Source organism: Sorghum bicolor, chromosome 3 (genome assembly GCF_000003195.3).
Source record: "Sorghum bicolor cultivar BTx623 chromosome 3, Sorghum_bicolor_NCBIv3, whole genome shotgun sequence".
Classification (NCBI taxonomy): domain Eukaryota; kingdom Viridiplantae; phylum Streptophyta; class Magnoliopsida; order Poales; family Poaceae; genus Sorghum; species Sorghum bicolor.
Window position 1 is genome coordinate 23,909,503 of NC_012872.2, and position 72,089 is coordinate 23,981,591.

At 45.0% G+C, this 72,089-nt stretch overlaps 1 protein-coding gene and 1 long non-coding RNA gene across 3 annotated transcripts; both read right to left on the bottom strand.

Annotated features, from left to right (window-relative positions):
- Positions 29,021-31,651, bottom strand: LOC110434049. Of its 2 annotated transcripts, none has more exons than XM_021457691.1 (6): positions 31,328-31,651; positions 30,977-31,233; positions 30,829-30,874; positions 30,449-30,516; positions 29,677-29,721; positions 29,021-29,578 (listed from the first exon to the last, which is right to left on the bottom strand). In XM_021457691.1, exons 1-6 carry the CDS (start codon positions 31,356-31,358, stop codon positions 29,495-29,497), a joined length of 531 nt encoding a protein of 176 aa, XP_021313366.1. In that variant the 5' UTR covers positions 31,359-31,651; the 3' UTR covers positions 29,021-29,494. The 2 variants fall into 2 exon arrangements, with proteins under 2 accessions (XP_021313366.1, XP_021313365.1); XM_021457690.1 differs by having other exon boundaries at positions 29,677-29,724.
- LOC110433281 lies at positions 35,000-37,539 on the bottom strand. The gene is made up of 3 exons (XR_002450658.1): positions 37,354-37,539; positions 36,610-36,678; positions 35,000-35,229 (listed from the first exon to the last, which is right to left on the bottom strand). It is a non-coding gene; the product is annotated as an uncharacterized LOC110433281 (long non-coding RNA).

The following is a 72,089-nucleotide window of genomic DNA, read 5'->3' on the forward strand; positions in this document are numbered from 1 at the left end:
ACCAACTAAAAAGCCCACCTGCAGTTAAACAGTGTCAGCTTTTCCTTTGATTAAGCCTTGCATGTCATTATACTTTTCGTCTGTACTCGCTGAGTTCGACATGAACTCACCCTTGGTATTTCCCCCACACCCCCAGTGTGTAGTAAAGTGCTGCTCAGAAGAAGGATAAAGATGTCATGGAGTTTTCTAGAAGCTTATGAGAAGTGCTTGGCGTATGGAGCCCCCAGTCAACCGTCCCTGAGAAGAATGGAGCCTGAGAAGTTTTAGCTACTGTTTCCGCGTACTCTGAAGTTTGTAAGTGTTAATATAAATATGTTTTCCGCTATATATAACATTGTTTTTGATATTTCTATTCTTTGTTGTATGTGTGGACTTCCTGGGCACACATATGACGACTCTGGTCTTATTTTAAAAGTCAGGGTGTGACAATATTCGAGAAGCGTCAGATGTAATCGCGCAGGGGCTCGTTCTTCCGGTCTCTTATCCTCTCAAGGTCGTATTTGTTTCTAGGCTGCTCACAAGTAGCAATGTAGTTATCAATGAAAGCCTATCACAATTCCTCCCACGAATCAAAAGAGTCTTGTGGGAGGCCGAGGAGCCATTGATGGCTAGCTTGGTCAAGGACGACAAGAAAATAATTTGCCAAGACGTGCTCGTCCCCTGCTACTAATAGGACTGCGATCTCGTAAAGGGTGATCCAGTTCTCAGGATTTTCCTTGCCGTCGTACTTTTTAAGCTTCTCAAGTTTAAAGTTACGGGGCCATACGACTTGCCAAAAGTGTGAAGAGAACTGTTTTAGGCCATGGGGGCATGAGCTGCATCGTACTCAATGCGTCGCACGTTTTCGTGTACCGCTCTGTCGGTAATGCGCCTGTTGATACGCAAATGAGCATCCTTATGAGAGAGGTTCTGCTGTAGGTCTCTGTCTTCGTCCATCTCCTGATCACGTCCCGACCATGGTTGTCGCGATGGGTGTCCTTCCTGCGGTCGTTGATGGGCGAACGGCTATGACGACGCTTGCCCGGTCGAGGTGAGGCCCGGCTGCGATGTGTCTAGTCGGAGATGGCCTCCGTGTAGGAGATGGCTTGGACCCTTTTTAGTAGAGTAGCGGTTTGTCCCATCGCAGTGATCAGATGTGCCCATATGTTGGACCGAACACCCTAATATTATGGAGTATCTGGGAGTCGATCAAGGTTTGCCATGGTGACGGCTACATTGGCGCTTGGTGTCTTGAATACTTGCTGGTTTCCGACCATGACGAAAGCATCATCAAGGTTGTTCAGGATTAGTTGCCGCTGCTCCTCATCTACTTATTGCTGAGCGCGATCAGCGTTGCGCTGTTCGCGTTACTGTCTTTGTTCGTTGGTTTCGCCGTCAACGACTGGTTCGTCATTGCTGACGTTGAAAACCAAGTCTCCTCGTCGAGGTGGAAAGACTGGAAAGCGGGAAAAACCCGGGGGTTATGGCGGGAGATCCAAGTCATAGTCTTCATCCTCGGGGTGTAAAACCTCGGTAGGAACAGAGCCTGTGCTTGAATTTGTACTGTTGGTCATGTCTTCTGGCAGGGGACGGATGGTGACCATATTGACGAAGTGACGGGCTGTTCGCCTGGTTTGCGGCGGTGACAAGCTCATCTTCCTGAATAGGGATCGAGTATGTCATGAAACCTGGTCAGCCGCGTTACTCAGACCATGAGGAAAATTCTCGTTTGGCGAGGCTGTCTTGAGCTTGACAGTTCGTCCCATGGAGGTCGCTGTTACCGTCAAGAACGTCCCTAGTCGTTCATGCGTGGTGACACGAGTTGGTTGATGGGAGTCAAAAGTATTCGATACCGTGCTCGATCAGGCTAGCATGAGATCAAATCCACCAGGTTGGAGGCTACGAGAAACTTGTGGTCGACATGATCGATGGCTTCAAGAAGATCCGAATTGTCGACTCGTTTCCCCTTGTTTCGAGGAAGTGGAAGTCGAACCCTCGGAGTCATAGTGGTCGTCGTCGGTGTGATAGGGACCATCTTTTTCGTCTAGGAAGCTGTACGCACACTCCCTACCTGGCACATCACTATCGACAAAAGCTAGTCGGCAGTCTCCCTTGGGGTATACCCATGGTAGTAGTTTATCAGCACACAGGTGCGCAAGCTACAAACTTGATGGTGATGCAAGATACAGACAAGGTTTTTATCCAGGTTCGGCCACCGTGTGGGTGTAATACCTACGTCGTGCGTCTGATTGTATTGCTGTGGATTGAATTGGGATGAGTTGAGTTGTCTATGGGGGGTCCATTGCTTCTCTCTATATAGTCCAGAGGGCAGGGTTACAAATCTGGAAACTAATCCTAGTTGGTTACAATTGCCATAGATAACACGATATCAATTCCTATTCTAACCGACTAGAATCTTGCTTGATCTCCACGTCTTGTTTCCTTGCGCAAAACTCTGAACAGTTGGATCAAGCTTTGATTTGTCTCGTGATGGGTCAAGTCTCCTGGCCCAAGTCTACCGTAAGGGTATAGAGGTTTATACCCCCACAAACTCTAACCCTAAGGTTTGCGCATCCCTATACACAATTTTACTCCTTACATCACCATCATGACATCTCTCCATTTTCCTCTTTGAGATCCCTTTGAAACATGTGGGCATCAGTTATCCATGAAAAAAATGAAGGAAAAGCCAAAGGGCATGGACGGGAAAATCAAAATCCCCGCCAGAAATATATATATATATATATACATATATGATCCATATTTTTAGGGCCCATATGTTTACATTCTCTCATTCTCATCCTCAAATAAAGGGAGTCATGATACAAGGAGTAACCAAAAATATTTAGATAGGACTACCACCAAAAATTCCACACACTTGCACATCTCAATCAAGGTGTATGACTTGTATCTCCTCATGGTCCGGGCTTTGACTTGGCAACACAAGTGTCGTATGTACGCCCACCTTTATACATTCCCAAAGCTCCATTCTCAGCCTTAATGGTAGGTCTTGAAGGCAAACACAAATGCCTTTGGTGAGGATTTCATACACATTGAGCGATCGATAGAATCATTAGAGGAACTTATTTATTTTGAAAAAAATTATAAAACCTCCGGATTGATTGTCTATCAAGGGATGAATGAATGGTGAGTCTGTTACAACCATTCAATCTTGCAACCACCCAATAACTTGGAAAAGCTATAAGCCCCATGAGAAGTCAAGGTAAAGAGTGGATAGCATGCCAACTTATTTAAATTGCAAATGAATGCTTTGTTATAGGTATGGTACTCTTGAATTATATCGGCATAGTAGCAACTCCTAATCAACAACCATACTTAATTATTTGCTCGAGACGAGCAAAGGTTAAGCTTGGGGGACTTGTTGGCAGTCATTATAGACCAATCATAAACTGCCAACTTGATCCAAAAGGAGAAGAAGCAATCATATTATATACACACATGCATTTTATTACTAACAAGTTCCAGTTGTACCATAGTGATTATATTTTGCAGGAATTATAGTGCAACAAGTGGAAATGTGCTATACCACGAAGAAAGCGCAAAGTACCAAAAGACATATTAGAAAATGCACAATCTAAGAAAATAGACAAAGGCTCGAACAACGCATAACTAGGCCTGATCGTAACCATGGGAGAGATCCAGGCCTAGAGCCAAACCGACCACGCGAAGGCAGTGGCCAAGGGGTGGGGCCCGTGGGGGTTAGGAGTTGTTTGCAATTATGTGAACATGGTGTTTAGGTATGTGGAAATGAGTGGATGTGCGGATATCATTCGGGTAGAGGGGTAGGTGACAGCATAGTGACAGCTCTATCATCCTTTGCATTCCCCCATGATCAGGTATTCCGATAGGAGTTATGTAAAGTCTTTATCGGCTGGGTATCCAGCTGCGGGGATCTCCCCTCATCTCAGGCTTAGTTCTAACTCTATTTTTTGCTAGTTAGATGATCCGCTAACAGATCTATGCATAGTTATATGTGACCCATGCCTGCTCAAGTAGATTTTTTTCTTTATTCTTTATTTATTATTTTTCTTCTATTTTATCCTTGAGGTTGATCCAATGTGTTTATTTCTCTTCAATATGTAATCAAGTTTACACCATGTTTGATCCCTTTGCCTTCCTATGGGAATTATAAATTCGACATCCTTGAATACTGACGGGTTGAAATGCTACAGTGATAGTTTTGTCCGCTTGCAGTTATATTACTTCTTCATTCATGAACTATCGATTGACGTACCTAAGTACCATTACTTAAGATTGTAATCCTTGTGCACTTTCAAGCGTAGTGCCACAACTTTGCATATCGCAAGTAAGGATGGTTAGGAAGGCCAATCCAGCATTCCTAATTATTGTTACTAGACTGCACTGCTAAGGCCGGCGCCCTCGAGTTGCAATGGGTTATCTCTCTGATGTAGCGATAGTTACGGTATGCCAACACACGACATTTCTAGTGCCATTGCTAAGGATGGATCTATGGTCTATTTTTAGTAGTGACGCTAAGAAATGCCAACATACCTATGCAACCTTGTTCAATTTTATTAGAATGTCCATGGGAATTTTATAATGATGCTTTACACCATGGTAGACCTAATACATACACTCTCATGCATAAGGATAAGAACATTACTTGGCTGTCTTTGTCACCTATGGATATTGTTAAACATGCTAAAGAGATTAACAATAAACCCCCAATAGACATTGATAAAAATAATGGGATTAAGTTACAAGGAGGTGTTTTACTTTCTACAACTTCTGCTACTGCTGAGTTATGTGATAATCTAGATGCACTATGTTATACTATATTTTATCAACCTATTATGTCTTGTGCATTGCCTGTTGTCACTAACCTTTCGTTGGAGTTCGTTGATAGGGAGGAGTCGAGGGCGACTCTGATTCTAGGAGGAGGGGTTGATGAGGACATCGCCAAGATGGAGTCGAGGACGACTCCAATTCAAGAAGGGGAGGATGATGAGGACATCACCACGCTGGACACGTTGACACCATCGTCTTTCCCAAGTTGCAATTCATCTCCAACTCGGCTCCCACGTCACTCTCAGATTCAGTAGACATGTCGTCAGTGCTTCGATCATAACTTCTTTATACGACATCAAAACAGGGTGATCTTGAACTCATTAGAAAGGGGATAATGACGCCATCATTTTGGATCTGGTCCCAGCTGCGTGGATTAATCTATGTGACCACGAAAAGGAGATGTGTCACCTATTTTGGGCCAACTTGGCCATGTATCGAGTTCAGGTCATAAGCCCAAGTTGTGGGTGTCTCCCTCTAATCGCCTCCAACCCTAGGACACCTCTCTTTTATATTTGATGCAGCCGCCGCTGTTAGACTTGGGTTTTGATTAGAGTTTAGTTTTCCATCGAGAAACTGAATCATTCATTGTAACTGTGGTGACAAATCATTTTACAATGATCTAGGGCCCTTGTTCTTGATCTCTTCCACTGTGTCTATTAGACCTTTGGAACCAAGTTCATGAACCCACTTTTGATATTCGCGTCATTCATATTTGCAATTTCAGATTGCGTGTTCATACCTTCTTGCTTGTGTTCTTCGATTCGCTTGTAGGAATAGCCTTCTTGGCGAGGTCAGTCAAGTTGTGCTTGGTTCATAACCAATGGAGTAGTGGTGTAACAGTTGCATGATTCAAATCATGTCTGATTTGAAGCCGGATCGCCAACGTCGAGACCTCCACAAATCGAACTTACCGGTTACCTCTTGGAAGATCGGGCCTAAACCTCATCAGTATATGTGACACTTGTTTCCAAGCAAGTAGTGCCTCTAGATCTTTAGAGCATGGGCAATGGCAGCAAGCTCGAGTTTGTGCATAGGGTAATTAACTTCATGTTTCCTCAATTGATGTGAAGCATAAGCAATAACCCTTCCTTCTTGCATAAGCACACATCCCAAACCACTCTTTGACATGTCGCAAAACATATCAAAAGGTTTCTCGATATGTGGTTGTGCCAGAACAAGGGCAGTGGTCAGTAATTTTAGCAAGGTACAGAAAGCTACTTTGCACTCCTTAGTCTAGGTGGACTTCTTGTCTTTTTGTAACAAACTAGTCATGGATTTGACTATCTTGGAGAAGTCAGGAATGAAACGCCGATAGTACCCGGCCAATCCAAGAAAACTCCAAACTTCTGTGACAAAAGTTGGGCCCTTCCAATGCACGACTTCTTGCACCTGATCAAAACTCACACTTTTCTCACTACAAGGTTTCCCCCGTGATGCAATGACCTAAAAGTGTTGCAATAGGCCAAAAAGTGTTGCAATAGACAAAATTGCAACACAAAAAAATGGTTGGGAGGTGTTGCCACTGTTACGGCAGCAATAGGATTGTGCAACACATTATTTTGGTGTTACCATAGACTTTTCTCTATTGCAACACAAGAGAGTGTTCTTGCAACACCATGAAGTGTTGTGAGCCATAGTACAAACAACCACCATGGGTGTTGCAATAGTAGGTGTTGCCAAATATATTTGTTGCCACATATGGAAAGAGTAGCAATCAGTACACAAGCAACGACGATGAGTGTTGCCATAGACCCTATTGCTACACATCAATAGCATTGCGATAGATGGACCTCCTATTGCTTCACTATCTCTGTGGTTGCTATAGGTAGACTCTCTATTGCTACAATAGATATTTGGTTGCTACATGTTGTCTCCCTATTGCAACACTTATATATGTGGTTGCTATAGGAAGAACCCTCTATTGCCACGAGAAATGTTTTGGTTGCTAAAGGTGGCTTCTCTATTGCCACACTTGTCTATGTGGTTGCTATAGTTGAAACCCTCTATTGCCACGGTAAATGTTTTGGTTATTACTAGAGGTGGTCTCTATATTGCCACAAAAGTATTCTGGTTGCTATAGGTAGAACCATCTATTGCGACAAATGTTTTGGTTGCAATAGGTGTAACTCTATTACCACACCCACCATTTTATTGGTATGAGGTTTTTGCCACACCATTTGTTTGTTGCTATAGCATATATTGCAACATCAAATGATTATGCCAATAGCCCATATTGTAACGCTTTGTTTAGGAGCTATAAACAGTAATTGCACGCCGAACAATATAAGATGTATGAAATATTTAGACATCCATTAAACCTGGTCTATTCATACAAATAATTAATGAAACCAAAACCATCCAATGTCAAACTTAGTAGATAACACATGCACAAATGAAACACATAAGGTATCCAACACAAATCACTATCTAGTTTGATCACATCAAAATGTAATGAGCTATGGAGCATTGCAGCAATGGTATGGTTGCCTTGATGTTGATCATCCCATCAATCGTGCGCTCCATTCAAACTCCATCTTGCACCTAAAATGAATCATTAACAATTAGTATATTTATCAGGTAAACTAAAATTGTATTATTTTGGCAACAACAGTTTGGAGTTGACAAAGCAAGCAATTCATAATCTTAAACTAAAGACTAGCAGGTTTGAAGGATTATTCAAAAGTAAAATGTCCCCTGTAAAGGCTATATGTCAAACCTACAAGTCAATTAGGTATATACAAAAAAATACTCAGTGACACAAATCTGATCCAAGAATATTCATAGGCAGTGGAGTGACAAAAAAATTACCTGCACATTGCCTGCTTGTTCTTTCCTTTTGCCAAATTCTCGTTTCTTAGTCGCATCATCCTTCAAGGCTTTTGTAGTAGTATAAGAAACTGCTAGATTCCCTCCTTTGTTTTGGGCTGTTTTGTCGTATTCACAGCACTCCTAGTTGTGCGAGTATTAGCAGTAGTTGTAGGTGTTATAGATGCAAGTTGTGTTTCCAGCGTGCTGCTAGTACGACCAGTAGATATCCCTGTAGCACCTGCGAGTTGTGTTTGCAGCAGGCTGCTATATGGGTTATCCAGTGAATCCATAGATGGAGAGAAAATTAGGCCCATACTATGGACTATAACATACAACATTAAACTCTGATCAATCCTTGAACTACCTGTTGATGTGATATTTCTTCATTTTCTCTTGTTACATTTCCTTCAAACATGTTTGTTTCTGCACCAACCTCGGCAATTTCTCCCTCTTTGTCACCCTACATTTAAAGTTTGATCAGAAAAATCATGTTTGAGTTTGGAAGAACAAAAATGATGTTTACACGTTTAAATTTCAGATATGCATAATGTCTACACTAAAACAACACCTTTAGTAAGAACTTAACTACTATAAGCAAGGTTTGTAGCCAGCTATCTTAGAAAGATTTTTAAGTTAGCTACAACTTTTTCATTATCATCTAAATAGGATTCCATAGCTAAAGGGATTAAACAACACAAACAAGGCATCCCTGTCCAGATTTGGAGAGAATCTGCCACCCAAATTTGAACAGCTATAACTATAGTTCTAGACCACCAAAAGTAGTGATCCAAAACAATTTAGAAAACTTATGAAAAACCTTATAATTATTATACTATCATTGAAGCATGATGACATGTTTAAATAAGGCAAACAAGATAATTATTCAGGTCTGTCCAGAGGGCATGCAAATCCTGATAGCAAATTTGTAAAATCTGCAACTCATAAACCATCAGTCCTGTGGTCATGAAATTTTAGCACAATCAAGATAATGAAGTTGTCTACAAGTTTTGTATTTACCACGATCACTGAAAACATCATTTACAGCACAAAATAATTGCATAACAAAAACTGTAGATGCAGCCATTTCAGCATAAACATCTAGAGTTCTTCACTAATTTAGTTAACCGGAAGCACACACATAGGCTATATTCAAAGATTAACCACTCATATCATAGGTCAGCAATATATTCAAGTTAAAGTAAGCAAGGAGCATCACATGACTTGGTATGGCACGTTAAGGTTTTACACTAATATTACCTGTGGTAATGATGTTTGTCCTTGTATTGCTTGCATCATCGACATAAACTCTTGCTTAAGTGCTTCTCTATCAGCCTCCCTTGCCTTCTCCATTTCTTCCATCTGATGCCTATATTCTTCCCTTTCGGCTTCCCTTTCAGCCTCTTGAGTTTCAATTCGTTCTTGTAGCTTTGCAAACGCCTCCATCAGTGTCGCATCTTGACGGACACAGAACTGGTATTCCTCAAACAGTAGCTGCCTTCTAGTTGGGTACTTTGCCATGTATCCATTAGCATGGATCTTAGTTGATTTGCAGTTTGTTGTTTCCTTGTAGGCTACCTGGAACATATGGTTTTGCACCATGTCTGAGATGATGTTTATATCTCCATTTGTTTTCCTCTATGTAAGTTTGTTGCTTGCATTATCCTAACAAAGAGATGATAATAAAAGTAGTTAATTGAAAAAGAAATTGTAGGAATTCACTTTGTATCACTTAATAAGGATTGTACAAACTTCTATATACTCACATAGACATCCTTATCTAAAAAGTACAAGGCTGGTGGCAAAGTATAACTATCATTGTCAAACACAGGGTGTTGATCTTGCCTTATCCCTAGTTGTTCCATGTCAAGCCAAGCATTCTCGCTGTCCTTATATTTACCTTCAATTTCAAGCAAAGTACCCAATATGCTCTCGCAAATATTTTTCTCAATGTGCATCACGTCCAAATTATGCCTTATGAGCAAAGAAGACTAGTAAGGGAGCTCAAAAAAAATACTCTTCTTCCTCCAATTGTGCCATCTTTTATCTTCATCACGCTTCCTCTTTTTTGACATTGTCTTTCCAAAACTCACCTAATCAAAAGTTTCATACTGCTCCAATACCTGTAAACCAGACAGTGGGACTGGAGCCTCCCTAGTTTCCACCTCATTGTTGAAGCTGATCTTATTCATGCGCCATGGATGGCCCAAGGGCAAAAAACGACGATGTCCCATGTAGCAGTGCTTGTTCCCAAATTTCAACCACAAATAGTCTATATCCTTGTGGCAGTGTGGACATGCAAATTTGCCTTTTGTGCTATAGCCAGAAAGCATCACATATGTAGGGAAGTAATTAATTGTCCAAAGCAGAATAGCATGTAGTTTAAAATTCTTCTTTACCTTATCATCCCATGTATCAATACCCTTTTCCCAAAGCTCCTTGAGCTCATCAATGAGGGGCCACAAATATACATCAATGTTCATTCCAGGAGATTTTTTACCAGGTATCAACATCGACATCATCCAATAAGGTTGTTTCTCAAACAACCAAGGAGGCAATTTGTAAGGGATTAAGATAACAGGCCATGTGGTATATGTAACATTTTGCATGCCAAAGTGGTTGAAGCCATCAGAAGCAAGACCCAGCCTAATATTACGAGCATGCTTTGCAAACCAATCATACTTTGCATCCATGTGCTTCCATGCCTTCGAGTCAGCAGGGTGACACATTTTTCCATCATTGACTAACTCTTCCTTATGCCATCACATTTGTGATGATGTGCTCTCTGTCATATATAATCTTTGTAGTCGAGGAGTAAGAGGAAAGTATCGTAGGATTTTACATGGGACACGCTACTTGTTTTTTCTATCAGCACCACCATCTGCATCGCCCCTCTGATCATCAGCACTGTCGTCGGGCATTTTCCACCTAGACTCACCACATTTGGGACATATATCCAGATTTGCATTTTCCTTCCAAAATAACACACATTCCTTGTCACAAGCGTCTATCTTTATATAGTCCAAGCCTAGATCTCAAACCACCCTTTGCACTTTCTCCATTGTGTCTGGGATACAATTGCTTTTCTACCTCCTGTATTAATTTCAAGAAGGTATTGGCATGTTCATTCGACTGTTCATTGTTATCAGTATCTATGATCTCTCCATGTATAGCGCCTTTTATTAGGGATCTAACCAAATGAGTGGCACCATGGTCCTCACTTTGTGCGCTTTCTATATTATTGTCTTCTCTAGCTTCTTCAGTTGCCGCTTCGTTGTCTGATTCTACATTAGCTGGTGGTGGTGCGTTATTGTGTACTTCTACACCAGCTGGATAGATGTACATCTTGGTTGTATAATCCCACATCTGAGCCTCCCCCCTCCCTAATAAAGCCTTCTGCAAACCCTCTAGCAAGCACATGGAGCTCAACCTTAGACTGTGGTCTATACGACATGCATACACATCTAGGACATGGACACGGAGCAGTTCCACCTCTCAATGTGCCACCAAATGTGATGTCCTAAAATTGTCAGAGTTTCTGTTGCCAGTCAGTTGAAGAACGAGGCAAACGCATCCAACTCCTATCTTCATGTGACATTATAAATTCTACATGACAATGACTGTAACACTCCTAGTGTTAGCTTGCATGTGAACCATGAGCATTGCATCAACATAAGCATCATCATGATCACTCACGAGCATATGATCACATGTCATTGGGTGTATACACTATGTGATTGAATTACTTATATGGCTTGTTCTATGAGTACCTCATGCGTGACAAATGCATATAATTGCACATTGTCTTCCAAAATACTTTAATCATGTTTAGAACATAATTTTGAACAAAGTTTGTGTTGGAGGTTTCACCCAAAAATGCCCCTAAGTCATGGTTAGCCCTAGGTTGACCTAGTTGACGCCCTAAACCTCTTTTTAAAGATCTTTTATGAAACCAGTTCTAGAAACCTTGCATGTAAATCACATCTAAATCAAAGTTGTAGTAAATTTTATAACCTACAAAAGTTGTTTTGGTGTATTTTCATTAAAATGCTTGGAACCTGACCAAAAGTGGCCAACAAGCCAGAAACCTGTGCTGTTTCCAACACTTAGTCGAATTTGGCTAAGTTTGGATTCTGCAGTTTCGGGGTTGGGTACTTGGGAACGTTGTAGTTTGAAATCTAGGCCGAACCAGACTTTGATCCTTTAAGCAATCTTGTAGAACTCGTGTATCTCTATCCAATGGAACAAATCCGAGCCAAAACCACTGAGTGAATCTCGAGTAAAACGTCGACGAAGTTTCAGTTTCAGTCACTGCAATCGGAAGATTCAAACGCCGATTCAGTTGGACAGAACATCACCCGCCGCCGCGTGTCCGGCCACCTGTCGGCCGTACGCCGTTGACGACCCCGCCTGTCAGCTTGGACGTCGTCCACAAGTCACCACACACCGCCTAGACGCCTCAGACGCGTCGTCCAATCGCCCAGATCGCAACATTTCCCTCTGCCATCGCCTCGGTGAGCTACACTGCACTTCGGTGAGCTCTCCCGGCCGCATTACCGCGTCTCGAGCCGAGCTGCTTCGCCCAAAGCTCCACTGCGACGTCATCTACCACGACGTCCATCTCTTTTCCCTAGCCGAGCACCGGTGAGGTCGCATTGCCAACTCCGTCGCGAGCTCCACCTCGCCAGAGTTCACAGCGATCACCGGCAACGTGGCCAGACCTCTCTTGTTCACCTCTAGCCGTGACTCTTCTTCCTACAGCTTCGCCTTGCTTTCCTCTTGCTCGTCCGCAACCTCTACTGGGTTGCCATGGCCTCAGTTCACCGGCGTAACACCGCGCAGCACCGGCGCTCTGCCATTCTTGACGCTGAGCACCCTAGAGTCCAGTAGAGCGTGAGCGAAGTAGGTCAACAGGTTCGCCTCGATGTGAGGAACACGTAGATGCCCTCGGTTTCTCCGGATACCTCGCTGTCGATGAGATCTCCGGCAGCCGAGCTCGCCTCTGCTCTGTGTGTCGCTGACGAGTGGGACCCCGCTGTCGGGCTCTGTCTCTCTCTCCCCATATTTCTGTTTTTTGCAGATTCAATGCTGATTTGAAAAATTCATAACTTGAGTTAGACAGATCCAATTGGAGTGATTCCAATTTTGTTATGTTCTTGAGTTAATCTAGTTTTTATTAAAAATATGAAACATGCCATGTTCTGACAAGAATAAATAGTTATGATTTAATCTTTGGTAAATAGAAGGTAATTATATCTTGAGATCTATAAGTCTTATGGCCATGCAAATTTAGGAGATTGTTCTTTATGCTATACATAGGCTCTGATAAATTTATCATGATTTTTGGATGGCGGTTTCTGAAGTTATAAATAATTCCTGTTTAAATAGGAGTTTCTTGTGGTATTTTTAATAAATATAGTATGACTCCTCTTATGATGAAATTTGCTGAGTTATGTAATCATGTGTAAAAAGAGCTATGAAAAATCTGAAATCTGTTGTTTGACACTTTTTTGATAGGGTTTCACATTTATGCCTTTAATGCCATTGTTAGCTTATCATTTTTGTATCTCACAATCTGCATGTGCAAGAGCCAGGAAACTTTTACAGTAACCTTGTGGTAGCCTAGATAGCTTGCTGTAATTTTATTAGAATTTTTAGAGTAATTGTACAACATGCTCATTAATTCACCTTAATAATTAAATAAATAAAAAAGGGGACAATAAAAATGAGTTTAAACCTCGCCATGATGTTTTATGGTGTTTTTTAGACACATTCTAGCTACTGGTATTTTTGGTTTGAACCAATGTTGCATTCTTAATTTGTGCTAAAATATTATTTTGCTAATTATGCCTTGTCTAGAGCATATTCTGTGTAGCTGAAAGAACTTACTTAAGAACTGCTTAACGATGTTATATGCTGGAAAACTTGTCTATAACAAACTTGTAGCCAGCTTACTTATCTACCTTGTGTTCAAATTCATACCATTTGGCTGAGTAGTTCAAAAGTTGTGGCTGTTACAAGTAGCTGGTGTGAAGTGCTTGCTCTCTGGATTTTCCGGAATAGCCAGAAGGCTTTGTCTGTTTTAGTCTATTTTGGTTGGGAACATCTCTGCGATGTCTGACAGTGAATTGTAGACAATTTGTTAAGCTTTCCAGAAAGTGCTTACTTGCTTAGTTTGGCCAAAGGATGACTATGTTATAGCTAAAACTTGTGACTACCCAATCTGCCCATGACATCAGTTGTTGTCTATGATTAGCTAAGGCTGATAAGCTTATCTAGTTAGCCTCTCTACCAGAGAAGAAGTATGCACTTACTTGTTATTTCATGATCCTCTTAATCTTAGAAGCTTGTGCTCATGTTTGCACCTTGTGTTATGTTCTTCTTGGCTCCTCATCATGACATTATGCATCATATGTGCATTCCCTTTATTTGTCGCCTTGTCATGCATACATAGGTGTACCCAAATGCGTGACGGTCCTGGAATTCGCACCACTAGAGCCGGAGGAACAGCAGAGGGAGCCACCTCAAGGAGAAGGAGCTGAGGAGGAGGATCTACCGGAGTGCCCCGACCACCGTCCTTCCACCTACGTCGAAGGCAAGCACCGGAGCATTATAAGACTTCTACTATTTTGGTTATCATGTCTAGCTGTCAATTTACTATGGTTATATATTGTTGCATTAAGTGTTAGACATTGATATGACAACCTTGCTGCATAAAGACTAAATTGTCCACCTTATAACATACCTAAGTAGGTCCAGGATCGAGTTGATGCTTAGCCATGCTTAGCTCGGTAGAAGCCGGGTGATTTCCTGTCACCTGCGACAGATAGGTGGATACTTGATCACTATTGGCTATATTTGCTATCGTGGAAATAACCGTGTGCTAATAATGAATGGAGACCGGGCGGGATGACGATAGTGAAGCAACTAGGCATGGAGGTCTACGGTGTGGATCTATCCCCGTCTGTGTCGTTTAAGGACCGATACGCTGTACGTCCTCTCGTCATGTTGAACGCATGCCTAACACTTAGTTGGCCGGATAAGTCGTTCCGACCGCGAAGCCTACGAGTGCAACTCAGGCCGGATACCCCGTTTTGTATGAGTGCACACCCCGGTTGGTAGCAAGGATGTGCGGGGAGTCAATGACGTAAGACCAAGGTGTCAGGTTAGAGTCCTGACCCTAGCAGATTGCGGTCCATAGGGGTGCGGCGCTGGACAGACCCATGAATTGGTCCGGAGTTGTGCTAAAGGTCATCCAATCTGCCCTCGCGAGGTATGCTTGGGTGAGTGCTAGGAATACCCCTCCAGCTGGATAGGAATCGATTCGAATCGCCGTCTCTTCCGGATAGTGAGAACTTGACTCGAGCAGCGGCAACGTAGAATTCACTAAGTAAACTTAATGGTTATGATGAGAATGATGATGGCTATGTGATAATCCGGATATGGTTATTATTGTGATGCTTAATACTCAAGTGTATGCTTAGAACAGGTGCTAACCTAGTGGATAGCTGTTTAAGTAATGAACTTGCTGCTGAAAATGTTATAAATGTGTTACTCAAAACTAAAGCTTTTTATGCAAAATGTGAGTCAAACCAGACCACAAATGTTAGCCTTGCATACTCCTTGGTGTCACTTTACTTCTGGTTTATGACGGGTAAGTCTAGCTGAGTACATTCTCGTACTCAGGGTTTTATTTACCCTTGTTGCAGTTGATGTTGTGTATCACGGCTACTGTGCTAACTGTCACCATCTGGCTGCGGTTGATGAGTAGATCTCGGGCAAGATCACCTCTCGTACCTTTGGTCGTGCTTTTGTTGGGATGATCATGGCATGTAATTAAACTGAGCGTGTGTTGTTTCAAAAACTACTTTGCTTCCGCTACTTAACTATGTTGTAATAATTCTATATAAACTCCGATTTGTTGTAAAACTATGTTCTGTGATGAATGTTGTAATCTGTGATGGAGATGTTTGATCATGTACGGTCTTGGTTGTATGTTGGTTGAATCGAGATCTTTTGAGGTTTCGTCGGACTACCGGGTTTATATGGGTTCAAGTCCATTGGCTTGACTACTCTTGTGGTCGCTAATTCACTTGAATTCTTATAAATTTGACGGTTTTGTTACAGCGACCACATCAAACAAAAACAAATTATAATTCTATCTAATATGTTAAAAAATAAAAGTACATATAAACAGAGGCATCAGCTAGCGGGCCCACTATATAGATACAAAGGTATAAAAACTTAGTAAATTACCTTGTTGACAGCTTGAGATATGAAATAGTGTCAACCTTAGACAAAAATGCCCTAACTGCACAGATGCACTTTGAACGTGGGATTGCTAAATCCTCTACCGAATAAAATTAGAGGTGAATTAAACGTTGCTTACTTTTTTGTAGATCAACAAGTGGAATTAGGAGCAATTGGACAAACAAATTTTACCTGTTGTCGCTTGCAGTATACTGTCGGAGTCACGTATGTGCCTACGTGAGTATGGCCTGACGGCGACCACGCAGTGGAGCAACAACTGGATCACGGCAATGGGGCAACTCCGTGTGAAACAATGGAACACCAAAAATCAGCGAACGTCTGATGGAGAGCAGAGAGCTGGGGCGGCTGAAGCTGAGAAGGCAAAAACCTATTGTATGTTTCACCTGTTCCGATTCCTTAGGCCTTTTCTCTATTTTTAGTTGAGGTATGATACGGTGCTTGGGAGGAACCACCGGTTCCTAAGTTGATTCTAAAACAAAGCAGTTAATTATAATTAAGGGTAGTCTAGTAAATCACCATAATCACTTTGTTAGCCGAAAATAGGCAATGAACACGTCGGAGCACCCGTCCGCTGCCTACCGTACCATCATTGGCAGCCACCCGGTGCTCAAGCCCCAGGGCGTCGGAGACAGAGGGAGTGCGGGAGGGATTAGAGGCGGCTGTGGATCAACGACGGGGAGGTCCACAGATGAAGCAACATCCCCCTGTAGCACCATACACGCCAATGATCATCACCTCCGATTCGCTGCTTCGATCCTTGCATTCCGCCCCGATCTGCTTGGGTTCTTGCTTCTTTCCAGCTTTTTGGATCCAAGAAACGTCGTTGGTGCTAAGTGATTCATATATCTGAGATTGGAAGATCAACATTTAAATGCATACACTACTTGATACTTTACAAAGTGTACAAATTGGCTTCAGCCTGGTTGGTTTATTCGGCTCTTTTACAAACGATACACAAATAAAGCTTCGCATTTCAGGGATCAAATTTTCAACAAGGATTAACGCTTGGACTGATGAACTTGCTTACTATGCCCGCCATAGCGTCTCCAGCCAGTGTCGTGTTCAGGAACTTGATGTTTCTCTGCGGCATCCGTTCGCTCTGTAGTGTAGAACAGTCTACCTTCGTGCATCTGTATATGTAGCTCCGCCTCCTCGGCCAGATAGTGGTCATGGCGACCTGACGGCAAGGTAAAGACATATGGATGCGATTTATAGGATATGGACGCGAGAGTACCGTTTTACCCTTCACGATTTAATAGTAACATGATATGGCATCCATTTAGGATTCTAGTTGTAATAAGTACCTAACAATTGCAATTCCATAGAAGATTATTACAACACTAAAATATCATGGCAATAGGAACATTATATTGCATCGATTCAGAATTCTTGTTGTAATAACCACCTAACAATTGCAACAGCATATAAGATTATTGCATCCCAAAACAATTGCGGCAATAGTTACAAGCAAAAGCAACCAAATCAAATATAGTTGCAATAACAACAAGTAATTGCATCAAAAATTAATACTAATGCAGCATGAAAGCTCCATGATAATAATAACAAGTAACTGCAACACAATTCTTAAATGGTTGTAGTAGCACATATTTATTCCAACGAAAAACCACACATATTGCAACATATTTAGTCTGTTGCATTATAGGCACATATTGCAACCATTTTATGGAATGGTTGCATTATGACCCCCTATAACAACCAATTTAATGGTGTGGCAATCATGTGGCGTGGCATTAGGGGGCAATCCTTGTAGTGTCACCTGATCCATAGAAATCCCTCTTCCAACAGAACAAGAAACAACACTTTTCTCAACCAAAACTCACACTTACTGAACTTTGCATACAACTGATGTTATTGCAGCTGGGTTAACACAAGTCTCACGTGTTGAAAGGTCCTAATATGGCTAGAGGGGGGGTGAATAGCCTATTTAAAAAAATTCTACAAGGCACTAGAGCAAAGGATTAATATAACAAAAGGCGTTAAGCAATTTTGCTCTAGCTCTACAAGGGTTGCAAGACACCTATCCAATAATTCTAGTTGCTATAATCTCTAGGCACAAGCAAAGGCTAAGTCACTACTCTTTACAACTAGTTACAACTAGCTAAAACTAGGAACTACTAGTTACAACTAATTTGCAAGAAAGTAAAGAGGTAAGAGATAATTATACCGATGTGTAGGGGATGAACCAATCACAATGTATATCAATATAATCACAGGGAGAATACCAATTGCAATATTGACACCAATATTTTTCTCCCGAGGTTCACGTGCTTGTCGGCACGCTAGTCCCCGTTGTGTCGACCAACACTTCGTGGTCCGGCGGTTAATTGGGATTCCACACCCAAGCTCACCACGAGCACCGCAAGGACCTACCACAAGTGAGGTAGCTCAATGACACGCGCAATTCACTAGAGTGGCTTTTGGCACTTCACCGGGGAATAAGCCCAAGAACCCCTGACAAATATCACCTTGATTGGGGGCGGACACAATCACCAAATCCCCTCACCAATCAATAAATCCACAACCGTCTAGGTGACGGCAATCACCAAGAGTAATAGGAAATCCACAATCACAATAATCACCTAGTGCCACAAGAATATGCAGTTTCAAATGCACCTAGGGTTTCCCTCAATCCTCTCTCAGATGAGCACCAAGCTATGAGCGGGAGAGGAGAGGGAGGAGATGCTCACGAGCTCACTGAATCAATCACGCAGGCCTCTCAAAAATCTCTCGTAGGATTAGCACTTGGGAGAGATGGGAGAGGGGAGCTCGAGTTATCTGCTCTCTCGAAAGAAAGAAGTGCTCTCTGGAAAGAAAGAAGTGAAGCGTTCTGTTTTGTATTCGCGAGACAGAGAGAGAGACAGGAAGGGGAGCGCTCGGGCATTCTCTCAGCAACAGGTCCCAGCAAATAAATGAGCGTGTGGCAAAGAGCTGCAACCAGCAGTCCACGCGCATGCACGCCTGCACTCTCCACTCTGAATGGACAAGCAGCACCTCAAAATAATTAAGTACCTCCTTGTACTTGAGTGGACCACTCTATGAAGAGCAAAGGTCAATGGCTGCCTCCTTTTATCAAGGTGTGTTCACACTTGCATGCAGCCATACAAATCACCTTTCTTATTCTCTCTCTCATTTAATGTGGCAAGAGCTCCACAACATGCAATGCATGCAAGTATGGTCTCTGCCATTTCCTTCTTTCGTACGAGAACAGACAGCAACCAACATTTGTAAATTCTTTCAACTGGTTCCAACTGGCTGCAACTGCTTCCAACTTTCTTTCTCCTGCCTGCTATTGGGCTGCACAATGGATTTGACTGGTTGCGACTGCCTCCAGTTACTTGCAACCATACTCATTTGCTTGCTGTTGAGCTGTGCACAGATTTTAACTGGTTGCAACTGTTCGCAACTGCTTCCAGCTTCTTCCAAAAATATTCACCCGCTTGTTGTTTGAACTGTCCACTAGTTTTAACTGATTGCAACTGCTTCCAACTTGTTTCAGCTACTTACAAAAACTTTTCAGCAGCTTGCAGTTCCTTTATGTCTGACAACAGTTCATCTTCTTTGAATTTTCAGCACCTTTTCAAGTAGCCAATTTCACCAAAATATTCCAAAATAAATTGGACATTTAGATTAGCTTTTCACAAATATTTTTTCCATGGCTTTCTCATGCAGCTCACCACAACACTAAGCGCTAGGTATATGCAAATGAGAAACATACTTAGTGGCACTAGATAACCATTGCAATTAAAGATTTCCCCTCTTTATAGTACGGTTATCTATCATAAATCCACTCACACCCACTAGGTGTCTTGAGTGGTAAAACAAAATGGCCCTGTTAAAAATACCTTTGCCTTTAGCCCATTTTGTTTTTTCTTTCTTCTTTTCCGAGTTGGAGCACTTGAATATCATCTTTTGGTCACCTCCATCACCATGACCATCATCTAGCTCCATCACTTGGTGTGTACCAACCTATCTTTATATTTTACTCATGACAAAGGTTAGTACACATAGGTTTCATCAATTATCCAAAACCAAACTAGAGCTTTCACGTGCTTGGCATGATCTTTCTCAGTCTTTGAGTGCACCAGAATATCATCAATGAACCCACAACAAACTTATCCAACTCTGGCATAAAGACTGAATTCATTAGATGCATAAAGTAGGTAGGAGCATTCATCAGTCCAAAAGACATGACAAGGTACTCATACAACCTGTGTCTGGTAGAAAAGGTAATCTTAGGTATATCTTGCAGTTAGATCTTGATTTGATCATACCTTGATCTCAGATCTATCTTAGAGAATACCTTAGCCTTAGACAACTAATCAAACAAAATATCAATATGAGGTAAAAGGATATTTGTTCTTAATGATCACAGTGTTGAGAGATCGGTAGTCCATGCACATTCACAAGGATTGATCTTTCTTCTTCACAAATAGTGTCGGACAACCCCATTTCGATGAACTTCGTCAGATAAGACCCTTATCCAATAGCTCCTTTAAATGTGTTTTCAATTAAGCAAGTTCATTGGGTGGCATACGGTATGATCTCTTAGAGATCGGCACCATGCCAGGTATCAACTTGATGGCAAAATCCACATCTCTATCTGGGGGAAGCCCAGGTAGTTCTTTAGGAAATAGGTCAAGAAACTCATAGACTAATAGAATATTAGTTAAACGGGTGACTTGTGTAGCACAAGAGATGCTAGCAAAATCTAACTGCCTAGGCAAAGGTAGTTGGAAAGTGCCATTACCTAAGGATCTTTGAGAGAAAGCATCCTCTTTCTAGCATCGATGACAACTTCCTAGTGTTTCATTCAGTTCATTCCCACTAATACATCCAAGACTAAACCTGTCATGACTACTAGGTTTACCCAAAACCTCCAATCTTGTATATCCAGGGTTGCCCCATTAAACATCCAATTAGTCAGAACAATAACCCCGATTGAGATTATGCGGTTACCGTAGCCTAATTTTGTAACTGGTTTATTATACTTTTGTGCAAATGCTTGACTCACAAAAGAACATGATGATCTAGAATAAAACAAAATACTGGCGAGATGTTGGTTAATAGGGAACATAGTTGATAGGATTACGGATCCTACCAGGCACACTGCGTAGGTTGTATGGGTGAGAGGGTGGTGGCACTGGACGGAAAGTTTGGCGGCGGCGCTCCACCGCCGTGGTAAAGGGAGAGAAAGAGAGCGGGGGCGCAGAGAGGCAATTAGGGTAGAGAACTCCCGGCTTCCTTCAGGAAGCCGAAAACAATAATATGTTTCTGCTTAATTATCTCATAGAGTCTTACAAATATATATATAGCCTTCTCCTAATCATTTATAAATCACCCCCTAACTAATAATAATATTCACAATAATAGATATAAAGATAACTGGGCTTGCAGCCCCCTCCCAACGTCAGCCTAGCCCTGGGCAGATCTCCTCCTATATGAGATGTCGTTCATAACATCCCTCCCCGCCTGCGCAAACAGCTCGTCCTCGAGCTAGAAGTCGGGAAAGGAGGCACAAAAGTCGTCGAGAGGCTCCCACGTAGCATCCTCAGCCGGAAGACCCTGCCACTGGATCAATATGCGCCATTCACCACGGCACTGCACAGCACGCAGAGCACGGGCCGGAGCCGGAAGCAGCCGACCATCCATGGAGGGCGGGAGGACACCCTGAACGACCGGAGGGTCGCCGCGGTGCTGCTTGAGGAGGCCGACATGGAAGACGTTGTGGATACGGGCGCCGTCGGGCAGCTGGAGACGGTACGCCACCTGGCCAATGCGCTCCAACACCTGAAAAGGCCCAGCATAGCGAGGGCCAAGCTTCTGCCTGGAACGCAGGTCCAGGGACTGGGTAGAGCGGTGCAACAGGCGCAGCCAAACCAAGTCGCCGACCTGGAACTCCACGTCGCGGTGGCCAGCGTTGTAATATTTCTTGGACAACTGTTGAGCTTGAAGAAGATGTTGGCACACCCCAGCGAGCATTTCATCACGGGCCTTGAGTAGGCCATCAGCGGCCTCAGTGCGAGCAGTCCCTGGGCGGTACGACAAGATCGGCAGGGGAGGACGGCCATATACCACCTCGAACGGCGTCGCGCGGAGGGCAGTATGGAAAGAGGTATTGTAGCAATACTCTGCCCATGCCAGCCAATCCACCCTGGAGCGAGGACGGTCGCCGGTAACACAACGAAGATACATCACGATCACCTTGTTGACCACCTCAGACTGGCCATCCGTCTGGGGGTGAAAAGCGGTACTCATCTGCAGCTTGACGCCCGCCATGTGAAAGAGATCGCGCCACACGTGGCCGGTAAACACGGGATCCCGATCGCTCACAATGGACGTCGGAAACCCATGTAGCCAGACGATGTTGTCGAAGAAGGCGCGGGCGACGGACGGGGCGGTGTAGGTGTGGCCAAGCGCAATGTAATGCGCGTACTTCGAGAATCGGTCGACGACAGTCAAGATCGCTGACTTGCCGCCCACCTTCGGCAGTCCCTCGATGAAGTCCATGGAGATATCGGCCCACACCTGGGTCGGCACCTCGAGCGGCTGTAGCAGCCCCGCCGGCTGCAGGGTCTGCGTCTTGTTGCGCTGACAAGTGGCGCAAGCACGCAACCAGTCCTGGACCAGAGCGCGATCGCCCGGTATGTAGAAGTCGTCGCGAAGGCGGTGGAGTGTTTTCTGGACCCCCTCGTGGCCCGCTGCATGGGCTAGCTGAAACGCCTGGTGTCGGAGGTCCCCCATGTCCGGAACGAAGATGCGACGGCCATGCAGCAGCAGGCCACCCTCCTCGCGCCACGGGGCAGCCAGGACGCCGTCCAGCAGGCGGCGCCGGAGCTGCTGCGCGTCGGACGCGGATGCCATGGCGCTGCGGATGGCGTCCAGGAAGGCGAAGGACGGCCCGGAGATGGCCGCTACTACACTACCTGGGCAGCAGCAGGGGCAACGTCGGCATCATGGCGGGAGAGCGCATCTGCCACCGTGTTCAGGCGTACCGGCCGATACTCCACCGTGAACTCGAAGCCGAAGAGCTTGCTAATCCACTGGTACTGCAGAACGGTGGACAAACGCTGGTCAAGCAAAAATTTGAGACTGTAGTGATCCTTACGAACCAGGAAGGGACTGTTAGCTAAATTGTTGCAATATCTTTGTAAGCTTTGTTTTCAGTTGGAGTCTAGCATCAGGGTAGAGTCAGTCGGTCAGGGGAGAAGGGATCAGAGTCATGCCCGATCACGATCCCGGTCTAGTTTGGTCAAGCCACGCCGTGGCGTGCACGGCGCATGAGGCGCACGTTCCGCAGCGAAACGGGACTGCGCACCTGTGCGTACGGCATGGGGAGTCTGTAAACTCGAGCTCTATATAAACAAGAATAGAGGGACCGTAAAGGCTGCGATTTGCAGCGACCATACATCTACTTCTCTAGGGTTTTGTATCTGCTTGAGCTTCGGGGTTGGCGTGGTCACCGTGGTCACCACGCGCCGCCGTTCGACGTCGTTCCTTGGTTGATCTGTGCTTGCGGTTCCAACAACTGGTATCGGAGCCGTAAGGGAGAAGTTCGTCGGCGAGGAGGCAGAGTAGTAGAAGCCTGTCGATTCGATCTATTGAATCTGTGAGAGGGGAGCCGGGAACTTGAAGGCAATCGCCATGGGTGCTGAAGGAAGCGGCGAGAAGGAGGTGATGGAGCGGGTGTTTAACCAAGCTGCCGGTAACCTGACTTGGCCGATGTTGACACGCACCAACTATCAAGGATGGTCATCGCACATCCAGTGCAATCTTGAGGCGATGTTTCTCTGGGACGCCATCGAGCCCGGTGGTGACAAGATTGAAAGGCGTCGCGATAGACTGGCGCTGGGAGCCATGCTCCGCGGCGTACCGGTTGAGATGCATTCGATGCTTCTCAACAAGAAAACTGCAAAGGAGGCTTGGGAAGGAATCAAGACCATGCGTCTTGGAGCAGATCGAGTCAAAGAGGTCAATGCTCAAAAGCTTCTGGTAGAGTTCGAATCAATCACGTTCAAGGCTGGTGAAACGATTGACGACTTCGCGATCCGGATCACCAAGCTAGTTACCGATCTGCGCGGCCTTGGGGAAGAAAGCGTGACTGATGCACGCATGGTGAAGAAGTTTCTTCGCGTGGTGCCACCTCGCTACATTCAAGTCGCAGTCACGATTGAGTTGTTCAAGGACATGAAAACCTTGACCATCGAAGAGCTGATCGGCCATCTAAGAGCGGCCGAGGACAGATTTGAGCCTTCGGTGGAGCAGGTCACGGACAAGACGGCGAAGCTCTTGCTTTCGGAGGAGGAGTGGGCTGAGAAGAACAAGAGCCGTATGTTGTCAGATCTCTCTAATAATAAAGGAGGAAACAGCGGACAGTACGGGAAGAAACAGCAGAAGCCGTGGAAGCGCAAGGCAGATGGCAGAGGTGGCGGACGTGATGGTGAACAGGCGTCGAACACGCCTCGATGAAATGGAAAGTGTCGCAAGTGCGGCATCTTTGGGCATTGGGCACGTGAGTGCAAGAACGCACCACAGAAGGAGCGGCAGGAGGCCGCGCACCATGCCAATTCTGATGGCGAGAACGGAGCTTTGCTGGTTGCACAGGTGTGCAACGTCGTACGTTCAACGACGCAGCAAGTGTTCCTGAACCAGGAACGTGTGTTCCCATCATCCTACGACGCAGGAACATGGGTACTCGACACAGGCGCCACAAATCATATGACGGCGTGCCGAGAGTCACTAGCATCGCTCGATGAAACGATCAAGGGTGCGGTGCGCTTTGGAGATGGATCGAAGGTGGAAATCTGCGGGATTGGTGCTGTAACAATCGCCGGGAAGAACCAAGATCATCGAGTACTCACTGAGGTATATTACATACCCTCTCTACGTTGTAACATTGTGAGTTTGGGACAGCTTGAGGAAGCCGGTTGCCGTGTGGAGATAGACCATGGGGTTATGCAGGTGTTTGAGCGATCACAAGGGAATCTGAACGTCTTGATCAGGGCAGAGAGAAAGAGAAGACTGTATGTTATGCAGGTGAATCTTACTGTGCCTGTGTGTCTACTGACGAAGATGGATGAAACAGCGTGGTTGTGGCATGCTCGCTATGGTCATCTCAATTTCAGGTCGCTTCGTGACCTTGGAGTGAAGGAGATGGTGGAGGGAATTCCATTGATCCAGCGTGGGGAGCAAGTATGCGATGGCTGTGCACTTGGGAAACACCACCGCGCACCTTTTCCTCGGCAATCAGCATACCGTGCAGACAAGGGACTTGAGCTGGTCCATGGAGATTTGTGTGGACCAATCTCACCGGCTACACCAGGAGGCAAGCTGTATTTCTTGTTGATTGTAGATGACTTTAGTCGATACATGTGGCTTGATTTGTTGAAGTCAAAAGATGAAGCATTTGCAAGCTTCAAGAAGATAGTGGCAGCTGCTGAATCTGAATCAGGAAAGCGTCTGAAGGCATTCAGAACTGACAGAGGAGGTGAGTTCAATTCAGGAGTGTTTACAGTTTACTGTAATGAACATGGCATCAAACACAATACAACTGCACCTTGGACCCCGCAGCAAAATGGAGTTGTGGAACGGAGAAACCAGTCAGTCGTGGAGATGGCTCGGTGTTTGCTGAAAAGCATGAAGGTTCCCGGTCGTTTTTGGGGGGAGGCAGTGATGGTGGCTGTGTACTTGCTGAATCGAGCACCTACAAAGAGTCTGAATGGGAAGACACCGTTTGAAGCATGGTTTGGAAAGAAGCCTGGAGTACGCCATCTGAGAACATTTGGGTGCATGGCTTATGCCAAAAAGCTTGGTCCGGGGGTGTCAAAGATATCAGACAGATCAATTCCTGGAATCTTTCTCGGCTATGAGCCGGGGTCCAAAGCTTATAGGATCTATGATCCGGTGAACAGGAAGCTTGTGATCTCTCGAGATGTGATATTCGATGAGAGCAAGGGCTGGAATTGGGGGGAGAAGAGAACAGGCATCGCGGAGGCTGACGCTGCTGTTGAGCCGATTTTCAGCATGGCCTGGCCTGACGAAGAACAGGTTACTGCAGCAGATCCGACAATAGGCGGCGCTGCTGATTATCAGGAGGAAGGAGGCGACTTGGTTGATCAGAACGAGCCGGCCTCACCTGTTCAGTCAATTCCACCCCACGGTGGTGGTGGTGATGCTTCACCACACACACCAGCACACTCCATTGCTGGATCCAATGGAGGGAATCTGATCCAATGGGCGTCACCGCCGACAGGAGGCTCTGTCAACTCCGAGGGAGTGCCACTAAGATACAGAACTATACTAGACTTGCTGGACACTACAGAAGAGGTACAGTTGGAGTATAGTGGAGCATGCTTGATAGCAGCAGAAGAGCCGAGCTCAGTTGATCAAGCTCTGACAGAATTATGTCGGAGGAATGGAATGAAATCAGAGATGCAGGCAATTGAGGCAAACAAAACTTGGGAGGTTAGTCCTCTTCCAAAGGGACAGAAGGCCATTGGTCTCAAATGGGTCTTCAAGGTAAAAAAGGATCCAGAGGGGAATATTGTGAAGCATAAAGCTCGGTTAGTGGCAAAGGGGTATGCACAGGTGCAGGGTGTCGACTTTGATGAGGTTTTTGCACCGGTCGCCAGAATTGAGACAGTGAGGGTCCTTCTAGCTCTTGCAGCGCAGGGAGGATGGCAAGTGCATCACATGGATGTGAAGTCCGCGTTTCTGAATGGAGACTTGTCAGAGACAGTATATGTGAAGCAGCCCCCTGGTTTCATTGTGGGTGATGGTGACAAAGTGTTGAAATTGAGGAAGGCCTTGTACGGTTTGAGGCAGGCCCCCAGAGCCTGGAATTCCAAACTTGACAAAGAACTCTTGGCACTCGGCTTTGTGAAGAGCAAGATGGATCATGCAGTATACAAGAGGAACAGCAAAGCTTCTTTTCTTGTTGTAGGAGTGTATGTTGATGACTTGATCATCTCAGGGCCTGATGTGGATGGCATCAATCAGTTCAAGGCAGAGATGAAGAGAAAATTCAGCATGAGTGACCTTGGACTTCTTAGTTATTACTTGGGTATCGAGGTAAAACAGGAAGGAGAGGGGATCACATTGAGTCAGGGTTCATATGCAGTGAAGATCTTGGAGGGTGCAGGTATGATAGACTGTAATCCATGTGACACTCCAATGGAACCGAGACTGAAACTCTACAAAAGCAAAGAAGGAGAAGCTGTGGATCCTACTGCATACAGAAGTATAATAGGGAGTCTCCGGTATATAGTCAACACTAGACCTGATCTTGCTTTTTCAGTTGGTGTTGTGAGTAGATATATGGAGGCTCCGGGCAAAACTCATTGGACGGCTGTCAAACGTATCCTGAGATACTTGAAGGGGACCATGGGCTACGGCTGCAAATATGAGAGAGGGACTGAACTGAAACCGTTTCTGCTGGGTTTCAGTGATAGTGACTTTGTAGGGGACGCCGAGGATCGGAAGAGCACTACGGGTGTTGTGTATTTCCTTGGCAGTAGCTTGGTGACCTGGGCATCGCAGAAGCAAAGGATTGTTGCTTTATCGTCATGCGAAGCTGAGTATGTGGCACCAGCAGCCGCAGCTTGTCAAGGAGTGTGGCTGGGACGACTGATAGCTGATGTGTTGGGAACAAAGGTAGCGCCAGTAAAGCTGATGATGGATAACATGTCCGCGATAGCCTTGAGCAGAAATCCGGTGCATCATGATCGAAGCAAACACATTGATACGAAGTATCATTTCATTCGACAATGCATTGAGGAGGGAACGGTGGAGGTGGAACATGTCGGGACTGAGAAGCAGCTTGCCGACATCTTCACTAAATCGCTCGGGAGGGTGAAATTCGTGGAGCAGCGCAGCGCACTTGGCGTCGTCGAGGTGCAACAAGTTAGGGGGAGATTTGTTAGCTAAATTGTTGCAATATCTTTGTAAGCTTTGTTTTCAGTTGGAGTCTAGCATCAGGGTAGAGTCAGTCGGTCAGGGGAGAAGGGATCGGAGTCATGCCCGATCACGATCCCGGTCTAGTTTGGTCAAGCCACGCCGTGGCGTGCACGGCGCATGAGGCGCACGTTCCGCAGCGAAACGGGACTGCGCACCTGTGCGTACGGCGTGGGGAGTCTGTAAACCCGAGCTCTATATAAACAAGAATAGAGGGACCGTTAAGGGTGCGATTTGCAGCGACCATACATCTACTTCTCTAGGGTTTTGTATCTGCTTGAGCTTCGGGGTTGGCGTGGTCACCGTGGTCACCACGCGCCGCCGTTCGACGTCGTTCCTTGGTTGATCTGTGCTTGCGGTTCCAACAGGGACGCCCCCAGAGGTAGGGGCGCCAATGGCGCACTGCCTGCACCAGCCCAATCAGCTCGCGTTCGTAGGCGGCGAGCTTGAGATGGCGCCCTGCAAAGGGGCGACTGAAGTAAGCGAGGGGTCCCGCGCCCTGGTGAAGGACGGCGCCGAACCCCGCGCCCAACGCGTCGCAGTCAACCACGAAGGTCGCGTCGAAGTGCGGCATCTGCAGTACAGGCCCGGTGGTCAAGGCGCGCTTCAGCGCCTCGAATGCCGTCGTCGCATCGTCATCCCATGCAAACGTGTCTCACCGCAAGAGACACGTGAGCGGGGCAGCGATGATGCCGAAGTTCCGGATGAACTTCCGATAGTAACCCGCCAGACCCAGGAAGCCTTGGAGGGCTTGGGCGGAGCGGGGAAGTGGCCACGCAGCCACGGCGGCGACCTTGTCGGCGTCCATGGCGACACCGCCCTCGGCGATGACATGGCCCAGATAGGCCACTGACGGTGCAGCAAACGAGCACTTGGAGCGTTTCAGACACTACACCACAACCCCAGAATAGCGATGTACCGTCGGTCGGCATAGGTCGATATAGCAACATTCTATCGGTTGGTATAGATCTATGCCGACCCTTACTTGAAGTCGCTGAAAGTGGCGTCGGTATAGCCTATGCCGACCGACATGTTTTGAGCGACTGATAGTCTGATGCCTTAGGGACTATAAATACTGACACATAGTTTGAGGCTATAAATACTTTTAGCAACTAACAGTCCAACGCGAATCATTCACATAGAGACTATATATGCTGCTAATCAATAGTACATAAGGAATCTCAAATTAACTTTTGTCAATGTACAAATATTGTGTGGTTTAAACCTCTACAACACAATTGTTATGTGTTACAGGTCAACAATTCACAAGCACACTTTTTAAGCACCCTCAGACCACAATTGAACAACTATAGAAATATTATTGATATGTTCTCCCGTGTAAGAGTAGCATTAATTTAAATACAGAAACTATATGCTACTAATTGAATTATTACAGGTATCCATCTTGCACGGTTGTCCCGTTGTTCTGATACAAGATGTTATTCAGAAATATATGACAAACTCCAGATGTACCAGAAATCCTGAATCTCTCTTATAGATTGCTTCCCAGTTTTTGGCTTGTCTTGGTTTCACGTAGATGGCCACTGATTGTTCTTCGATCTCGCTCTGTCCAGCATCACTTGTCGTAGCACCATTAACAGGAACCTCAGTCACAGCATCTGATGCACTTACTGCTGTCCTAGGCATCTGATCCATCATCACTCAATTGGGAGTTGGATCCATAACCAGGCCTCTGTTGCAAGTACTGCTGCATCTCCCATGGCTGCGATTTTTTAAGGGGAAAAACACAAAGTCGTGAAAGCATGTCCCACTCAAAGACGTCATTGTCAGAAATCCAACAGACAAGGGGCTTCTTCTCACCTTACTGGCAGAAGACCTATCCCCTCGTTGTGCAGTGGACATTGTCTGCTAAAAGCACACAGATAGAATTAGGGTAGTGGTTCAAGTTATGGTACTAGACTGAAAACTGATAAGTTAAATGGACAACAAAAAAATAGATATTATTATGAATTGCAGTAATAGATGTGTGAGTTGTCAAGAACTCAAATGTGTGAGATATTTATCAATAATGCCGGCTCATATATTTAGCATTTTAGCTAGGAGTTCCACAAGATTATAGAAATTGGTTACACCATGGTAGAGCTGAACAGCTTTCAACTGATCTGGTGACACTACAGCACTCACACAAGGAGTGACACTATTAAAAACACAATCATTCTAGTGTTTGCAGATCTGGTCAAATAATGTGTATAAAAATATACAAAAGTGACAGATTATTCGTGGATTTAAAACGATTCCCTTTGGTGTACAACCATATCTACCTAATTTGCGAAATTCAATATTTTCAGAAGTTGATCAACTCAAATGTAAGTTGTTCATAAGCATGAAAGAACGATGGCTGCCAGCAAATACTAGTTGTCGCAAGAGTCAGTTAAAGTGAATGTGCAATCTCAGAGACTTAGACTACACCAAGTGAATTCAACTAACTTAACAGATGTATATTGATATAAATTAATTTTCCTTCTTTTCACTAGGTTCTTTATTTTCCCCACCTGGCGTGTGTCCGCTGGGTACAAAACTTAGATCTTCTAAGTTGCAGGGTATGCCAATATAAACCAGTCAAGCTCCTTACCTCAGCATAGGACCTTGAGAATGATCCAGCTGCAGGTTCAGCAGGTGCTGGCGCGAATGAAAGCCTCACTGCCAAACAAAGGCAAGGGTAGGTAACGCAACAAGAAAACACCAGAGTCAGTATGCAAACAAGGACAGGATGTTTTTGCAGCTGTATGAAATTACATATATTTTGTATTGCTAGTTGGCCAGACTTTCTAAGTGAAATTTAATCCCAATGCAAAGTATCTTCAATTCTTAACTGATGGAGCAAGGCAATGGACATGCAAGTATGCAACTTCTGGTGCATAATAACTAAATTATTGTGCAATTAGGAATAAACTTGGTCTAACAGATTAACCAGTGAAAAAAAACAGAGCAGCATACAATTCAACTACCAACCCTGCAGTGTTGTAGCTGAAGAACAAAGCCGAAAAAAATCTGCAGCCTGCAAATCACAGAAACAAAACGACATCAGCAATCCAAACAAGCACATGAAACAAAATCGAGCCCCCAAAATCCGAGCACAAACAAGCAGTCACATATTCACCCCCACGAACTTGCAGTCCTTGCTCTTCGCCTTCCCCATCTTGGGGCAAACCCTAGCACACACTGCTACCTCATCAGCGGGGATAATGGATCCAGAGAAGGGCAGGATGAAGGCATTTGGTGAGGGGCAACAGCTAATGAATCCACATCCACACAAGGTCAGGTCGTCGATGGGGAATACGCATCCCAGAAGGACGGACGTGCTGGATCCAAGAGGGGGAGGAGGACGTGCTGGATCCGAGATGGGGAGGACATGTCCTAGTGGAATACACAAATCATTGGGAGAATACGCATCCCAGTGCTGGATCCAGGAGGGGGAGGAGGACGGGGAACTGATACCGGGAGGACTTACCCACAAAGCGCCACCGGATGCACTGAACCATTGCGTGGCACCGGCGGCTGCAAAGCAGCAAACTGCAGCCACGATGTGCCGCTAGCTGCAGGGAGCGGGATCCAGGAATGGCAGAGGGCGGGACGCCAAGATCATGAGAGAGTGTTGGGTGGCTACGACAGAGCTTGGTGGCGGTGGTGGATTATGACAGCAGTGGTGGTTCAGGTGACCGTGGGACTAGGCTAGGCGCGACGAGTGTTTTTTCCCCTTCGCGAATGGAGGCGGCGGCGGCGGCTGGGAAGGTAGAGGGAGCGAGTGAAGAGATAGGGTTTGGAGACTGCAGTATTTGGGCTAACAATTTGCCATGAATGGGCCTTTGGTTTTCAGTTTCCCGTGAACCGACCTTTTTTTCATTTTGAGAGCCCGTCGGAGGCATGCCCCTATACCGACAGATGATTCATCCTCTTTGCTGATCTATGGCGACCGAAGGTTCGACTCTATAGGTAAATATATATACCGACCGATAGTTCGTCGTAAAAAGTATATTTAACGACACTTGCTCTGTGGGCCAGCTATACCGACCAACAGTTTAACAGTATTAGTATATCTATAACGACACACATGTGACGCTTAATTAGTGTTGTGGTGTAGTGAGATGAAGGTGATGGAAGCGCAAAGCATTGAGGACGATGTTGACATGCTGCAAATGTTCCGCCCATGACGAGCTGTAAATAAGAATATCATCAAAAAACACTAAGACAAACCGCCTTAGGTAGGGGCTGAGGACATCGTTCATCAACGCCTCGAAGGTGGCCGGAGCGTTCGCGAGCCCAAACGACATGACCACAAATTCAAAATGGCCATGGTGGGTGCGGAACGCCGTCTTGGCGACGTCGTCGGGGTGCATCCGCTCCTAATGGTACCCGGAACGAAGGTCAAGTTTGGTGAAGAACCTTGCCCCGTGTAGCTCATCCAACAGCTCATTAACCACCGGAATAGGAAACTTGTCTTTGGAGGTCTTGGCGTTGATGGCCCGGTAGTCGATGCAGAAGCGCCAGGACTTGTCCGCCTTTCGCACCAGGAGGACGGGCGCTGAAAACGGTGAAGTACTGGGCCGGATGATGCCTTGCGCCAGCATGGCCGCACACTGCCGCTCCAGCTCGTCCTTCTGCAGCTGGGGATAGCGGCATGGGCGCACCGCCACCGGATCGGTACCGGGCAGCAGGTGGTTGTGGTGGTCGTAGGGGCGTGCCGGTGGGAGCCCTGTGGGCTCCTCAAAGACAGCGGCGTGCTGGAGAAGTAGCGCGTCCAGTAGAGGTAGCCGAGAATCCGGGGGGGACACCGTGGCCAGCAGCTGGGCAGCAGCAGCTGGCGGTGGTGTAGTGGTGCCGTCCACCCCTTGCCAGACCACCCAACGGCCGTTCCTCCAGAACGATAGGGTGAGGGCCTCGCAGTCCCACAAGATGGGGCCCAAGGTACGGATGAAGTCGAACCCGATGATGAAGTCGAAACCGCCCAAGTTGAGGGCGACACAGTTGATGGCGAAGTCCTCGTCGTAGATGCGAACGGGAACGTTGCTGGTGATCCCTTCACAGGGCATGCGGTCCCCGCTGGCCACCGTGATGCGAAGATGCTCCCCACCAGCGGGAACAAGACCGAGGCGGCGCATGGTCTGCCCAGCAACAAAGTTGTGCGCCGACCCGGTGTCGAGGAGCGCGAGGAAGCGTTCGCCCTTGATCACAACGGGGAGCAGCATGGAGTTGGCGGCTCGAATCCCTGCCACAGCCTGAAGAGAGACCACGAATGCGTTTGCTGCGGGCTGCACGGGGGCCTCCTGGTCGGCCGGTAGTTCCGCCTGGGCAGCGGCCGCCGGGTCATCGTCGAGGTAGTCGACGCACTCGAAGTAAAACAGGCACAGACACACATGGCCGCGGACATATGGCTGGTCACAGTTAAAACACAGCCCTTGTCGGCGTCGCTCTTGCTGCTCGGCCGGCGACAGACGCCGGAACTGGCATACTGGCTGGGACCCTTGGGTCGTGGGCTGATCCGTTGCTGCCTGCACGGGGCGCTGCTGCTGCTACGGCGCCCATGGCGCCCGCTGTGGAGCCCGCACACCCCGAGCTGGAGGGGGAACTGCCGGGACAGCATCCTCGAAGGCCCGCGCCAAATACATGGCGGACTGGAGATCCTGGGGCGCAAGCATCTGCACCTGCTTCCTGATGTGGTCTGGACAATTGAGTGATGCTCCCTTGTAGAACTCCGCCTTCTGCCGAGGGGAGAGGTCGCGGGCTCCGAGAAGTCCTGGACAGTCGTATCGAAGGGAAGGCGTGCGAGCTCAGCCAACCGAGTGCCCAGCACCAGAGAGCCGAAGCAAAGCGAACAGAGGGCCCGGAAGAGTTCCTAGGATGGCATCCCTTCATCCTGTTCCAGGGCATAGTACCATGTCTGGGCGGCGTCGCGTAGGTGATAGGACGCGAGCCAAGTCCGGGCCAAGACAAGAGTTTGCTGACCCCGAAAGAACTCCTCGCATTGGTTTAGCCAATTCAGAGGATCAACCGAGCCGTCATACGTTGCAAACTCGAGCTTGTAGAATTTCGGCCCACCTTGGGAGACCGTGGCGAGGAACGCCGTGAGGCTAGGGTCGACCGGCCCAGTCGCTGGAGTAGCCACGGGCAGGGGCGAGCCGGAGAACAACGGTCCGTCCACGCCCCCGTAGAGGACGCCGCTGGCGGAGGGTAGAACGGAGGCCAGTAGCATTGCTGGCGGTGCGTGTGTAGATGGGAACGCTGTGGTGATTGTCGAGGATGACGGCTCTGAAGCCGCTATCTGGGCATGCAACCACTCCAGCAGGGGCGACGGCGACGGTGGCCACTACAGGAGGTGGAGCAGGATCGGCCCACTTTGCGGCATCCCGTAGGGGAAGGACGTCGCGGGCGCAGCAACGGTGGAAGCCGGCAGCGGAGGGTTCGGCGGTGGCGCGGGCATCTACAGCAGTCCAACCCACGCCGACTGCATGGAAGCCACGGCGGTGGCGATCTGATCCACCTTGGTGCCGAGGGACTCCAGGGTTAGGGGAGTTGCCACGACTGACTTCCCATCGGAGAGATTAGGCGTGGAGGTCAACGACTGTTGGGTCGACGGGGGCACCGGCGGTAGGGAGGTTGTCGGCAGCGGAGTCATCATCGAACCTGAGTCTGCTGATACCAGGTTGATAGGACTACGGATCCTACCAGGCACACTGCGCAGGTTGTATGGGTGAGAGGGTGGTGGCGCTGGACGGAAAGCTCGGCGGCGGCGCTCCGCCGCCGTGGTCGAGGGAGAGAAAGAGATCGGGGGCGCGGAGAGGCAATTAGGGCAGGGAACTGGGCTTGCAGCCCCGCTCCCAACATCAGCCTAGACCTGGGCAGATCTCCTCCAATATGAGATGCCGGTCATAACAATAGTAGCCGTCACCGATTGTCCTTCTGAAATCTCCTCCATGGAGGTGTGATGCATGCGGGTTGGGTACATGTCCTACCGCTTCTTTGGGTATGGGCAACCCCAAACCAAGTGCCTAGTCTTGTTGCAGTTATAGGAGGGGCCTATTGTGATAGCATTGGTTCCTGTAGCGGCACTTGGTCCTATCTTTACTGGTATCACTACTGAAATGACCTGATTTTCCACGAAGGGAAAATCCACATAGTCGAAGTGTAAAATGACCATATAAATCAAATTACCCAATTCCAGTTGATAATCAACATCCATACATCGTACAAAAGCATTAAGAATAGAGAGTATTACATTATTACATTGCCACATGGCAAAAACAAAATCGAAATTATCAACCGGAACAGCTCGATAGATGCGGAAGGTAGAAACTCCATCGACTTGAGCGAAGGCATGAATGCCCTAGTCACTATATCCCTCGGAATCATAAGAACCTATATGCCAAAGTATCAGTACGATTTGTACTGGCCACTCCCACCCTATGCGCTAGCTTTGTGGAATTGGATGCAATAAAGGTAAATTCAAGAGGCCTATAATGAGCTCTGGTTTTCCTATGCATAAAGTAGTCAAATTTTATAATAATAATAATAAACCAATTATTTATTCCATACCCTTACCCCACATCTCCGTCCATACCAAACCATATCCAACCACCCCATATCCACCTCCATCACATTCACCAACATAACCCTCACTCAGGTCGACGTGCCAACTCCCACTCGGCCTGTCTCAGCGGCCCGCAGCCCTCATCCTATGGCTCACAGCTTGAAGTATCTCTCGGAGAAGGTAGAACACTCCTCTCTCTAGTCTAGTGAAAACAGAACGTAGGAAAGGTCCATAGCCGAAAGGATGGCATATGTATCGATCGATCAACCATACACTCTGCAGAGGTTTCACTATTCCACAAGATAGCCGCCATCGATGCTTGCAATCATCTAGGCAGATTCCGGGCGCCTGCCGGCCTAGGACAATGCCACTCTACCTCTCAACCCTGGAACACCCCAACTGGAGTGGCTGAAACTGTGAAGTCATGTCCCCTGTCCCGAATAGGGAGCCATGATCGTCTTGGGAGGGCGTGAGACCAACCCTGCCCGTACCTCCCTAACACATCCTCGCCTAGTAGTAGTGGCATCACCCTACCCGGTGGTTCGGCCGTCTCCCCCCATGGGAAGCGAGTGGAAAGCAAGGATTCCTATGATCCAGTTACTAGCACTATCAGTCCTTAGGTGTGACCAAACTGGAATATCTTCACTAGGGTTTCCATTTATGGTGCCACCACAGCACCTCCTCCCCGAAGCTCCTCCCATCAGAGACTTACACCGGTTTCACCTCGCATACACCTCTACCACATATTTACCCTCCACGGGTATAACCAACAGGAATGTCTAGTTCATTCCACGGCATGACTCGCCCCACAAGCTCGTCGTAGATCCCAGCCTGGTCGACTCAACCCTCACCCTCCACAAACCCAAGACACACGCCAAGATCACCACATATCCTCACCATAAAATCCAGATCCATCACGATCACCCGGTTTGACTTCCCAAGCCAAACCATCCCCTTAGGTTCACCATCGGCGTCACATCATTGATATAAAGCCGAAGAATATATAAAGTAGAAAATATAAATAAAGCACGTGTCTAATCTATCAGCGGGTGAGCATGGTGATAGGTAACACAAGGCAGGGTACAAGTATAGTAATTCTACTATGCAACCCTATAGCAGCAGTTATATTCAACAGAAAAATAAAGCACTAGCAATTCTAATATTTGCGATGCGTAATGGGATCTACGAAAATGGGTGGGATGTGGCACCTTCGGAGTAGTCATCGCCTAACTCCTCCCGATACTCCCGATCCTCGTCAGTCCGATCCTCCTCCGACTCTGCACGTAGATTATTGGTCGCCGAAGCGACCCCTATAGATGAGCACAAAGAACGAATAAAAACGAAAAGATCCAAATGTACACAAAAGTATATCATCAAGTAGAAATTTATTTTATATAAATTTCGATATTTATCGTGTGATTTTTCTATATGATTTTTCTACGATTTTTAGCAATTATTTAATATATTAAATAAAACCTAAAAATTTAACTACTAAGAAACTGGTGGACTATAGCTCTATTGTGTAGATCCTGTCGAGATGAACCCAACGCAATTTGAACCACTTCATTTGGAATTAAAATGAGTGAGTTATGATTTTCTAAAGGTTTATTCTATTTACAAAAAGAAAAAGGAAATTCTCCTCTCTCTGGACTATGCGTGGGCCGAAACCTGGGGACAAGGCCCGTGCGGCTTTCTTCTCTCAGGCCGGCGCTGGTGCGAGTGGGCCTGGACGGGAAACAAGGCCCATGTGGCCTTTCTCCTCTCGGGCGAGCTGGGCCTGGCCATGCTCGGCCCATCCGGCCTCTTTGCAACACGGGGCAGAGCAGCGGCGGCGTGGCGCAGGGCACGGCGCGCGGCGCGGCGGCGTGCGCGGGGCAGCGGCGCATGAAGCGGACGTGGCGCGCGACGGCGGCGGTCCAAGCAGAGGGAGAGAAGAGGGGGCGCGTTCTCACCCTTGAACGAAGTGGCTCGCCGACGACGATGCTCCAGGGTTCTTGGCGGGCGGCGAGGGCGGCTCCGGTGTGCATGACGGCGGTGTGGTGGCGGCGTGTGGGTGCTCGGTGAGGCGAGGTCGCTCGGCGCAGGGTTGACGGCGGCGTGCGGCAGGCGGTGTGCGCGGCGTCGGAAGGGCGTCGGCGGCGCGATCAGGTGCGGTGCGTCGTGGCGCGGCGGGGTGGTGGCGTAGGTGCGGGGTGCGGCGTCGTGGGAGGCCTTTTATGAGCTTGGCGGCGCGGTGCGGTTGGCCAGGCTCGGTCCTTGGGTGCGGTTCGTGCGGGGAGTGGCGCGCGCGCCGCAGGGTGCAAAGCGGGTGCATGCGTGTCGCGGTGCGCGGGGTTCGCGGGTGCGCGTGGAGCAGAGCGCGAACGGGTTGTGCGGCTGGGCGAGGTCGCGCGGCAGTGCGCATCGCGCGGAGGCGCGCGCATGCGCTGCTGGTTGCGCGGGCGTGCGAGGGCGGCTTCGGCATGCGCGAGAAGAATGGGTCGCGGCTGGATGACCACAGCCTCATCTCTATGCATGATCAATGCTCACCATCCGAGAGAGCGGAGGGAGAAGAGGGTTGCCCGGTGCCTCAGTCAGAAATAGAAAGGAGAGTAGAGGACATATGGCTATTGTTTCTTACATGAAAGAGACTTGAGGGAATTGTGGGCAGCCATGAGAATAATGTTGCCTCCTTTTATTTGTAACTAATAGAGGGTAGGCTATATATGGATTATTACTGCTTCCAGAGATTGTTGTGATGCGACATACGTGCATGGTTTGGCCAAATTAAAGTTAGGAGTGTGGATTGTTACGTGAATGAGAAGTATATATTTATTCTTTTTGTTATGTGAGTGCGGATTGTTTTACCAAGGACCGGTACACCCTTATATGGCATTAGTTTAACATAGTAATTTAATAGAGTTAATAATTATTTATCACTTAAATAATTATTTAGAAAATTGAACAACAATACAAAAGTCAAAATAAAATTTCAAATCACCATCATGAGTTATAATGCAATAAGAGTATATGCTTTTGTAATAAAATCCTAGGGTGACAATATAACAAAAATAAATGCAATGTGGTGAGGCTTGCTACATGCCACTCATCAATCATGGGATATTTTCATAAAAAAAAATTGTAGTTGCTATTTCTGTATTTGGTAATTTTTAGGGTTGTCACAACTACTACCTTGTATGGTTTTTGCTGAGCTTGTGGTCCCGTGTTCCTCCTCGGAGGGGGTCAAAACCTTGCACTTGGGGCAGTAGGATGATACTGGGGACGCCCTACCATGGGTGCTCTTGTCTATGATGATCCAGCCTCAAAAGTCCTTTTGCAAGACTTGGATGCACTATTTTGTTATTATTGTTTTCTTGAGTCAGATAGTCACTAATGTAAGCATTGAAAGTGGTCCTGGTATTGGTTCCCAGGGTCTTCAGCATTTTTCGATTCATGCCTCTTTGAAAGTAACAATCTTCTTTGTATCCTTGTTGACAAACTCTTGAGCATAGTGGGCAAGGTTGTTGAAAGAATGTAGGTACTCCTTCATGGTCCTGGTACCTTGGGACAGCTTCAGGAACTTAGAGATCTTCATTTCCACTAAGCTAGGTGGAATTTAGTTTCCACAAAAGGTGGTGGTAAAGCAGTTCCAAGTGATGGGGGTACCTTCAAGGTATGTAGTGCGATGATGAAACAACCAAATCCCTATGGGTCCCTGCAACTGATGCGTGGCATACTCTGGCTTCAACTCTTATGTCATCTTGAGCAGATGGAACTTTTGTTCCATGGTGTTGATCCACTCGTTAGCTTCCAGGGTTTCCACCACTTCCTTGATGATGGGGATCTTGGTGTCCATGAAGTCCTTGAACGAGCCATACTGATTGACTTCATGGCCACCCACATGACCACTAGGATTGGCCAGACGGTGGTGTTGTCAGTAATGTGGCATAGAGCAACTTCCATGTTCTCCTACATACCTTCTATATTGTGCTAGCTTCCAAGAAATTGTACAAAGGTTATGTGATGTATAGGGGAGGAGGAGTTGGTGCCTCATGATTTTCATTTCCACAAGCAGCGCCTCCTGCTCCTAAGGAACTACCTCTAGGGTCCCAAACATGGCTACCACCGCCACACTCATTGCGATGGGTTTCCACCATCTGCATGCATCAGCATTAAGTAATCATTAGGTGCTATCATTAGAATTGTAGGTATATGTGCCACAAGTCATTTTATATAACCTTCACTCTCTCTCACCCTATATCTAAAGCTTATGTGGAGCTCATAGGTGTGGAGATAACTAACACTAGTACAGGGAAGGGCTTTAGCCCCAGGCCGTAAGGGCCTTTAGTCCCGGCTACGGAACCGGGGCTAAGGTTTTAGGACTAAATGTCCAAACTTTAGTCCCGGTTCCGCAAGCCGGGACTAAAGGTCCACCTTTAGTCCCGGTTGGTAACAGCAACCGGGACTAAAAGGTGCGCCACGGTGTGTCACCTAGCCTCCACTTTTAGTCCCGGTTGGTGCTACCAACCGGGACTAAAGAGTTTTTTATTTTTTTCTTTTACTTCCTTTTCGTTTTCCATTTAGGGTTTACAATTATGTTATTATTATTTTCAAATGTGTATTGTTTGCTGCTAGTTTATGGAAACATGCACCTATAATTTATTTAATTTAAAGCATTACATATAAATATACTATAAAACACTATATATATATATATTATATGTATCTATAGGTCCATAATATAATATTTACACATATGCATCCCGGATAAAGTATTTACAACAAAATTTATCTCTACCACTCAAGCATCGTATAAATGATGATCATGATTTGGTTTCATTGGCTCCTCAGGGTTGAAGTAGCATTCGCCGCTGGGATTGAGGACTTGGTCGTTAAGGAATCATGTTATTGTCTCTTGAATTCCTTTTAGGCGCACCACATCCAACACTTGCTCCTTCAACCGCATCTCCTTCAATAGACATTAAAGAAAAAAGTTAGAGGTATGAATAAGATTTATTAAATAGCAACAAAAAAATAAAATAAACTTATTATATATACATGTTACATACTTTTAGGTGCTCAAGATTAGTTCTTTTGGCATAGACCATCATAAATTCGCACACATAGTAGCCACACAAATTGTTGCCCCGGTGTCTGCCATAGAACCCACTGAAGTAAGATAGGCTTTAAAAGTGGCGCTTTCAAATCTGGATGGTGTTTCTGTATGAACCCAGCCCAAACCCTAGCAATAAAATGATCATTATTAATTATCTATTACCGACTTAAAAGAGTAGAATTTAATATTTAGAGATCGGAGTTACCCTTGGATAATATCTATCATTTCTTGGTAATCTTCCTGTGGTTTTCTCAACGAGTCACAGATTACCAAATAACATTGCCAGAGATCAATGACAATTAGTATCCAATGAAAGCTGCATTTGTGTGCATGTAGGCAAAATAATTATATATCTTCATACTGATCTAATTAATTAGTTAAATAGAATGTACACACGATACAACACTTACTTAAAGTTATAGGGAAAGAGTATATATCTTTTGTCTTTTTGGTTGATCAAGAACCTCCGTAGATTTCTCTTCGTTTGAGTTCTCCATAAGACATACGAGGTCTTCAGGTCTTTCAATACAACATATGGATCCACAAAGGGGGCCACAAGGGTGGGTGAGACGGCAGTGGCCGTTGAAGAAACCTTTCCAATCTCCTTGTCATTTCTAACTCTAAGGTCCCTCATCATGTTTCTGCATATGTATAGCGGGTTTCTGTAATTAGTTATATATATACATCATAAGTTACAGTGACATTATTGAAAGAAAGAATCACTTACAGACAGAAGCAACTGATTAGAGATTTGTTAAGAGCCGCCATGTGACATAGTTTGTGTAGCTCATTAAATTGAATATAAATAATATCATAACCATAGAAGTAATGATAGTTTCTAATTCAGACGCAAAGATAGTCATCTGTTTTTTGACACACGCTGCGATGTACCATTTGTTTAGCATGTTACATTTGTGTTCCAAGTTTGTTGTGGGCCGCAGAGTTGTATAGACTCTTGCCATATGTATATTCATTTTGCCAATGATCAATTTCTAGAGCAATTTCAATTGGTGCCCCAGCTATCATTTGGGCTAAGCTAAGACTAATTTCCACAAACAAATTTTCAAGCTCATCAAATTTTAAATGTGTTGGTATGTGCTAGTCTAGCACGTCGATGTTTGAACCATATTCATTTCCAATTACTAGCGGGGGCACTGAATGCTTTGATTGTTCCCCGAGCTGTGCTACTGTTGATGGGAAATAAGACCCAGTTTTATATACTCAAAACCCCGTCAACAGTCCTCGATTCAAGGAAGATAAGCATCACATGAACATATTTATCACTAATAAAGTTCCACTTGTACTCTTAGCTTGTTCAATGCAGGGAAGAAGGAAATGAGCCCTGTGGGCCCCATAACCTAGGTCGACCAACTAGGGTTTGGGCCCACTAGGAGCTCCCCTCCATCGAATGAGCCATGGCATACTCCAAGGAGTCAATCCCAACCCTTGGATCCAAGTGTGCATGCCCTCAACGGTTCAAACACTTATCACATGGATCCTTGGGCCTACATGAAAGCAAGAAAATGTGCAACTATACTCAATTTTGGACAACACTTCACATGACAAGTGGGGACACCACCAGGAGGCCAGAGGTGGGCCAGGGGCCCGGTTGGTCAGTCGGCCGACCAACCAATTGGGTGATGCCACCTGGCCAAACCTCCCACAGTGGGACCCACAGTCAGCCAAAGGGCAGGTCGACCGACCTACATGTGGGCCCCATCTATAGTCGGTTCACTCCCACCAACCTTCCTCATCTATGGCAATGCTCCAACCGTCCATCTAAGGCGGTTGGGAGGTCAGTGCATCCAAGGGTGGAGAAGGAAGGAGCATGCGGATCGCTGACGTGGCACCCACTCTCTCACCCCTCTATAAGGAGGGGTCCTCCATCTCCCATCTCCCATCTTCCATCTATTATTTCATTTCCAAATCCCACTTGGGAGATCATGTGTAGTGTAGTGTAGTCTAGAGTGGGAGTTAGAGTCGAGTCAAGCGAAGCTCGGGTCTCCAGAGCTGTCTTCTAGAGAGTCTGGTATAGCTCTTGTACCTTTTTCTCTTGTATTACATTCTTTATATTAATATAGTCTTTGTTTACTTTACTAAGTATTTACTTCAAGTCTTTACTTTGAGTATTGCTTAGTGCATTACTATACTTGTCGTAGTGTTGTGTCTTAGTCTTATTAGTGTAGTTGCCTTTGTTAGATTAGTGTCTTCAACACCTTGTATGTGTTTCACTACCATTAGGGGCTTTGGCTATTTACGTGATAGTTGAAGTTATAAGACCAGTGTAAGCGAGGTGCTTAGGCTAGTGCTTATTATTGGATGCCACCATATCAAACGTGTTAGCGGCCGGTGGCGAAGCGTGATAGGCCTCTGCTTCCCAGTAGGTTCTATTCACGTCGGGTATGGTCTGTAGGCGCCCATAAGACAAAGGTCCGCTTGGATAGGAGTTTCATCCTCCTATTGCAGTCGACTTCCCACCGCACAAGACTGTTTGGATACTAGTCTAGTGGAGTCATTTACATTGATTAGGATTAGAACACAGAAGTAGAGTTAGATACACAGGAGTCCTTACTCACTCGTTGTCCCCCCACCTAGCTAGCTCACTACCTGTTTTCTTTACTTACCTTTACTTGACTTATCTATTATTCTATCTTGTTATTCTTACCCCACCTATTAGCACTAGTGAAATTAGATTGAGTAGACACAAACCATGGATATCCATCCATATATTTATTAGAGAGTCTTGTCCGCTTCCCGTGAGCGAACTATAAATTACAACACCGCGGATACTCACCACGGTTGAAGTGCTATAGCGGTACCTGTGCGCTTTGTAGAGTTACCCTTAGTACATCTTGCGTCACCACTAGAGTTTAGCGTTGCTTAACATTTCTGGAGGCGTTGCTTAGGGTAGCCTGACACCCTATCCTAGTAATAGCTCAGGCTTGCATTTAAGCAGTGCTAGTTAGGCGACACCATTTCTAGATACTTGTCACATCTTACTCTAGCCGTTGTGCGTTAAGATTTGCCAACAAGCATTTCTAGCATTATTGCCGGGGAAGCGTCGTACTAGGAATCTCTAATATACTCGAATCTGTGGTCTACTCTAAAATCTGAGTATCCATTAGTGTTAGGGGCTTACCCTTCACTTGTCTTGTTTCTCGTTATTGTGAATCTAGACAGTGCTTGAGTGGATTTCAATTGCCACCAAACTTCTTTGAAGATCCTGAGCAATTGTTGAGGAGAACAAGACGCCGTCAGGTTTCTCCTCAAAGGTTCACCATAGAGACCGAACCGCTCGTGGAAGGAAGTCTCGCACCAGTTGTTGAGGCAGTCATGGACCAAAATACTGTAACACCCTAGGTGTTAAGCATGCACTTAGTCTCATAAACCCTCTCATAAGCATTCTCATCAAGCATAGCATCACATGAGCATAGTAGTATTTCAAGTGTGATTTTATGTGCTTAAATTACATGATTTAAATATGATAAAAATGGTATGCTTGCTTCCAAAGTTCTTGTGATGACCAAAATAGGTTGGAATATGTTCGAGAAGAATTAAGAATAATTTTGTGAAATTTTTGGCGCTATAGAAATTGAGAATTTGATTTTATACAAAATCCCCAAAATGGATTTATTTAAAAACCTAGAAATATTTTAATTTGTGATTCAAATTCTGTTTGGAATTTGAATTTGCATCTTAAAGCAAAGTTGTAGAGGATTTTGTGGGGAACATTTCTTCTTTTTACTTCAACCCCTAAAAAAGTTTGTAAAGGCTTCAAAAATGGTGTTTAAGCTTTTTGGGAAAAGAATTCAAAAAAAAGAAAAAGGAAAGGGGGCGCTAGCAGGCCGCGGCCTCGCTTCTGGCCCGTTGGCCGAAGCCGGCCCAGCCCACACGCGCTCACCCCCTCCCCGCGCCCGTGCCAGCGCCGCGTCCACGCGCGCGGACGGCCGCGCCGCGACGCCGTGGCATGCCGGCAGCGTTCGGCCGCCGCGTGGCGCGCATGCGGCGACTTGGACGCGCCATGGTCGGCCGCCAGGTGTGCCCGGCCGCGTCCGCCTTCGCGCCTGCTGCCAGACGCGCTCCTCCGCTCGCTCTCTCGCTCGCGCAAAGCAGCAGCCGCACCGCCGCTCGCCATTGCTGCCTATGCTCGGAGCTCTTGGCCACGCTAGCTCCAGCCTCGTCCCTCCCATCCGCGACCACCAGCGACTCCGCGTCGCCCTTCCGCACCCCGCGCTCGCGCTCAATCGCGCTCGGTAAGCCTCGCGCGCCCGGTAGAGCTCACCGTAGTGAGTCGGAGCTTCAGCGACCTCTCGGCTCGCGCGGTTCTCCCTCTCCTCTCCGCCATTGCTTGCATTCTTGAGTACGTTAGCTTCGCCTTGGCATTGCGCATCCTTTCCCATCGCTAGTGCGCGCTCTACCGCAGCGAGATGGCCGGACCACGGCGAGCAGCGCCGCCGCGTCCGCCATTCTCGACGGCGAGGTAGCTCCAGTGCTCGTCAAGAGCCAAAAAGGGCACGGCTAGGTTTGTCTCGCGTTCGTAAAGCCGTAGGTGCTCTCGTGGTCGCCGGAGAGCACACCGGCGGTGAGACCCCGGCCGGTCTACGGCCGCGGAAACTCGGGATGGCTGACAGGTGGGTTCGGTTGACCTACGGGCCCCGCCTGTCAGTGCCTCTGCGGGTTTGAATCCGGGGGCACTTAGCATTTTGAGTCAGTTTTCGTTTTAAAGGATTTTCTAGAAAATGGTTAAAATCGTATGTAGTTCACATCTTGACATATATGGCTCCAAAAATGATGAAATAAATTTTGGTGTGCTCTATAAATCTAGATCTATAGTTTGATGTAATTGCATATTAGGTTTGGACAACTTTTCTGTACAAATATATTTAATCCATGTTTTTGCTGATATTTAGAAAATGCATTGTAATTAGAATACATCTCAGAAAAATGTAAATCTTGTTTTGTTAGCTTTGCATGGATGATTAGTTTCTGGGAAAAAAATATGCCACACAATATTTACTGTATAAATTAATTTATGATGATTTAATTGCTTGCATGGCAGTGGTTTATGTTTTTTAATAAATAATTGGATCATGCAATTAACGTGGAAATTTTTGTGGGTGTTTCTTATGATAGTAAGTAATTTATAAAAATATTAAATCTGTTGTTTGACACTTGGTCAACAGTAGGGTATTTATACTTAAGTATGTTCAGAAATCTTGTGATTTTTGGTAGGCCAAACTAAGTGTCCAAATGTTATGAAAAATTTGTGGTAGACTTCATAATTAACCAGTGGTCCACTGTAATTTTTGTAGAATTTATGGATGATCAGAATTATGTGCTACTGTTGTAAGCCTAATAAAGGTTAAATAAATTAAACCTTACTATGCATGTGATGAATAACTCAAATGGTGTTTGGTGTATCTTTGAAGCATCATGTTAGCTTCCTAGTTAATAATGATACCAACTTGTAGAAGAGAATGCAATAGATGCTTATTTTGTTTGCAAGTCCTTGGATGATGTTGACTACCTTGTAGCAATATTTTTCTATGTCATCTATGCACCATGTCATAATCTTCCTGTCTTCACTTGCATAAGCATTGCACCCCGGGCATCTCACACTCCACTTATGAGCACACATGCATCATACAGGCTCGCAGGAGAATGAGGTGGGACCCGAGAAGCAGGAACTTCTGGGAGGACTAGATCTGGAACGAGAGCTGTAGGAGTGCCCGGACCACAAGCCTAGCACGTTCGAGAAAGGCAAGCCCCGAAGCATTCTAAGTCTCGTTATTCTCGCTAACTTAATTGTTATATCATGATTGTTCTTCTATGCTACATTTAAGTGGTAGGAATTGCTTGATACCGTTGATGCATACTTACTCCTTGATATCACCACTTGTTTATCTACCTTGTCCTATGTAGATAGGCTCGGAGTCTATGCTTAGCTTGCTTAGTGCGGTAGATGTCGGGTGATTTCCTCTCACCTGCGAGATATAGGTGGACACCTGAAAGTTAGTTGTTAATGCTATGATGAAAAATAACAAAGTGTGGGAATGAATTTGAGACCGGGCAGGGGCTTATGGTAGTGTTGACCGTAGTGCCCCTTCCTGTGTCGATTAAGGACCGATCGTTGACGGCCCTCTTGTCATGTTGAACGCATGCCCCACACTTAGCTGGAAGGACAAGTCGTTCCGACCGCGAACCCTGAGCACTATCCGGGCCGGGAATCGGCCCGATGTACGCGCTGTATTGGTGATGGTTGAGGAGAACGACGAGGGCACGGCGCGTAACCTTGGTATACCTTGGATACCTCGGTCACCGGAACGGTCCTCGGGTACGGGCGGTGCCTATCGAACCCACGAATTGGTCCTGGATAGTGCAATACGGTGACCTGTAGCTCACTTGATCACTGAGTGTGGTTTGTGTGGGGAATAAACTCGCCAGCTGGTCAGAAATCGATTCGAATCACCATCGCTCCTGGATAGTGAGCACTTGACATGAGCTTCGTCCTCGTAGTAAGGACTATGAAACACTTGGGTTATGATAAGTAATGTTTCGTGAATGCTATGAGAAGGTACTATCATATCACGACACTTGTTTGCAATAGTACAAGTGCAAATCTAGATGATAGGTACTAATACCTAACTTGAGCTAATTAAATAAAAAGGGGAATTTGCTAGGATATACTCCTAGTTGGGTATCGCTTTTACGCAAAAGGTTTCAGCTACCCACTATACCGCCTTCATGATCCTTGTAGTCTTTTATTTTTGGTTTATGATGGGTAAGTCTAGCTGAGTACATCCTCGTACTCAGGGTTCTATTCCCATGTTGTTTTGCAGATTGGCAGATGTATTATTGTTATTGCATTCACTGCTTGTACCCAGAAATGGGTGATGACTAGACCAAGGGCAATGGTCACTCTACCTCCTCTTTTGCTTTTGTGGGAATGGTCAAACTGGCACTGTAATAGGCTAAGTGTGTGTTATTTTAAAACTATGAAGCTTCCGCGACTTGAGAACTTGGTTTGTAATAACTTTAAGTGAACTCCGATGTATGTGATGAATGTTGCGAACTGGATGTAATTGTGAATGATGACCACTGAACTTATTACGATCTTGGCTGGATGTATGAGTTGTGGTTTGAAATCCTTCAAGATTTCACGGACTACCGGGACTATATGGGCTTAAGCTTGGTGGTTCGACTGTGCAAATGGTCACTATTAGGCTTAATCTCTTATAATTTGGGCGGTTCTGTTACAGGGGGTGAGGATGTAACACCCGGCCCAGGGCTTAATAGGATTAATAGGAGACTCATACCATTAAGTTGCAACTTCTTTTCCGGAAGCCCATCTCGAAAGAACTCTAAAGTTAAGCGTGCTTGGCCTAGGGATGGGTGACCGACCGGGAAGTACTTCCCGGGTGCGCGCGAGTGAGGACAAAGTGTGCAGAAAAGACAAAGTGTTGGTCTGTGGGGACTGACTATATTCTAGAAAAGCTGCCAGATGTAAGCGGGCCCCTCCTCGTGGAGGCGGGATGTTACATAGACCATCGCTGAGTTCTCGTCCCCGTCAGCTGACTTTGTCGCTATGGGCCCGAACCTGAACTTGGGCGATGCGACCTTTGAGCTCAAGCCTGCACTGATCAACATGGTGCAAGCCAATCCATTCTGTGGGAAGCCACATGAGTATGCCAATGGCCACCTTCAACACTTTTTGGAGGTGTGCAACAGTTTTACCGTCAAGAACGTCATGGCGGATGCCATCTGCCTTCGCTTTTTCCCATTTTCACTCTTGGGGAAGGCGAAGTAGTGGTTCTACGCCAACAAGAGTGAAGTGACAACTTGGGACAAGTGTGCCAACGCTTTCCTCAAGAAGTTATTCCTAGCGGGTAAGACTAGTGCTGTGGGAAGATTTTGAGCTTCCAGCAACAGTCTGACGAGACGATTCCTGAAGCATGGGAACGTCTCAATGAGTACATTCATGCCTGTCCTCATCATGGGATAGACGAATGGCTCATTATTCAAGGTTTCTACCATGGGCTTACCGGCATGGCCCATAATCACCTTGATGCCTCAGCGAGAGGGGCATTACTGCAGAAAAATGTCAAGGATGCCAAGGACCTCATTGAAAAGAAGGTCATCAACCAAGGATGGAATGAGGAGCGCCTCTAGTCCAAGATGAGAGGTGTCTATGCCCTCAATGAGGTGGACATGCTCTCCGCCAAGATGGACCTCCTTATGAAGAGAATAGAGGAATCTTCCACTAAAAAGGGAATTGTGGCCATCCAGACCCTTGCCGTTGTTCGTGCTGTGGAAACTGATCCATGGTGCGAGGTATGCGGATGAGATGATCACTCGGGCAATAACTGCCCCAAGACCTAGGAGGAGGTGAACTACATCAACAACAACTTCAACAATGGGAACCGGCCCCAACAACAACAATGGAGTTCACGCCCCTTCTACCAAGGCCAAGGTATGGGTTACAATAATAATTCTGGTAATTCCTTTGGTAACCGACCTTCTCTTAGAGATCTTGTGCTAAGCCAAACTAAAATTAATGATAGTATCAATAAGAGAATTGTGGCTAATGACAAGATCCTAGAAATCCTTAGTGAGAAAATAGACAACTTTAATTCTGCCATTAAGAATCAATTGAGCTTTAACAAAATGTTAGAAACACAGTTAGCTCAATTAGCGGCAACTGTCCCATGATATGTGTTGATATTTGGTAACGCCATCAGGAAATGATCCACAAGCGCACGGATATCGGTGAGCACTTCACCCGAGAGGTTATCCAGAGTATCGTATTTATATTTTTACCACTGGGAGAAAGCGTGCATCTGACTAACCAAATCTATTGCTACTACCCGTTAGGCTACAACGAATGTTTCTCGATGTGAGTGATGTATAGAGAAGACTGCAACTGTAGTCTCGTTCTATGCCTTGGTAAGGATGATCTACTGTTCTATTGGGGAAGCTTACGGAATCTAGACACCACAAAGGATGTTCGACCCGCACCTATAAACCCTATCCTTCCTGCTAACGAGATATGGGCTTCAAAGGTAACTCGGAAATGTCACGTTCCTCGCTACTACCACGGTCCAGCTAGTCAGGGGATATTTATGAGTACCCTAGCCCAAACACCACATTTACGCTAGCAATAATTACTCTAAACTCAACCGGAAGAGATTAAACTAAACTCATAAACCAAAGAACAATAAAACAAGAACTTACTAGGATTTAGAAGTTGAATTACTAAAGAATCCTAGGAGCAAGCCTCGGGTTAGCAGACTTGATCCCGCAGGTACAACCTCGGAGTAGACACCGACAGGCCGGGCTTCCTCCGATCTACACCTCCACTCTATCTCTCTCAGTCTAGTAGAAACTAGAATATCTAATTCTACTCACATTGGATGCTAAGCCTAAAAGAAATTTTATTTAGAGGAGAGGTATTCCTTCGAGGGCACCTCTCAACTCCATGATGAACTTGTTCTCCTCCAGGGGCCAGAGGTCTGGTTACATGGTACCTCCAAGTGAATATGGGCTGTCGGATCAAACCGACATTGATTGAACGGTTATCCTTGATCCTTTAGTTTGGTGGAGCGTAATCCTCGAAGAGAGTCCTGATTGGACTCTAGGATAGGGTGGGTGCCAAAGGGGGAGGGCGGGCGCCTGCCCCCGAGCCCGATCACCATCCCGTTCGTTCCCGTGGCTTCTGGAGTCCTCTAGATCATAGGAAATTGCGTGGCTCGTTAATATCTCTATGTAAACCCGACGTTTGGGCCTTTCTTCCATATTTCCTAATAACCCCCTGCAGAAATAGACAAACACCAAAACTCATGGAATTCTATCAGATAAAACCCTAATTCTGGGTGTTGGTTGCATTTGGATCCTTTTATTTATTTATTTGATGATTATATTTGGTACTTAAGGACCGTCAACAACTCCCCCAAGCTTACCTCTTGCTCGTCCCTGAGCACGACTTAAGAGTTTCTACAGTGGTTTCATGCCTTAAAAGTAAGATCTCATCTCTGAATTAGAGTAAACTTATTTAGACTTAAAACTTACTCATTTTACCTTTCACCATGGGGCTTGTAACCATCACTTGTGTCTTGATTAGTTAAAAGATAGAACGGTCAAGTCAAGCGCCATGTCTCTTTTTCTTGATCAGCTATAGCTCTGGAGTTTTTGCAGATTTTCAAATAAAACTCAGAGATTCCTTATATGATTCTCTCAATTCTCTCTTTTGTGGTATTTCTGGATCCTTTCCAAGGTAGTAATGGTATATGCCTTCTCTCAAAGTATGTGGTGTTTTTGGTATGAGGCATAGTGATATTGCCCTCTTTCTCACCCTACTCTAATAAGGTTTTGATATCTGGAGCTCATAGGTGGGAGACAGATAATACATACTTACAAGACATTTATTGCATAGTCAAACCATGGATACAGAAGAACAAGTCAATAAGTCAAATCAAGATGTGCATGTGTGGCGTGTGAATGGTGTATGGAGATGATGGTCATAACAATGGTGAAAGTCTAATTCTACTTTTGCTCTTTTTAGGGGATACATACCTTTCTTGCACTTTGAAGCATTTGGAGGACAATGAGATGCTCTATATTTTATTTTTCTTTTCTCTCAGGTGGGTATCTTGTACCCCTAATTCTACTGTTGGACACTTGTCCATTTTTACCTCTCATCTCACGTTTTCTTTTCTTTCGAGATTTCGGGCACTTGCCCTTTTTTAGAGCACTCATCTCCTAAAATAATATAGCAAGTGGTAGTAACCAAGATAACTCGAGCATTTATTTCACAGGGAAAAATAGAAATAGGAGAATGTTTTTGGCTATTTTCTCCCGGATTAAGAGTAGAATAGTTTTAGGTGAATCTGGAGATGGAATTGAGTGGATGTATGTGGATGCGTACTTCCAGAGTAGATGTAGCATGTATGAGTGAACATGCAAGTGGATCTTGATTTTAACCACATGACAAGCTCCTAAGGGTCTACACAGCTTGACCACACTCAATGCTCATAAGCAGTAAAAAGTAAATGTATGGTTCATACTCTAATAAGCATGTATATATGGCTGTGGTAGGATTTTAAACTCTCATCATACAGGAACTCATCATGCAACATTTTAAAGATTTTCAAAGATAAAATTCTCTAGAATTCTAGCATCTCTAGGAACAGATAAACAACAGCTCAACCTTCCCATATTATATCCGTTAACGACTTAGACTTTAGATCAATTACTCTTCCCACAAGTTCAGATTTAGAGCAAATCTTAATTCATAACAGTCATGCCTAAACTTGAGAGAGATTTCAATTTTGATTACTAGTTATGGCAGAGCAACTATTCATCATTTCCATGTGAGAGCTTATCATGAGGTTTCATAGCAAACTTTATTTATTATTTATTTAGAAAACTAAGCAAAGAGGTATATATATAAGCACAAAATCTTTATTTGGGTTTTTATGATTATGCATCTTTTTATTATTTGAGTAAAGTATAAACGCTAGTAGAAACACTTAGCTGGATAAATGGAGGTGCTCTCCCCCAAGCTATATTTTGACGTAATTTCTTCTAATATAGCTAGCAGGTGACGGAGGTGTATTTGACTGTTGGCGGCACCGTGACAGCGATTAGGATGTCCTCTGTCTGCTAGTCTTCTTTGATCCTTGAATTCTGTGGAGCTCAAATAGACAACAAAGCTTTGTGGAACTGGTTAAGTGTTAGCATAAAATCTCTTAGCCTTTATCATACTGAGATTCCTCATAATAAATTTTATTTATTTAGCAGGATCATGCACTTATATTTTCATTTTTATAGGACAGGAATATATTTATTTTATTTTTACGCCACCACTGTGAATGTACTTATGGGTTTTATGCCATACGCATACTCACATGGGGCTTACTATTTTTAATATTTTTATTTTCTTTTCGAGATGATATGAACCTGATTAACTAAGCAAACTATTTTGAATAATTGAAGGGAAAAGGATAACTACCAAGTTTACCTCTTGGCAAGGTGTTCGGTGTTTTTAAGTCCTCCGAATGGGACTCTCCGTTTTCTCAGTCGTCCTAGGATTTTCTGGATGGCATAGTCGGTGATTCCGGCGGCGCCTCCTCTTCGTGTATAACTATCTTCCTGACTCGGTGCTACGGTCTCCTCAGGACTGTTCTGTTCAAGCTGTATGTCTTCAGACCTTATCACTTCTCCTTCATAGTCTGCCTATTCGTCCTTGATGATTTGCCTCCTCTGGTTGCGGTTGCGTCGTCTTCTTCTCAAAGGGGAAGTGCATGTGGACTTCTCCGGTTCCAATATAGATGATAACTTTGATAGTGTCGAGGAACAGTCTTCCAAGGATGATGGGTGGATTGTACTCGTCTTCTCCCATGTCAATGACCTGAAAATCATCTGGAGCTGAATGTATGTTGGTTGTGGGGGCATGGTTCCATGGAGGAGCTGATAAGTGACTGCGGCCATTATGTTGACGTCAGATCCAGTGTCGTAGAGTGTATTCTGAAAAGAGTATCCGTTGATTGTGCACTCGATGCTTGGAACACCAGGGTCGTCCTTCGTGTTCAGGAAAGGCGACTTGAGTCGACGATCTTGACCTCCTCCAACAAGGATCTAATGTTTTAAGTCTTCTGGACAAGACTTCTCACCGTCTTCATCCTTTAAGTGCATTATTTGATTAGGTGTGGACCTTGATGTCTGTACCTCTTGATACGGAGTCACCTATGTTATTTGTTTGCCCAGTAGTTCGAAGTGCGGTGTTGGCAATATCCTGCTCAGTGTGTTTGTGCTCGTAGATCCAGGTCCTTCACTTGGTGGAGTCTAGGAGTTGTAAGTTCCTCCATGTTCTGCTTGAAGTGTACCTTTTCATAGAGACAAGGCAGAGATCAAGTGCATGGGCCCTGTTGGTGGAAAATACCAACAGAACCAAAAGTGTATTTGTTCTTTTCTAACTTTAAGCATAGTGAGCAAGACAAAGTTGATGGATCATGAGTGTAGCATTTGTCAGATCAGATGGCTCAACCTAATGGAAAGATAATCAATCTATATTTATGTTTTGTTTATATCTTCCAAAGATTGAATGTGCAACATATTAGCTTATATGATTAGGAGTGTGGGATCATCGAAGGTAGTACTAAGAACAAAGATTAAAGGACTAAACATGTTGAATTAATTGGGTTGGTTAATTTGGAGCTACAAATCATACATGTTTATCTCTTTTATTCATGTGTATGCCAGAACAAAGGAGAAGCTTATAAAAGTAATAGTCAGGTACCTTAAGGTGTTATTTTACTTGAAGAGTGATGGTATAGTATCACCTTGTGGAAGCTTTCCTTTCTTAGCGGTTGTGCATCGTGTTTGTGGCACCCTCCATAGATCATCTCTTTATGATGAATGAGCTATGTCCTTCTTGTGTAAATTGTTAAACTTCATGTGTCTCCTTTATCTCCATTGAGTTTGTATCTCAGGACTTCCCAGGTTGATATTGAAAGTTTTCCTGTAGGGGTCAGTCCAACAAAATATCCCATATCTACTATAGCATACTATGAGCTCAAAAATCAACCTAGACACCATGTCTAATTTGATTTAGGAGGGCATTTTAACCTAAGCACCATGCTTAATTTAAAAATCCTTTGGAAGTAAGATCATCATTCCTAAACTAAGCACCATGCTTAATTAAGAGATAAATGAAACTACTCCAAACCTAGACATATACTAAAGCAAATAAAGGTAGCATGAGAGCATTTATAGAGATCTACTCAAGTGGAGGTGAAGTAGTGTAATTAGTATTTAACAAATTGAGCATGTCTCAAAGGTAAGGACAACCAACATAGCAAGATGGCAAATGATGTTTTTATGTAAAGTACTCCCCTAATCTTGAATTTTGCAAAGTTCAAGTTTGGATGAATTTAATTCAATGTTGCGTGATGGTTGGTTAGACATACCATGTGCTTGTCATTCATCCGATCTTCTTGCTTCACTCCTGGAAAGGTTAGTGGCAAGAATACACGAAGGAATATTTCTACAATTATCTTTATATGCTCAATACACAAGGCAATGTTGCAAATAATTAGAAGTTCATGTTATGATCTGATAAATGCTTGTTTTAGGACACTAAGCTTGTCCTTGGGAAACCATCAATCAACTCAACAAGATCTGAAATATTTATTATAGACATATGCATCGACAACCGCTCTTTTAAAGTTTATATAAATAGAAAAGAAGAGGGGGTTGGAGATCTTAATTGCGGTGATGTTGGAGAGACCAATTGATTAGGGAGATGTTTTATATGAGCAAGGACTTGGTGAGGTATTTATGAAATAACTTCCATGCTCACTGTTGTTTCTCTCATTGTCAAACTCCAAGGATGATTCTTTATGAATGCTTAAAATTCCTCTAGGATTGTCTCTCAAGTTTGTTTTATCCATCCATTCAATGGTGATAGCACATGGATTTTTAATGCCCTCTAGCCATCGATGTTGCTCTTCTCGATCCTCGTTGTGGTCTTGGTGACTCTTATGCATGGGATGCCCAGAGAGATTCATAGGATTATCGGGAGGTTCAAGAGAGTTAGCCATAAAGATGGAAAAAATAAAAAGATAAAAGAATAAAAGTATAAAAGTATAATACAAGATAATAGCAAGACTTAAAGTTATCTCAGCAAACCGTCTTTCTCCCCGGCAACGGCGCCAGAAATGCTTGTTGATATTTGGTAACGCCATCAGGAAATGATCCGCAAGCGCACGGATATCGGTGAGCACTTCACCCGGGAGGTTATCTAGAGTATTGTATTTATATTTTTACCACTAGGAGAAAGCATGCATCTAACTAACCAAATCTATTGCTACTACCCTTTAGGCTACAAAGAATGTTTCTCGATGTGAGCGATGTATAGAGAAGACTGCAACCGTAGTCTCGTTCTATGCCTTGGTAAGGATGATCTACTATTCTATTGGGAAAGCTTACGGAATCTAGACACCACAAAGGATGTTCGACCCTCACCTATAAACCCTATCCTTCCTGCTAACGAGATATGGGCTTCAAAGGTAACTCAGAAATGTCACGTTCCTCGCTACTACCACGGTCCAGCTAGTCAGGGGATATTTATGAGTACCCTAGCCCAAACACCACGTTTACGCTAGCAATGATTACTCTAAACTCAACCGGAAGAGATTAAAGTAAACTCATAAACCAAAGAACAATAAAACAAGAACTTACTAGGATTTAGAAGTCGAATTACTGAAGAATCCTAGGAGCAAGCCTCGAGTTAGGAGACTTGATACCGCAGGTACAACCTCGGAGTAGACACCGACAGGCCGAGCTTCCTCTGATCTACACCTCCACTCTATCTCTCTCAATCTAGTAGAAACTAGAAGATCTAATTCTACTCACATTGGATGCTAAGCCTAAAAGAAATTTTATTTAGAGGAGAGGTTTTCCTTCGAGGGCACCTCTCAACTCTATGATGAACTTGTTCTCCTCCAGGGGCCAGGGGTCTGGTTATATAGTCCCTCCAAGTGAAAATGGGACGTCAGATCAAACCGACATTGATTGAACGGTTATCCTTGATCCTTTAGGTCGGTGGAGCATAATCCCCGAAGAGAGTCCTGATTGGACTCTAGGACATTGCGGGTGCCCAAGGGGGGAGGGCGGGCGCCCTGCCCCCGAGCCCAATCAACTTCCCATTCGTTCTCGTGGCTTCTGTAGTCTTCTAGATGATAGAAAATTGCGCGGCTTGTTAATATCTCTATGTAAAGCCGACGTGTGGGCCTTTCTTCCATATTTCCTGATAACCCCCTGCAGAAATAGACAAACACCAAAACTCGTGGAATTCTGTCAGATAAAACCCTAAGTCTGGGTGTTGGTTGCATTTGGATCCTTTTATTTATTTATTTGATGATTATATTTGGTACTTAAGGATCGTCAACAATATGAGCAAGGTATGATCCCAGGGAAACCTGAGGTCCCACTTGAGTCCGTTAAAATAGTTTCAACGAGGTATGGTAAGCCTCTGGTCTGTTGAAATTGGGGATATCTCCTTGATCTCCCGTTCATCACAAAGAAGGACGACCCAGGCATGCTAACCATCACTTGCAAGATTGGACCAAAACATCTTCTACGGCTTTGGATCAGGTGTCAACATCATGTGTGTTGGGTATTTTAAATGCAAACAGAAAAATCCACAAGCGCACGGATACCGATGTAGCATTCACCCGAGAGTATTCCAGAGTATCGATTTTCCACACGGAACGTGAGTGTACTAATTAACATTCAAGATCGCCCAAGGATAACTATATAATTATTTTTGATGGGAAGAGAGGAAGTTTCATGAGAGTTCTCTAGTTGACCTAAGAATCAAGAATTACTTCAAAGATTATTTATTTCAGGACACCAGAACACTAACCACAGAAAGAGATGAGAAGGGTGCTAGGAAGCTCTGACTACGGTCCTACAAACACCAATCTGAACGAGGTGGAATACGTCGACCATTAGGGCTATCACTACCCTAGGGCTACCACAATAATCCGCAGGATTGGGTGCAATTCCAGGTAATTGCAAGACTAAACACCACGTCTAATCTATTAAATACTATTCTAGCGTTATAAAGACTAGAGCACTTGATGCAAGTGGGAATCCAATAAATAACTTGAATATAAATAAAAGTAATTAAAGAACTCAGGAATTATGATTGAAGAACCAGGAGAACGATGAAGAACGAACCAGCTGCTGCAAAAGTACATTGTTGAGGAAGATCCGACAGACCCAGCTCCTCCTCCGCTCTCCTCTTCTCTCTCCCTATTATCTAGATTACAACTAGAACTAACTAGAACTAGAACTAGAGGAACTAGAACTAGAACTAGAACTAGATGAACTAGAGGGATCATCTCTACTTGGATGAAGAATTGAAACCCTAGCTTTGATTCTGTAGAAGAGGTATGTTCTCCAGGAGCCAGGGGGCCTTGCTTATATAGTCTTTTCTGATGAATCTGGGCCGTCAGATCAAACCGACATTAATCGCATGGTTTTCCTTGATCCTTTAGATCGGTGGAGCATGATCGGCGAAACGGGTCTGGATTGGACACTGTAGCTTGGCGGGCACCCAAAGAGTAGTGCGGGCGCCCTGTCCCTGAGCCCTCTCGGCTTCCCGTTCGTTCCCATGGCTTCTGGAGTCTTCTAGATAATAGAAAATTGCGTGGCACATTAATATCTCTATGTAAGCCCGACGTGTGGGCCTTTCTTCCGTATTTCCTGATAACCCACTGCAGAAATAGACAAACACCAAAACTCGTGGAATTCTGTCAGATAAAACCTTAAGTCTAGGTGTTGGTTGCATTTAGATCCTTTTCTATGATTAGTTGACGGTTAAATGTGAGCATTAAGGACCGTCAACAAGCTCCCCCAAGCTTAACCTTTGCTCGTCCCTGAGCAAAGATGAACTCAAGAGTTTCTGTAGTGGTTTCATACCTTAAAGATACAAATGCGTTCAAACAAGATCTCATCTCTGGGTTAGGGTAAACTGTTAAGATTTAAACTTACTCATTTTACCTTCCACCATGGGGCTTGCAACCGTCACTTGTGTCTTGAGTAGTTAAAAGATAGAACGGTCTACTCAAGTGCCATGTCTCTTGTTCTTCGATTAACTATAGTTCTGGAGTTTTTGCGGACTTTCAAATAAAACTCAGAGATTCCTTGTATGACTCTCTTTAATCTCTCTTTTGTGGTATTTCTGGATCCTTACCAAGGTAGTAATGGTGTATGCTTTCTCTCAAAGTATGTGGTATTTTTGGTATGAGGCATAGTGGCATTGCCTTCTCTGTCACCCTACTTTAATAAGGTTTTGATACTGGAGCTCATAGGTGGGAGACAGCTAATACATACTTACAAGACATTTATTGCATATTCAAACCATGGATCCAGAAGAACAAGTCAATAAGTCAAATCAAGATGTGCATGTGTGGCGAATGAATGGTGTATGGTGATGATGATGATAACAATGGTGAAAGTCTAATTCTAATTGTGCTCTTTTGAGAGATACATACCTTTCTTGCTCTTTTGAAACTTTTTGAGGAGAATGAGATGCTCTATATTTTATTTTTCTTTTCTCTCAAGTGGGTATCTTGTACCCCTAATTCTACGGTCGGACACTTGTCCATTTTTACCTCTCGTCTCACTTTTTCTTTTCTTTCGAGGTTTCGGGCACTTGCCCCTTTTTATTTCCTCGTATCTTTTTTTAGAGCACTCATCTCTTGAAATAATGTAGCAAGTGGTAGTAACCGAAATATCTTGAGCATTTATTTCACAGGGGAAAACAGAAATTGGAGAATGTTTTTGGCTATTCTCTCCCGGATTAGTAGTAGAATATTTTTGGGTGAATCTGGATATGGAAATGAGTGGATGTATGTGGATGCGTACTTCCAGAGTAGAAGCAGCATGTATGAGTGAACGTGCAAGTGAATCTTGATTTAACCACATGACAAGCTGCTAAGGGTCAACACATCTTGACCACACTCAATGCTCATAAGCAGTAAAAAGTAAATGTATGGTTCATAGTCTAATAAGCATGTATATATGGCTGTGGTAGGATTTTTAACTCTCATCATACAGGAACTCATCACGTGATATTTTAAAGATTTTCAAAGATAAAATTCTCCAGAATTCTAGCATCTCTAGGAACAGATAAACAGCAGCTCAACCTTCCCATATCATATCCGTTAACAACTTAGACTTTAGATCAAGTACTCTTCCCACAAGTTCAGGTTTAGAGCAAATCTTAATTAATAACAGTCATGCCTAAACTTGAGAGAGATTTCAATTTTGAGAACTAGTCATGGAAGTGCAACTATTCATCATTTTCATATGAGAGCTTATCACTATGGTTCATAGCAAATTTTATTTATTTATTTCTCTAGCAAACAAAGCAAAGATATATATAAGCACAAAATCTTTATTTGGGTTTTTATGATTATGCATCTTTTTATTATTTGAGTAAAGTATAAACGTGAGTAGAACACTTAGCTGGATAAATGGGGGTGCTCTCCCCAAGCTGGTTTTTGACGTAATTTCTCCTGATGTAGCTAGCAAGTGGCGGAGGTGTATTTGAATGTCGGCAGCACCCTGACAGCGATTAGGATGTCCTCTGTCTGCTAGTCTTCTTTGATCCTTGAATTCTGTGGAGCTCAAATAGACAACAAAGCTTTGTGGAACTAGTTAAGTGTTAGCATAAATATCTAGCCTTTATCATGTTGAGCCTCCTCTAATAAGTATTACTCTCTTTGGTAGGATCATAAATTTATTTTTATATTTTTATTTTTATAGGGCAGGAATATATTTATTTTATTTTTATGCCACCACAGTGAATGTACTTATGGGTTTTATGCCATGAGCATACTCACATGGGGCTTACTATTTTTAGCATTTTTATTTTCTTTTCGAGATGATATAAACCTGATTAACTAAGCAAACTATTTTAAATAATTGAAAGGAAAAGGATAACTACCAAGTTTACCTCTTGGCATGGCGTTCGGTGTTTTTAAGACCTCCGAACGGGACTCTCCGTTTTCTCAATCGTCCTGGGATTCGCTGGGTGGCGTAGTCGGTGGTTCCGGCGGCGCCTGCTCTTCATGTATAACTATCTTCTCTCTACACACCTGACTCGGTGCTACGGTATCCTCAGGGATGTTCTGTTCAAGTTGTATGTCTTCAGACCTTACCACTTCTCCTTCGTAGTCTGCCCATCTGTCCTTGATGATTTGCCGCCTCTGGTTGCGGTTGTGTCGTCTTCTTCTTATCCTAACCTGCTTAGAGTCTTCAACTATATAGTTAGGGTCAGTAAAATAGCGGTGTACCTTCTCAGAGGGGAAGTGCATGTGGACTTCTCCGATTCCAATGTAGATGATTGCTTTAACGGTGCTGAGGAACGGTCTCCCAAGGATGATGAGTGGATCGTACTCGTCTTCTCCCATGTCAATAACCTGAATGATCGTCTACTTTGACAGGAACATCAGTTACTATACCTTCAACCTTTCAGAATGTCTGATCTGCCATCTGGAGCTGAGTGTATGTCGATTTTATTGGCGTGGTTCCAAACAGGAGCTGATAGGTGACTGCGGCCATTATGTTGATGCTTGACCCGGTGTCACAAAGTTTCTTCTAGAAATTGTATCCATTAATGGAGCACTGGATGCTTGGGATACCTGAGTCATCCTTTTTGGTCAGGAACGGTGATTTAAGTCGATGATCTTGACCTCCTTGAACTGCAGTGACCATCTTAGCTGACTCGGTCCGCATTTGCTTGTTCCTGTTCCTCCTATTGGTCCTCTTCCTTGGTTCATGTCGGGATTGCTCTGAGATTTGTGTAATCTTGTTCTTGAAGAAAAACGTCTCCTTCCTCCCCTTGATGTAGAAACTGATCTTGGCAGCACTAGCATAGATGACAGCACCCGAGGTGTTCAGAAATGGCCTCCCTAGGATGATGGGTGCCCTCTCATTAGTATCAGTCTCTATCACTACGAAGTCTGCTGGAGCGTATAAGGTACCAACTCGGACGTAGAGGTTCTTCAATATTCCCTTTGGGAAACTTAGTGTCCGATCCTGGGCATAATGTTGACGCTGGAGCCAAAGTCGTAGAGTGCTTCTAGGAAGTCCACCATGCCAATGGAGATCGGGATGACGGGGCGTCCTGGATCGCCTCTCTTGACCGGCAGAAGGTCAGTAATTACTTCCACAACGGGGTTACTCCAGTAGTTACCTGCATCAAACATGTCTACAAGATTTGCAGATTCTAATCCTTCCGGTTGTGATGGTATACCGGGGTTAGTAGCAGGAACAACAACAACTATTTGATTTAACTGAGATTCAATCATTTCATTAAAGCTAATTTGATTCTTGATGGCAGTAGAGAAATTATCCATTAGCTTTCCTTGATTAGACACTAACTCTCTTAGAGGTAGAAAATTATTATTATTATTATAAGAATTATTACCTTGATAAATACCTGAGTAGTTAGGCCTCTGTTGATTCCAACCTTGATTTTGTTGAGGACGGTTGTAGTAGTTTATTGTTGATGTAGTTTATGTCCTTAAGCATCTCATGGCAGTGATTGCCTGAGTGTCCAGTATCTCTAGTGTGTTTGTGCTCATAGATCCAGGTTCTCCACTTGGTGGAGTCTGGGAGTTGTAAAACCCCTTCATATTTTGCTCGAAGTGTACCTGCTCATAGAGACAAGGCAGAGATCAAGTGCAAGGGCCCTATTGGTGGAAAACACCAACAGAACCAAAAGTGTTTTTGTTCTGCTCTAACCTTAAGCATAGTGAGCAAGACAAAGTTGATGGAAAATAAGATCATGAGTGTAGCATTTAAAACATTTGTCAGATCAGATTGCTCAACCAAATGGAAAGATAATCTATCTATACTTATGTTTTTTTATATATATCTTCCAAAGATTGCGTGTGCAACATTTTAGCTCATATGATTAGGAGTGTGGGATCACAAAGGTGGAAGGACTAAACATATTGAATCGATTGGGTTGGTTAATCTAAAGTTGTAGATCATACATGTTTGTCTCTTTTATTCATGTGAACGCTAGAACCAAGTAGAAACTTATAAAAGTGATAGTCAAGTACCTTAAGATGTTACCTTGCTTGATGAGTGATGGTACAGTATCACCTTGTGGAAGCTTTCCTTTCTTAGCAGTTGTGCATACTGTTTGTGGCACCCTCCATGGATCATCTCCTGTGAGCTATGCCTTCCTTGTGTAAATTGTTAACCTTCATTTGTCTCACTCTTGTCTCCAATGTGAGTTCATCTCAGGACTTCCCAGGTCGAAATTGAAAGTTTTCTTGTAGGGGTTAGTCCAACAAAATATCCAATATCTACTATAGAATACTATCGGCTCATAAATCAACCTAGGCACCATGTCTAATTTGACTTAGGAGGGCATTTTAACCTAAGCATCACGCTTAATTTAAAATCCTTTGGAAGTAAGATCATCATTCCTAAACTAAGCACCATGCTTAATTAAGAGATAATGAAAGTACTCCAAACCTAGACATATATTAAAGCAAATAAAGGTAGCATGAGAGCATTTATAGAGATCTACTCAAGTGGAGATGAAGTAGTGTGATTAGTATTTAACAAATTGAGCATGTCTCAAAGGTAGGGACAACCAACATAGTGTTGACACCGTTTTTGGGCACGTGTCTAGGATGGCAGGATAAGGTGGCAGTACGATGTTTACAAAGTGGGTTGCCGATGAGGATGGTTGCCGATGAGGGAGAAGTTGAACGTGACTAAGTCCACAGGCAGTAATATGGTGCCGATGGCTAGATAAGAAAGTCTGCCGATGACTATGGCAAAGGGTCTGCCGATGATGCAAAGAGGGAGTCCGGAAGCTGCCGGTCGTTATGTGGAGGAGTTTCGGTTTGTCACGAGGGATAGTTTTGTTATTTCCTTAATTATTTGCATCGTTTTGTATACGGATTCCGTGTAATTTGGAATTCGAATTCTAATCATGTCTGGTTGTAGCTCTTTGAGCACGGTATAAATATAGACCCTAGGGCCTTGTAATAAAAAATCAATCAATGAATCAAACACACATTTTTACTCATATTCCAGCATTTACTTTTCGACGACTTCGTCATACTTTTTCCTTTTGTTACGAGTTCTTAGGAATTCGTCGACTTAAGCTCGGCGTGTTCTCAAGTTCCGCGTGAGTACCTCTTAGCCGTGACATCACGGCTCCATCGGCTGCCTTGACGACAGCAAGTGCACAATCTGCCGTCCCTCCAAGTACATCGGGGACTACTGGTGCACTATCTATGCCGATGACAACCAACCCACAAATTTCAGTTGGGCAGCATAAACTGACAACAGATATGTTGGCATCGGCAATGTCAGGGTTGACTCTTCCTCCCAACTGGTGGGGTTACGGTATGCCTCCAGAGTTGACACCGGGAACATCACAAATAACTGACATGAGGGGCAAAACTCCTATGACATCGGCACCTCCCAATGCGCCGGTGAACCAGAGTCCTCGGTATATGTTGACACCGTTTTTGGGCACGTGTCCAGGGTGGCAAGACAGGGTGGCAGTATGATATGGGGTGCTGGTAAGGATGGTTGCCGATGAGGGAGGAGTTGATTGTGACTAAGTCCTCAGACAGTAGCACGGTACCGATGACCGAGTAAAAGGGTCTGCCGATGACTATGGCGAGAGGGTTACCGATGACGCAAAGAGAGGAGTCCGGAAGTTGCCAGTTGTCATGTGGAGGAGTTTCGGTTTGTCACGAAGGGTGGTTTTATTATTTCCTTATGTTATTCGTATCGTTTTGTGTACGGGTTCCGTGTAATTTGGAATTCGAATTCTAACCGTGTCTGGTCGTAGCTCTTTGAGCAGGGTATAAATATAAGCCCTAAGACCTTGTAATCAATATCAAGAAATCAATCAAACATACGTTTTACTCATATTCCAGCATTTACTTTTCGACGACTTCGTCACCCTTTTTCCTTCTTATTACGAGTTCTTAGGAATTCGTCGATTTAAGCTCGGCGTATTCTCGAGTTCCGCGTGAGTACCTCTTAGCCGTGACATCCGGGCGCATCGCTGTTGTCAGGACTAAAGTATTCAAGTTATCACCTTTGCCGATAGTAAGGTCAAATCGGCTGGCACGCCTTAACGTTTGAATTGGGTATTAGCCCTTTGTGTTTGCAGATCAATTTTGCATCAACACATCTTTTGGCACGCCCAGTGGGACAGATTCAAGATCAAGATCAACATGTCGATCTCTGACCTCGATCAAGACAATGTCATCCCCGTGACGGAAGCTAACCTCAAGGATGAGCAGAAGCAAGCTATTGCCCAAGCGATGGAAGAGTTCAAGCAGCAATGCCTGAAGTCTTTCAGCATAAACAGGAGCGGCGAAGTGGTCCAGAAAGATGCACTACCGGCACCACGGCAGGTCACCTTTGACGCCAACCCTGGCAAGCTTCAAGACATGGTTGATAATGCCATCAATCGAGCGTTGATTAATCAAGCTGGTGTACTATCTAATACGGTTTTCAACGCCGTGGCAAGAACCTTCAAGGAAGGACAAATCCCGCCGGATTATGTGGGCCCCTCCCATCATCAACCCACGGCACCAGAGGTCACGGCTCCATCGGCTGCTTTGACGAGTGCGAGTGCGCAAACCGCCGTTCCTCCAAATACGTCGGGGGCTACTGGTGCACCATCTATGCCGATGGCAACTAACCCACAAATTTCTGTTGGGCAGCATAAACTGACAACAGATATGTTGGCATCGGCTATGTCGGGGTTAACTCTTCCTCCTAGCTGGTGGGGTTATGGTATGCCTCCAGAGTTGACGCCGGGAACGTCACAGATAGCTGATATGAGGGGCAAAACTCCTATGACATCGGCACCCTCCAATGTGCCGGTGAACCAGAGTCCTCGGTATACCACAACTACTACTGCAAGGCCTCACGCTGGAAATCCTCAAGATCCAATGTTCCAGATGCCTAACGCATCGGCAGAGTCAATGCTGATGCAACAGAGGCCTATGGCCCAGTCAGGGTATGTCAATTCAACGACGGTACCCAATTACCAATCATCGGCAGCACCTGTGCCGATGAACGCTAGTAGTGGATGGCTTGGACAGCAAGCCTTTCCACAGTCGCCCCAGCAAGGTTATCAGACTACGGGGTTCCAGCAAGGACAGGTGTATCCCGGGTTCCAAGGTCAGGGAATTCCCAACCAGCCAATAAATTTTGGACAGCAACTCGGAGGACAGCCAATCGGTGGACAACAGTTTGGTAGTCCGCAGATTGGAGGACAGGCGACCAATACGATGTTCCATACAGGTCACGTCCCGAACAGACACGTGGAGGTTCGCCACCAAATGCCAGATCCGCAGCCGCCTCATCGGCAAGATGCCGATGCGTATTGGGCCGATAAGATTGCTGAAGTAATGAGGGAACAATTTGGGATAAAACCCAAAGTCAACACTTATTCTTATCGGACACCGTATCCTCCCGCGTATGATTTGATCCCGCTTCCACATCGGTACAAAGTACCGGATTTCACAAAATTTTCCGGACAGGACGATACGTCAACCATGGAGCATGTCAACAGGTTCATTATCCAATGTGGAGAAGCTGGTAACAGGGACGAATTGAGAGTTCGCCTATTTTCATCATCATTATCTGGATCGGCCTTTACTTGGTTCATATCATTGCCTCCCAATTCAGTAATTACTTGGGCCGATCTGGAGAAGCAATTCCACAAATACTTCTTCTCGGGGGTTCATGAGAAGAAAATCACCGACTTGGTCAAGCTGAGGCAACGTAATGACGAGTCGGTTGAGGGATTTGTGCAGAGGATACGAGAAGTCAAAAATAAATGCTATAGCCTGGTTCTGGATGATCGGCAACTAGCCGATTTGGCTTTCCAAGGTCTGTTGCCACACATCAGGGATAAGTATGCCTCTCAGGAGTTCGAAAGTTTAAGTCACTTGGTGCAGAGGATATCCGATCAAGACATCAAGCCTTTCGAGCCTAAGAGGGCATGGAATAAGAAAGTCTCATTTGTTGACGAGGCAACAAGCTCAGATTCCGATGAAGAACCAGTAATCGGCTTAGCAGAGTGGGTAAAAAACAAGAAGCCGATGTCTTGTCCTTTTGGGCAGAAGGAACCAGAGAAGTTTGCATTTGATACCGCCAAGGCCGACAGGATATTTGACTTTTTACTTCAGGAAGGTCAAATCAAATTGTCACCTAACCACGTGATTCCGTCGGCAGAAGAATTGAGGAGGATGAGGTATTGCAAGTGGCATAATGCAACTTCGCATGATACCAATGAGTGTAAAGTATTCAGACAACAGTTGCAATCGGCCATAGAGTCAGGGAGAATCAAGTTTGATAGTTCCAAAGCCCAGAAGCCGATGAAGATAGACCAACATCCTTTCCCGACGAATATGTTGGATGCTAAGGGGAAGGCTAAGGTCTTGACGTCGGAGACCGCCGAGAAGAGTGCATCGGTAGATCCTCAGCATCAAGTTACTACCGCTGATGCAAAGAGTAAGGGCTTGGTCCAGGAAGGAACTAGCTCAGGAAGAATTCCTCGATCTGGTATTGTCATAACTCATAGAAGGCCTCGAGAGAGATGGCAACAACGGGAAGATCGGTATCGGCGCCAGCAGGAAGATTATCAACGGGAAGAAGAAAGACGCCGACAGGAGTGGAATCGGCATAGGGATCATTGGAATTGCCCATTCTTCATCCATTGTTGGGAAGAAAATATCAAGCTCCCTACTGTCAGAGACTGTCCTGAATGCAATGGTTATGATAGGTACGATAGGAACGATCGACGTTATCATGATGAGGAACGACGATTTAATGGGCCGATCAGAGGAAGGGCATCAGTTCATGATCGGCTGGGGGGCAGGCTTAGCGTTCATGATCGGCTTAGTGACCGTGTCCAGTATTTTCCCAGAAACCAAGAGGAGCTTGAAAGAATGGCTGATGCGCGGGTTCCCGATGAATTCATATTTTGCAGGGATGCCAATACGCATCGTATGGAGTTAAGAGAGGACCAACGTCCGACGGCAAGGCAAAGGCCACTTCCTCCATGGTGCCCTCAAGGATTAACTAAGACACAGAAAAGGAGATTGCAACGTGAAAGGCAAGAGGAGTTAAATAAAGGAGAGAATTCTGAAAGTCGGCAGCCGGCAGACACTAAGAGGGAAGGACCATCGGCAGGCGTCAACATGGTATTCATGTTGCCGATGGAGTTTCTTGCACCAGCCAGTGACGATGAGTTAGGATTTTCTGATCAGATAGCTCAGTTGGCTCTGGATCCGATGACGGCTATCTTTGAGAAACCTGCCGATAACGAGAGGCAGCATCTTAAAGCTTTGTTCCTCAAAGGAAGGGTTGATGGGCAGCCAATGACGAAGATCCTAGTTGATGGTGGAGCTGCTATTAATATTATGCCGTATGCAGTATATCGGAAGCTTGGGAAAGGGGATCAAGATTTGACCAAGACCGACATGATGCTCAAAGACTTTGAGGGAAACGTATCTCCAGTCAAGGGGGCGATATGTGTAGAGTTGACCATCGGCAGCAAAACCTTGCCGACAACTTTTTTCGTGATCAGCGGAAAAGGCGCCTACAATTTACTATTGGGGAGAGATTGGATTCATGCCAATTGTTGTGTCCCATCCACGATGCACCAATGCTTGGTTCAGTGGGTAGGTGACAAGATTGAGATCGTCCCAGGGGATTCTTCTTATGTTATCGCATCGGCAGAAGCAGATACTTATGAAAAGACTAGGTGCATTTCAGGAGAAGTTTGGGAGAAAGATTTTCTCAAAGTTGCCGATTATGAGATTCCACCGATCCAAGCAGTCGGTTCTGACGACGGTTTTTAATGGATAGATTCGCCGATGACGGGAAATTAGGCCAGGGATTCACATCGGCCGATGATTTGGTGGAAGTAGATATAGGTAGTGGTGATAAGCCTAGGCCTACTTTTATTAGTGCTAGACTAGATCCTGAGTGTAAACGGCAGTTAACTAGTTTGTTAAAGGAATATAAAGATTGCTTTGCTTGGGATTATACAGAGATGCCTGGTTTAGACCGATCAATTGTTGAACATCGGTTACCCATCAAGTCTGGGTTTCGGCCACATCAGCAACCAGCCCGCCGATGTAATCCTAACATTCTACCTGATATTAAGGCCGAAATCACTAAACTTATTGAAGCTAAGTTTATTCGGCAGTGTCGGTATGCCGAATGGATTTCCAATGTTGTTCCGGTTTACAAGAAGAACGGGAAGCTTCGGGTGTGCATTGATTTCAGGAATCTCAATAAAGCTACGCCGATGGATGGATACCCAATGCCTGTCGCCGATCTACTAGTTGATGCTGCGGCTGGCCATCGGGTCATCAGCTTCATGGATGGTAATGCGGGTTACAATCAAATATTCATGGCAGAGGAGGACATTCCAAAAACCGCATTCAGGTGTCCTGGTCATGTTGGACTATTTGAATGGATAGTCATGACTTTTGGGTTAAAGAATGCTGGTGCTACTTATCAAAGGGCAATGAATTTTATATTTCATGAGTTCATCGGCAAGATCGTAGAAATTTATATTGATGATGTGGTGGTTAAGTCTGGAGGTTTCTCAGAGCATCTTGCCGATTTACGAGAAGTGTTGGAGTGCACCAGGAAGCATGGATTGAAGATGAACCCCAACAAGTGTGCATTTGGCGTATCGGCAGGGCAGTTTCTTGGTTTTATGGTACATCAGAGGGGTATTGAAATTAGTCGAAGATCTATTGATGCCATCAATAAAATAGTGGCCCCTACCAATAAAACCGAGCTACAATCCTTGATCGGTAAGGTGAATTTTATCAGAAGATTTATATCGAATTTATCTGGGAGAATTCGTGCTTTTAGTCCTCTCCTTAAATTGAAAGCCGGTCAGGAGTTTGTTTGGGGAAAAGAACAGCAGTTGGCTCTAGATGAAATCAAAAGGTATCTGGTAAACCCTCCGGTTTTAGTTCCACCTCAACAAGGGAAACCCTTCAAATTATATTTGTCTACCGATGGATCGGTTATCGGTTCAGCTTTAGTTCAAGAATTTGAAGGGAAAGAGAGGGTAATTTATTATTTGAGTAGGAGGTTGATTGATGCTGAAATCAGGTATTCGGCCATTGAGAAGCTGTGCTTGTGCTTATATTTTTCATGCATCAAGCTAAGACATTACCTGTTGTCAGCCGAATGTGCTGTTGTTTGCAAAGATGATGTGGTCCGATACATGCTATCTATGCCGATTATGAGTGGTAGGATCGGTAAATGGATTTTGGCGCTGTCGGAGTTCGATTTGCGTTACGAGTCGGCTAAGGCGGTCAAAGGGCAGGTCATGGCCGATTTCGTGACTCAGCATTGCGGTCTAGTGGAAACCTTGGAAATTGCACCCTGGGCGCTTTTCTTTGATGGATCTACCTGTGACCGAGGAGCAGGAATCGGCATTATATTAGTTTCTCCTAAGGGGAGGAAGTATGAATTTTCCTTGCCGATTGTTGCTACATCAACAAATAATCAGGCTGAGTATCAAGCTCTGATCAAGGGATTGGAGTTGCTAAGAGAAGTTCGTGCTGATGCTGTTGAAGTATTCGGAGATTCCATGTTGGTTATAAATCAATTGGCTGGAAGCTATGAGTGCCGAAGTGAGGTTCTCATAACCTATTTCGAGAGAAGTATGCAACTGTTGAAGGAATTCAAGAACTTCCAATTGGAGCATATTCCCCGATTGCATAATGAAGACGCTAATCGGTTAGCCCAGCATGCCTCGGGATATCAGCCAATGATTAATGCAACATCGGCAGTCACTGCCGGTGATTGGAGGGAAGAAATTATTGATTATCTAAAAGATCCGTCCAAAAAGGTTGAAAGACGGGTTCGATTTCAAGCAACCAAGTATGTGATCCTTGAGAATGAATTGTATTATCGAACTATCGACGGGATTCTTCTCCGATGTCTGGGTGATGATGAAGCCAGAAGTTTGATGGGAGAAATCCATGAAGGAGTATGTGGAGCGCATCAGTCAGCTTTTAAGATGAAGTGGATGATTCGAAGGAATGGATATTTTTGGCCAACCATACTTGAAGATTGTTTTAAATATTTCAAGGGATGTCAAGGTTGTCAAAAGTTCGGTAATATCCAGAGAGCACCGGCATCGGCTATGAATCCCATAATAAAACCTTGGCCGTTCCGGGGGTGGGCCATCGATCTGATCGGCCAGATTCATCCACCGTCTAGCAAAGGGCATAAATTCATTCTAGTTGCCACTGACTATTTTACCAAATGGGTCGAGGCTATTCCCTTGAAGAAAGTCACATCGGCTAATATGATTGATTTTGTGAAGGAGCATATTATTTACCGATTTGGGATTCCTCAAACGATTACCACCGATCAAGGCACCATGTTCACGTCAGGGGAGTTCGATGAATTTGCAATCGGTATGGGAATTAAAGTGTTGAATTCTTCTCCTTACTATGCTCAAGCCAATGGGCAGGCCGAAGCATCTAACAAGGGAATTATCAAGCTTATTAAACGAAAGATTGAAGAAAATCCTAGGCGGTGGCATACATTGTTGAATGAAGCACTGTGGTCTTATCGGATGGCTTGTCATGGATCGACCAAGGTGTCACCTTACCAATTGGTGTACGGGCATGATGCAGTTTTGCCTTGGGAGATCAAGGCTGGGTCTAGGCGATTATCTTTTCAAGATCAATTGGCTGCCGATGATTATGCCACTTTAATGACCGATGAGTTAGATGATTTAGCAGGGCATCGGTTAACGGCTTTAATGAGTATAGAAGAAAATAAGAAGAGAGTTACCAGATGGTATGATAAAAAGGTGAAAGCTAAAGAGTTTGCCGATAAGGATTTGGTATGGAAGTTGATTCTGCCGATCGGAACTAAAAGTTCAAAGTTTGGGAAGTGGTCTCCTAATTGGGAAGGTCCTTATCGGATAAAACGCTCAGCTCCTGGCAATGCCTATATTCTAGAAACTCTCGAAGGAGTTGAATTTCCCAGAGCATTGAACGGCAAATATTTGAAGAAATACTACCCCAGCATATGGGTCGATGCATAAAAGGTTAAGTGCCGATAACATTCCTATCGGCTGAATTTAAATGTTCAAGGGCAGACTTAACGTTTCAAAAGATGCCGATAACAGTCTTATCGGCTAGACTAAAAGCTAAAAGCGAAAAATGAAGATGCGTCATTGGTGAAAGCTTCAGGTGTTCAGCAGTGCCTGGATTGCAGATATGGCGCGCAGCCGAATTTGGTTGGCTGTCTCTATCTCTTTGATATCATCATCGGCAGAACCTTCAATCGGCTTCAATTTCTTCTTCAGTTGCAGCGCTTTACGACCATGGATGTTTCGTTCCTGTTCAAGATGCTTGATGGCCTCCGGCAGCTGACTATCTTCCTGTTGGGCTTGGGACAGGGCGTCTTCCACTTGCTTGAGTTCAGCCAGCAGAGCTTCTCTTTTGGCCGATAGATCGGACATTTTCTGCTTCAGTGCGTCACCTGAGGACTTTAAGATGCCGATGTTCTTATGTTTCTCATCGGCTAAGAGTTTTTCTTTTGCCATCTCCTCAGAAAGTTGGACTTGAGCAGCTCTGTCGGCAAGGCGCCGGGTAGCTCTCTGGTACTGTAACTGCCGGCTTTCTAGATGTGCAGCGTGGAAGAGTGCTTCCTCGGCATCGGCAGGGATTTGGCCTCTAAGGGTCTTGAACAGAGCTTTGGCTGGGTCGGAATCATCGACCAGTTGGGTTGTGTCTTGATGAAGTATGGCGGACAACTCCTCCAGCCTAGCTTTGGTTTCTGCCGATACGATTCCAACTGCCTGAGAAGAGCTTGCTTCCTCGCCCTCTTCTTCAAAGATATCAATGGCGAAGGAAAATAAGCTGTCGGGAGAATCTTGTTCCTGAAGATGAAATAAGTTAATTTTATGGTCAAGACGTCAGCGGATGATACCGATTGAAAGGTGGATGACTTACTTGCTTC

What these genes read in the sequence shown, in the direction of transcription:
- LOC110434049 (XM_021457690.1), bottom strand. Translation starts at nt 31,358, where the DNA reads ATGGTTCAGTGCATCCGGTGGCGCTTTGTGG. An exon ending in AGGACTGCAAGTTCGTGGGG is followed by an intron (nt 30,875 to 30,976) that starts GTGAATATGTGA and finishes TGTGATTTGCAG; the next exon opens with GCTGCAGATTTTTTTCGGCT. An exon ending in TTCAGCTACAACACTGCAGG is followed by an intron (nt 30,517 to 30,828) that starts GTTGGTAGTTGA and finishes TTTGTTTGGCAG; the next exon opens with TGAGGCTTTCATTCGCGCCA.